This window comes from Phoca vitulina, unplaced genomic scaffold (genome assembly GCF_004348235.1).
Source record: "Phoca vitulina isolate PV1807 unplaced genomic scaffold, GSC_HSeal_1.0 scaffold25, whole genome shotgun sequence".
Taxonomy (NCBI): Eukaryota; Metazoa; Chordata; class Mammalia; order Carnivora; family Phocidae; genus Phoca; species Phoca vitulina.
In genome coordinates this window covers 36,931,559-37,003,647 of record NW_022589728.1, presented here as the reverse complement: position 1 = coordinate 37,003,647, position 72,089 = coordinate 36,931,559, and the positions used below count along the sequence as shown (strand labels likewise).

At 36.5% G+C, this 72,089-nt stretch overlaps 1 protein-coding gene across 3 annotated transcripts; it reads right to left on the bottom strand.

Annotated features, from left to right (window-relative positions):
- Window positions 1-12,196: 12,196 nt before the first annotated feature.
- On the bottom strand, window positions 12,197-55,662 carry RIPK2 (receptor interacting serine/threonine kinase 2). Of its 3 annotated transcripts, XR_004301472.1 has the most exons (14): window positions 55,189-55,662; window positions 50,572-50,725; window positions 48,038-48,193; window positions 41,039-41,196; window positions 40,096-40,145; window positions 39,099-39,260; window positions 34,756-34,841; window positions 30,408-30,497; window positions 29,670-29,763; window positions 27,871-28,026; window positions 26,849-27,311; window positions 17,280-17,786; window positions 15,964-16,089; window positions 12,197-12,236 (listed from the first exon to the last, which is right to left on the bottom strand). XR_004301472.1 is itself a non-coding variant. In XM_032421825.1 (11 exons), the coding sequence occupies exons 1-11, from the start codon at window positions 55,359-55,361 to the stop codon at window positions 26,974-26,976; spliced, it is 1,617 nt and encodes a 538-aa protein (XP_032277716.1). In that variant the 5' UTR covers window positions 55,362-55,662; the 3' UTR covers window positions 25,496-26,973. The 3 variants fall into 3 exon arrangements, 1 of the variants encoding a protein (XP_032277716.1); XR_004301471.1 differs by lacking the exon at window positions 12,197-12,236 and having other exon boundaries at window positions 15,298-16,089; XM_032421825.1 differs by lacking the exons at window positions 12,197-12,236; window positions 15,964-16,089; window positions 17,280-17,786 and having other exon boundaries at window positions 25,496-27,311.
- Between the last annotated feature and the right edge of the window lie 16,427 nt (window positions 55,663-72,089).

Below are 72,089 nucleotides of genomic sequence, written 5' to 3'. Positions count from 1 at the left end.
CTAACCAGAATTAAATACATATAAACTTTTATCTTTAGCCAGGATTAAATACATTAACTACATATGTGCATATGAACATATACACATACATGGTTTAAAATTTTGTTTTAAATATAGTTTTGCTTGGTAACAACTTAATGGTCCTACCAACATGAAAATAATAGATTTTAAATGGAAATTAGAGAAACAGCTGTCCTGAGTTCTTGACCCTCTCACAATGATTTACAAGAAATTATATAATCTTGATTTTAAAAATCACAATTTAAGACTTGTCTAGCACATGCAACCCACAGATAGTAGAATCTGATACTTCTTAAAACTGTAAAGGTACATGTCTGAACAATACAGAAGTTCCCAAATTGAAAGGCCATTGCTATACGCTGTGAAAACAAACATACACTGTGAAAACAAAACACTCTCATCAACATAATGCAACTTCTACTAAACCTAAAATTTGATGGCAATTTTGAATAATCCTATTTTTAAAAGGTATATATTTATGTGTAGATTATACATTAAAAGCCTGGAATGATATGCAGCAAAATGTTAACAAGAACTTATTTTTGTGCTTATTGGTAGTGAGCTTACTTTGTGATCATCTACACCTTTGAACTTTTCCACAATGTGCATGTATTACTTGAATAAAAATATAATTTTTATGTTATCCATGCTTCCATATTTCACCTTCTCTTTTTCTAATGCAATCTCAGATGTAATCCTCACTCCTGAATGTCATCAAAAAGTCTCAGGTAAATGTCTTTCTCCCAGCTTCCTGGTGACACTTTTGAGCAACTGTTCTCCTATCATTTAACAACCTCTCCCCAGACCACATCACTTTCAGTTCTCGGCCAACTGTGACCTTGAGTAAAAAAGGCAAGCAGAAAGACACAGGATAACCCATTCTATTTCTCCTTCCATTGAGACACTCGGCCTCAATCAACTGTATCTGCTCTTTGTTTCTGTGCCTCCCAGTGGAGCTTTCTGTGTCTTCCTGATCCACTAGGACAACCCAAACTGATGTCTTCATATGAGAGCCCAAAGCAGGCCTTTTTTTTCTTTCTAGAGGATAAATTTGGATTTATGAATTCTTGTAAGATGCAATATTTCCTAATCTCTAATGTTAGACATTTTAGGCAACTTTGAAGAGTGAGTAAAGCCTGTGAATTAAAGGAAAGTGCCATAGTCACATCACTGGACAAAGATAGGCCTAGAATTCAGACTCCAATTCTAGTGCTCATTCCTCTAAACCAGAATGCCATGGATGTGAAGCCTAATTGAAGAACAATCTCCATGACGTACTCTTGGTTTACGTAGAGAAGTAAGGAAATGTGACAAAGCATCTGTCATTCATTTCTGTTTAAATGTTCAAGTTCCTCATCTTAAAGAATTTGCTGTGTAACAGCTGGATGATTCATGAAGATTGTTTAGAATGTTTTTTAAAAAATGCACCAGAGATTGTCATAAAAATATCTACTTTTCCTCATAGCCTTTTTATTTTCTCATCTTTCTCTTTCTGCTCATATATACATGCAAGTTTTTCTCTTTCTACTGTCTGCACGGAAGGAGGATATGTTGAGAGCAAGTTCAGAGAGGTACCTAAGTGGAAAGTTCATAACTGGTATAAATCAAGAATAGATCAGTGAAGTGGAAACCAGTGGAACAATGTTATTATTGTTTATCTTCAGGAAGCATTGGCAAAAAATACCTGACTCTGTGAGCCACTAAGTAAGCAATACTTTTGTGGGAGCTGGACTTCCGTTAACTTGTTTGCTTTATGAATGTAAAATAACTTATTAACTTTCTGTTAATGAACTCCTTAAGATCAGTAGTGTGTATCCTTGATATAGGTATGCATCCTTGTTTTAATAAGGACTTGTAAAGCACAGAGCAAGTTGTTACATTTTCACTTTGAATATAAGAAGTAGCCCACACTTCCCTACTGAATCAATATTGACATCTAAAAACAAGACTAATAGTAGGTATCAAAATAATAAATGATTAGCCCTGTGAATAAGCATGTGGCAATTATTTATTGTTTTTCCCCATTCTGGTTGTTAACCAGAGTTTGCTTACCTGTAAAAATGACAACTAAAATGTGTATTCTGTTTCATGGGATAAAAAGAAAGTTTCAGGCGCACAGTATCTTGGGTCAACTCTCACAATGCTTCTGTTAGAAAAGCAAGATCATCCCCATTTTTACTAATGAATAAAGTCATTCCCTGGGAGGATAAGCAAGTAGTGGAAAAAGAATTCAAACTCATCATCCTGACACCACAGTACAGGCTTTTTCTGCAATGCTTTCTTCCTTCCCTCCTTTTCAAAGTGTTGTGTCCTTCCTCACAACACTTCTCATTCCCAATTTTGAGGCAAAGCATTTATACACATACATTGACAGACACTTGCTTACTCATGATGGGTTATTTCCAGTGTCTTCTTTTGAGTATCCCCGAAGTTGAGGGAAAAAGACTGCTTTTGATCAGCCTTTTCTATGTTATATGGCCTTTCCTCTCCCTCTAATCTAAAGGAACTCCACAAACATATTTATAGCACTGAAGGTCATTCTTTCTTTTCTTCACCTGTTTCTCCTTTCTCCTTCCCATTCTCTCTTCCAGTATTGGAGAAGCTCTGGAGAGCACATCCTTACAGACACACTCTTTTTTTAAAATATGAACTATTTTTTTAAATTAATTGTAAAAAGCACATGATGTAAATTTTACCTTCTGAACTATTTTTAGGTGTACAGCACTTTTACAATGTTCACACTGTTGTGTAACAGATCTCTAGAAGCTTTATCTTGCAAAGCTGAAGCCCTATATCCATTGAACAACCTCCCATTTCACCCTTCCACCCCAGTCCCTGGCAACTACCCTTCTACTTTCTGTTTTCATGATTTTGACTACTCTAGACATCTCATATATGTGAGATCATACAATACTAGTTCTTTTGTGACTGGCTTATTTCACTTAACAATATCCTCAAGGTTCATCCGTGTTGCAGCATGTGATAGAATTTCCTTATTTCTAAAGGCCGTATAATAGTCCATTGTATATATTTACTACATTTTCTTTATCTATTCATCTATCAGTGGGCATTTGACTCCTTCCACCTCTTGGCTATTGTGAATAATGCTGCAATGAACATGGGTGTATAAATATCATTTTGGGACCCTGCTTTAAGTTCTTTTAGATATATAGCCAGAAGTAGGATTGCTGGATCATGTGGCAATTCTAATATTTCGTTTTTTGGGGACCCTCCCTACTAGGTCCTACATCTTTGCCAGTACTTGCTATTTTCTATTTTTTTTGATAGTGGCCCTCCTAATGGCTCATTGTGATTTGTTTTCCATTTCTCTAGTGATTAGTAAGTATGCACTATTTTTTTTTAATTTAAAATGTTTTGTTTTTATAATTGAGTACATACTATGTGCTAGGTATGCTGTTAAGTGCTTTGCATGTAGTAGCTCATTACTTTAACAATCATCCTATGGCCTAGTGGTATCCTTACTTTGTGTATGAGGAAACTAAGAATCAGAGTTTGAGTAATTTCCCTAAGGACAGAGAACTGTTAAATGGTGAAGTCAGAATTCAAAACCAGGTCTGATACCAAAGCTCACATTTCTAACGGCTGAGTTATCTCCCTGCTTTTTGCTTTAGCCATTATTCCCTAAGGTGGTGCTTGGTGATGAACACAGTTCTATATAAAGGAAAGAGAAAGCCACATTTGTTAAGTGCCTGATTTGTGCTAGACACTGCTAAACGCTGTCGGATGTGTATGTGTGAGTGTGTTTTAGAGGGAAGTGAAAGAGGGAAGTCCTAGCATTTTACACATACAAGTTTTTATTCCATTTGCATTGGTGCCATTGCAAGTCACAAAATGCAATGGAAAGAACACTGAGTTTGTATTTCTTACCATAGCCTTTGTAAATTTGAAGATCATTTTTTACTGATAAATGTACTCTCAAGAAATATGCAGAAATTCAAGATAAATTCTAATTCCAATTAAGGAGTTGATTTTATCACCTAGAGAGGGAATATCACCAGGAAGAGTGTACACAAGCAATAAACTACAGAAAAGAAGAGTCTTTTTTTTTTTAAATTTTATTTATTTTTAAGAGAGAGAGAGCCCACAAGTGGGGGGAAGGGTAGAGGGAGAAGCAGGCTCCCCACTGAGCAGGGAGCCTGATGTGGGACTCGATCCCAGGACCTTGGGATCATGACCTGAGCTGAAAGCAGATGCTTAACCCACTGAGCCACCCAGGGGCCCAGGGAAGAAGAGTCTTAACTATGGATAAAAGGAAGCAAAAATATGTAAGTTATAAAATATATGAGTATATAATATAAACAAAAATATCCTTTCTAAAACTTGCTCTTTATTTCACCAGCTCTCTTTTCCTGGTGTAAGGTGCCTACAACTGTTGTATTTTCTCCCCTGTTCTACTCCACCTCATGGCTTCCCCTCATGTTAGAAATAAAAACAGTGGGTCAAGAATTATAGAATTAATTTTGTTAACATAGGGACAAAATCAGAGTTGTTTGTGACATTTGAGAGACCCTAAGCCCAAGAAATTTGAGTCACAGGAATACATGACTCTTGACTGCCTATGGTAACCCCCTAGTACTGAAATCTTTAGCCCAACCTTCATTTGGTCATGAAAAGTGTCAAGAGAATGGAAAACTAAAATTATTTTATCTGTGCCTTACATTTAAGAAACATATTAACTCCTAACCCCAATTTTCTGGATTGAAATACTTTGGGATGTATTACTGCAGTATTTCAAGTTGGTAACACCAATTATAAACAAAAACATCTTTAGGTAAAAGGGCACAAATTCTAATAAACTTACAAAAGAGGAGATAAAAATGTCTCTTGGTATTTATAATATTCATCGAGTACTGCCAATGTTACAGGAATCAATAAGCTAGCTAGTTTTTGTAGCCAAATGGGGTATCACCACGGCCTGTATTACTAAAGCGCGGGGGCAGTGCAGTAAGCTCGGTAACGTATTTCGTAATACAACCTTTGGTGTAAATTCATGAGCCAGAAACAGCACACCATATTATCTCTACTTTTCTAAATTTTAGAATTGCTGAATTAAAATGAAACTACTGAGTTAAGATGCTGCTCATAGATATCTTATCCCATCATCTGGAATCACAGCCATCTGTGAAAATAATACCCAGATTTATTGCTCCATTTCTTTTTTTTTTTTAAGATTTATTTATTTGACAGAGAGAGACAACACAGGCAGGGGGAGTGGGAGAGGGAGAAGAAGCAGGCTTCCCGCTGAGCAGGGAGCCCGATGCGGGGCTCGATCCCAGGACCCTGGGATCATGACCTGAGCCGAAGGCAGACGCTTAACTGACTGAGCCACCCAGGTGCCCCTTATTGCTCCATTTCAATAACCCCTTGTGTCTGTTCTCTTTACCAAAGTTCTTTCACTCCTTTTGCTTTCTTTTCCTCTTCTATCTGGTTGATTATTTCCTTCTTTCATCTCTATTAATAGTTCAACATCTCTTTAAAAAGATTTATTTATTTATTTATCTGAAGGAGAGAGAGAGAAAGTGCGAGGGGAGGGGTAGAGGGAGAGAGTCACAAACAGACTCCGTGCTAGGTGCAAAGCCTGACGGGGCTGATCTCACGACCCTGAGATTATAACCTAAGCTAAAACTGAATTGGATGCTTAACCTACAGACCCACCCAGGCACCCCAATAGTTCAACATCTCTTAATTGTCCCTGAATGAAACTTCATTACCTCTCTTCTGAAGAAAAAATGGCTTATGATGGTAAATAAGAATACAATTTAAGAAAACAAATGAAAACCACAACTTTGCTAAGTGATTAGTACTTTATTTCTTATTGTGCTTAGTCTTAGTTCTTAATTTTTATGTACTACTCACCAGCAAGATTGTATAGTTAGCCTTGCAAAGCACTTCGTAACACATAAGCAGGTTCTGTTAATTGTTTCAATGAGGAGATACGAAAGTTAAATCTAAAATATAATGCGTGGGGGCACCTGGGTGGCTCAGTCGTTAAGCATTTGCCTTGGGCTCAGGTCATGATCTCAGGGTCCTGGGATCAGCCCCACATCGGGCTCCCTGCTCAGTGGGAAGCCTGCTTCTCCCTCTCCCACTTCCCCGGCTTGTGTTCCCTCTCTCACTGTGTCTCTCTCTGTCAAATAAATAAATAAAATATCTTTAAAATGTAATGTGTGTTGGAAAGAAGGTAACAATTTTTGAAAGTTAATGACTTTCACATGGATATTTTTAAGGAGGCATTTCAATAAAATTTTTATAAATGAATTTTAGTTAACAAAAAATTGCTCCTATGACATAGAATTGATGCTATTGGTATTTCTAGTTTATAAGTGAGAAAACAGAAGCTTAGTACGGTTAATGGACATACCCAAGGTCATACGGTTCATAAGTAACTAAATGTGATTTGGATATATGAATAAGGATGTCATAATCCAAAGTCCAACATATCATACTACAAATGCTATCTTGTATTATGTTATTTTCATTTAAATACTTTGTCATATAAATATTTCTCGGTTTTATATGGGTATCATTTTTGTTATCCATACAGTTCTCCACCAAGTTGCTGGATATTTTCTCTTGTTTGTTTTTGCTCTTGCAAATAAAGATATAGTTGACATTGTCACACATATATTCTCATTTCTGTTAAATTTTATCCTTAGAATAAATTCCTAGATATATAGGTGTTGAGTAAAGAATGAATTTTTTTTCAAGGGGTGCCTGCATGGCTTAGTTGGTAGAGTCTGTGGCTCTTGATCTCAGGGTCGTGTGTTTGAGTCCCATATTGGGCATGGAATCTACTTAAAATATTAAGAAAAAAAAGAATGATTTTTTTCAAAGATTGTCTCTGCTTTTCATGGGTTTATTTAAAAAAATTTAACAAGAAATCATATAAATAATGCATTAATATATACTAGTTAAAAAATTCTCAAGAAATTTAGTAAGGCATTCCTAGATAGTATATATTTTACTCATTCTGATTGGCCTTGGTCTTTCAGGCTGTGTTTTCCTTACATACATTAATCCTATAATTGAGAGCCTGACATAGAGCCAGTAGCTGAAGGAATGATGATGAGTTGGAAGATGTCTTCCACCAGAAGATACATCATAGCTACCATGCCCTACCAACACAAAGAATGTATAGTGTTATACAGATAAAATTTGAAATCATTGGTATACATTTCCAGGATTTCACAATGAATATATTCACAATGAATATAGTCATACTTTCTATATTAAGATCCTTTCTTAAGAAACTTTTATAAGGTAGTTACTCAGGGTTTATTATTTATGTCTTATCAACTCAGACTTTAAGTTTTTTTTTTGTTTTTTTTTTTTTTAAAGAAGGAAACATGGGGTAGGGGCAGGGGGAGAGGAAGAAACAGAATCTTAAGCAGGCTCCACGCCCAGTGCAGAGCCCCATGCAGGGCTCAATCTCACAACCCTGAGATCATGACCTGAGCCGAAACTGAGTCAGATGCTTCACCGACTGAGCTCCCCAGATGCCTCCAGCCTTTAAGTTTTCTCTCTGGAAAACCCTACCCAGAAAAACCCTTTGAAATAATCTCATTTCTCCTGATCATGAACACTCCTCAGCTTACTCACCCTCATGACAGTGATTCATTCATTTATTCAACAGATGATTGCCAAGTCTTCTAAATGCTGAGGATAGAGTACTGTCTAAGAGACAAGATTCCTGTTTCCACAGAGCTTCTATAAGATTTTTTCTTGTATAACAATTCTATGATTGTTGGAGAAAGCAGATAATACAAAGCAAATGGACATTTTAGGTTTAATCAATACTATGGGATTATATGTAAAACAGGGAGATGGGGCAGAGACAGTCTTGGGTAGTGGGTTGGGGAATGATGGCTTCTATCTCAGGGTGCTAATGAAAGACTTCTCAAAGCGTTTGAGATAAGACCTGAAAGTTGAGGGATAAGCAGGCCAGGAAACAATAAATGCAAATGCCCTGGAGAAGCAAAAAGATTTGCCCTGTAAAGCAGACAGAAAAAAGCCAGAGGGCCTGGAGTATAGTGGATGTGGCAGGAGATGAGCTTGTCGAAATTCTCAGGGCTAATCATATTGGGCACTGTGGGTCATGCTAAGGAATTTGGATTTTACTTTGTTTACAAGGGGAACCTGCTTTTGAAGGTTATTAAATAGGAGAACGAAATAATGTGCTTCATTGTTTTCAAAGACCATCTGGCTGCCGAATGTCTTGCCCCAAGTCAATCTCTACGCCATCTTGTGATGACATCTAGTGTGTAGCACATAGTAAACACTGAACAACTAAGTACAAATTATCCATTTTATGTTCCATATCTTCTCCTATATAATCTCTCTTTTTTGACTATTCCTTTTTTCCTGTTTCCCTGACTACAGGGAAATTTCCAATTCATGACAACACAGCTAAAGCATTACTTACTGTTTCTGGGAGCCTTCCTATCTTCAGACTCTACATCTTGTTTATCTCTGCTCAGTTTCTGGCCCAGGGTCTTAGGTGCCTCATAGAGCAGGAAGCTTTAAGGTGCTGTTCTCCCTTGGGCCTCAGCAAGACATAGGCCCTTAACATTCCTTATCTTAAAGCTGGGTGGAGATCTCAACGTTCTCAAGTAAATGAATATAGAAAACGAGGGGGACAAACAAGGAATTCTTGACAATAACAGTTTCTATAAGATGGACATCAGATTTACTTACCTTGAAGAGAAGAGCAGGGACCAGGATGAATTACTCCTCTTGGATCATCTTAAACTGCAGGGAAGGTGCCCTTCTGTTGGGCCCACATAAAAGAGCCTGAAAAATGGGTGTGAAGAATGAGAAGTGTTACCTGTAATCAGTTAGATGCTCTGCAAACACAGCAATTGATATTTCTAATGTAAATATGCAGGGCAAGAAAAAGAGAAATTCAGATGGCACACAGAATGAGGTACTTTTTTTTTTTTTTCTGAAAAATCAAAGACCACACAGGAACCAGATAGTATAACTGGAAATCCCCTTGTACTTGCTTTTTTTTTTAGTCGCTTATTAAGAGTGAGAAAAAGGATGGAAAAAGAGCAGATAGGACCAAGTGCTGCCCACTAAGATTTAGTGCAACCATTAAATAAGACAACTAAGAGAAAATGAAAAATGGGAACCAAATCCTATCTTGCACTGGACAGAAGCAGACCTCAGTCATTCCTAGCAAGAGGAGGCATGGTGAGGTGGAAAAGCCATTAGGACTGGAGTCAGAAATGTGAGTCCTGAGCTCTATATTACTGATGTGACCTTGGATCTGTTAGGTCACTTTGAATGAGCTGGTTTACTCAACTTGAAGATAAGGATAATGATACCATTGTTAGCAACAATTTCACAGGTTTGTTATAGCAAATGACATAAGATTAGCAAAACTAATTTGTTATTATCATTTCAATAAAAATAGGCGAGACTTGAATGATGGTGGGAACTGCTCCATCCTTCCTACTCACCATCCCAAATTAGAAATGTTTTCCCAAAAATCTTCTTCCAGCACACCTACACCCTAATCTCCTCTTCTCTCTGCAATTTCTTTACTGAGCAGCTGTCTGCTGGCCCATCATTATTCTAGCCAGCGGTAGGGCAGCTAAGGCGGCCAACCAAGGGATCTGATTTTAAGTACACTGGGTAAGCGGGTGTGTATTAGCATTGATTTTTTACCGCTTGTTTTGCTGTGTTCATCATTTGGCTCTTCTCCCAGTGGATTCATTCACTCAGCACTTTTCCACATTTGTACTTTGTTTTGTAATTATCCTGACCGACAACTATTTGCAGTATGTGATGTTACTAAACAGTTTTCATGCAAACCCTGCTTTCCCACATCCTGGAAAAGATTGACTCTTTTTTAGAGTCCATTTAAAATGGGCCGCATTTATGCATTAACTAGTGAAAAACAAACATGACAAAACAGAATCTCTATTTTAACATTTGAAATCCCTGAAATAGGTTTATGGTAAAAACAAGACCAAGAAATAATCAAAAGGCTTGGCTGTTGTTCATTAGTGACACTAAACATAAGAAGTTATTGATTTCCCTTAGCTGAGCTTTGAAAACACAAATAACCCACAGCACAATTTGATTTTCTTACCTGGATGCTCTAATGAGTGATGAGTTCAGTTCACTGACACAAGCCCCAACCCAAGTTCAGAGACACAAGCCCTATAGGAATGAGTCTCTGAACTTGGTGTAGGGCCTTATTACCAAATGTCTGGGGGCAGGGAGGGAATAAGAAAAGAAAGTTATTAGTAAAAAGAAAACTCATTATGGGGGATCTAGTTTATGTTTAGCACTACTCTCAGGATACAGAGATTTGGAATGAAATGGACTCAATACTAACTAAGAAACTGATGATCCCTATGGTTCATGTAGAGAAGTATCAATAACCTGTAAGTTAGCCAATTAAAACCTAAAAGAAAAATAGAATCCACATCATACATGTTTACAAACATTTCTCTAGATTCAGTTCCCCTTAATTATCTAATGCTGAATTTATAAAGGCACACTAGGCCAAACTCTCCTCTCATGTGGGGCCCCATAGTGTTTTTCTTCTTTCTTTTTTTTCTTGATTTTATAGGAAATGAGAATATCCATAAAAATGCACCAGTTTGGGAATCATATCTAGGGGTATCTAATTTAGAGTTTTTCCAAAGGTGGAAATAAAAGTTTAAAAAAGAAAAATAGTGAAACAAGACTGAATGTTAGGTTATAGTAGACACAATCAATTCCTCACACAAGTCTTATCAGCCAACCTCCTCACATGAATTTGTTATAGATGCAGTCTTAGTTCTTTGTGCAGGAAATGGGATAATTTAACTCAGGCCCTTGGAAACCATTCAGGTCACCAATGCAGTGACATAAACATGGCTGGAAAATTCCTGTCTCAACTCTGGTGATTACCTTGGCTGTAAGCAGATTTGGCGGGGAAATCCTATGCCTGTTTTTGTGGGTCTACACTAAGTTGCCATAGAGAAACAGAACCACCCCTCATGGTGCTGCCTGGTATGCATAATGTGGTCTTTAGATGATAACTGTGACCGTAATGAGTGTTTCTTCCTGAAGTTAGTGCAACAAAAAGAACAGTGAAGAGTGAACCTTGATTGCTCTGCCAAGCTTTGTGGTAAGACTTACATGTATTAGCTCATTTAATTCTCACAATATTCCCATGTTATTATTTTCCTCATTTTTTTCCAACAAGGGATCTGGCACAGAGAGGTGTAAATTGCTCATATTTTCCTCTTATGAAAAACTTCTCAATGGAGGCAAAGAGCTGTGGATCCTTTCCAACTTCACTAGTCAAGGGAGAAGGCATAAGTAGGATGACATCATAAGCCACATAGGTCAGCAAATAAAGGACGGTCACAATGGGCACGGATACAGAAACAGCCGCTGGTAGATTCCTCAGAAAAAAAATTAAAGGACATTTTACTGTTTGAACATTTGAAAAAGAAACCAAGAATACAAGCATTTGCATCAAAATGGAAGATTTTCTTATGGGCAAAGGTGATGACTCTCCTCAGAGTTTAGAGCAGTTTCTCCAAGACATCTTTTCTCTCTTTCTCTCTAATCCATTAAGAAACTGTCATCCTGAAGTAAACAAACTGGTATGGTCTTTGTTTTGAAAAAGTCAATTATATTCACTTTCTACAAGCATATAGCTACATAACAGTCATGAAGCTTCCCATCAGAGAAAGTACCTTCCCTTATCCTCGCTAGGTGACAAAGGAAGAAATTCTAAGGCATTAGCAGTGTGGCAGGCAGATTTTGTCCCCCTCAGTCTAAACCCAATGTCATGCCTGTGAATATATTGCATAGATAGCAAAAGGAAATTAAGGTTACAGATGGAATTAAGGGTGCCAACCAGATGACTTGAAGATCAAGAGATTACCTTGTATCATTTGGAGGAGAGGCAGGAGAGACTGAAATTTTCAGATGGCTTCTCTTCATCCTTGCTGGCTTTGAACATGGAAGAAGTGAACCATGAGCCAAGAAGTGTAGGCAGCCCTTAGAAGCTGGGAACAACTCGGGGTGCCTGGGTGACTCAGTTGGTTAAGCATCTGACTCTTGATTTTGGCTCAGGTTATGATCTCAGGGTCCTGGGATCGGGCTTCATGCTGAGCATGGAGTCTGCTTTCCTTCTCCTTCTGTTCCTCCCCCTGCTTGTGCTCTCTTAGATGAATAAATAAAATCTTAAAAAAAAAAAAAAGAAGAAGCTGGGAACAACTTTCAGAGGACAGTAGCATGAAATGGGGACCTCAGACCTACAACTGCAAGGAACAGAATTCTGGCAATAACTTATAAGAGCAAGGAAATGGATTTGCTTCTAGAGTCTCTAAAAAGGAATGCAACCCTGCCTACACCTAGATTTTAGCCCTGTGAGCTCTGTATCAGGTGTCTTACACACAAACATATAATAAAATACATACATACATAAAATAATGAAGTCTACTTTCTGCCATAGTGTACTATGCCAAATGCAGTGCTACATATATCAATGTGGTCATATCTCTTAAAAAGTATGTTAAGAGACAACCAGAAGCTGCAAATAGATATGTATAAGGTAGTGCTATTTATGAAATGACACTACTGTGGATACATTCATATGTTGTAAGATTTTTAAAAAAATGCATGGGGCGATTTGTGTTTACTTTGGGCAGTTATTTATTCCGGGAAGAAAAAGGTGGTGGTGATGAGAGGAAGATAGAGGAATGGAGCTTTGGTTCTATTTATATTGTTTTATTTCTTTAAAAAGAAGTCTGAAACAAATATAGCACTTAGAATGTGTGGGATATGGAATCCTTGTTATATTCTGTACATTTGAGATATTTCATAATTTGAAAAGGAGCAAGTTTTCTGGGAGGAACTAACATATTTAAGGAATGACCAATTGGAAGAGATGGCAGAAGGTCAGAGAAGTGGTCCTTGTCATGTCCACGGAGGCATGTCTTGGGTGAAAAGTACTCAAGTCTAAAGCCTTGATTATGGTATCTCTGTTGGGGAAATAACCAGACACCCCTTATTCTGTCTTCTTTTGTTTATCATTTATGTTTCAGCACAGATCTCACTAGTGGAAGAAAACATATTTTTCACAAAATCATAGAAGCCCAACAACAGTTCTATTTCTCATCCTTAGTGAATAAAATGGCATTGCATTCTGATTTTATTTATCAGTACAACTCTGATGGATGGATCCATTCTCAGCTTAATGCCAAGGCCCCTAATGGCCATTAGGTAACATAGCTTGGTTTTGATGATTTTTATAAAACTGAAGGCAGAACCTGAAGTTTGGTAAGGGAATGTCAGAACACCTGCCAGGTATCTTAGGAAACAGCCAACTGGCCTTCTCTTGGCTATCTTGTCAGTTCAACTTGTGTCTGTTTTTTTCTAATTTTCACATCGTGTTTGGCACAGATTTTCCAGCTCCTAAGGCCTATTTTTAGTAGACATGTACATTTTGGATAGTTGTTTTGGTTTTGGTTTTCTCCTTTTATCCCTGATCTGATCTCCTTAAAGGCAAAAATGCTTTTTTTTTTCCCCTACTTTTTTCCTCTCTGGGAGGAAAATACATGCTTGTTGAAAGATGATTTTGTGAAGGTTTTGACTTAATTTGAGGTATTGCTGGAGCTTCTTTGGATGGCGCTAATTTTCATGGCTTAAAAGTACATTAGTAAAACATAAAACAAATACTATAACCAGAAGGTTTTTAAAAAGTAGATATCTTACAAAAATAGCAAGCTCATAAGAAAAGGTATATTTATCACACAATGGTATTAATGTTGACTTTAGACCTATAAGTACCAATTCTAAATGCTCTATACATCATTAAATTTTTGGTACTGATAGGTCCTTAGGAATTTCACCTGAGAGCCACTCATTTAGTGGTTCAGAAAATTGAAAGTCGGCATATTTCAGTAATTTTCTCAAATGGCTCCACACTGCTAGAGTCGAATTGCAACCTAAGTGTCCTGACTTGATATTTGAGTGCCTTTTCCATGGTCTGTTACTATGGTCGTTTTTTGTTTTTTTTTAATATATATATATATATCTATATATATATCTAAGATTTTGAAGACTTGAATTCAAGATGGGATGTGGTTCCTCAAGGACAGGGGAATGCCCCGTCAGTCTTTGTTTAGCTAATGCTTAGCATTGTGCCAGGGCCAGAGCCAGCATTTGTCAAATGAAAGGTTTCATGAGTGTCTTTCCTGGATAACCTTGGGAAATCACTTTATCTTCCCAAGTCTCACTTCCTGATCTGTAAAGTGGGAATAAAACTCACCTTATTTCTTCCACAGGATGTTTTTTAAATATATATTTGTTTGCTTATTAAGAAAATTTTTATGGTTTTCTGTCAACGTCTAGTGCGTTGGGGTCCCTGGGTAAGGGTCGCGAAATCACCAGGACACAGGGGATGCAGAGCAAAGGCAGCACTTGCAACTGCATACTGCCGTTTATTTCTTGACATCTTATATACTCTTTACAATCAAAATATATTGTTACTGATTGACAATGTAAGCATTAAGATATCCCGATACTTCTTTACGCAAGAAAGGACAAAAACAAATCAACTCCGGTTGCACCGGAATAATTACATATCTTAAGTAAATCTCATTCTCTGATCAGCTTTTGTGCAAAGGTACTTCATGACCCATTCCCCGAAACTACATAGAGATAGAATCAAATCCTATGCAGGAATGCTGGGATCAGACAACACCCCGCATATACATTTGAAGCAGGATGTTATCTGATCATTACACTCCCGCACACGGAGACATTCTCTCTGGTGAGCGTCACAAGGAACAATTTATTAGAAACATCAGGAGCCATTTCTCAGCTGACCGGATGCCTGAGGCATAGGCACACAACAAGGCGAGGGAGACTTTTCCCCCTCTCAGACCTGGGCGTTCCCGACCTTACCCTGCGTGCGCCACAGCACACAAACAATCACGGCCACAGAGGGCTCACATGCCTGTGTTGGCCTCAGTTTTCCAAAGTGATAACTTTACTATGATATACATAATTACCATTTTGAGAAATATATATTTACATACACTGAAAAAATATATATACACTGTTTCATTTGATATATTGATAAGTTAATATTTTAAAGCTTTATATGTATCAATTATTGTGTATTTATATACCTGTATGTAGCTAAATACAAACATATAAAAGTGTATTGTTAAATCTTTTACTGCAAATTGTTACAGGAATGAACAAAAGGATAAAGGATTATAATTAGAGCTTGGGTCTTTTTTTTTCTTCTCTGTAAAATGACTGAGTTATTTTATGCCTGAAATAGTAGAAATTCCTTTTAATCACAAACAACTGTTAGTGCTTTTTGACATTCTCTCAAATCATGTTTTCAAAGAGCCCTTACTTTTAAAAAAATTGTTTCTTAAAAAACAGTTGTTTCTAATAACCATTGTTGTTTATTGCTGTGTATTTTGATAATGTTGCCTGTAAATATTTCTTATCTTTAAATATTTATGACTTATATTTTGTCTTCTTAAAAAATATTCTTGATTTTGCCTATCCCAAATTCAGACCCTACAGTCAAAATTAAAAAAAAACAAAACAAAACAGCTGTTAAGATGTCTTTTATGAATAAACAACATTTGGATTTCCTAAAATGGCCATTAGGTAACATAGGTTGGTTTTGATGATTAAATGAGATATTATGCTGAAAAGCTATTGAAAATGTAAAAGCTAGATAGATTTACTTTTTTATGGTCAGAACATTTAATAGTGGCTACATTTGAAACTCGGTGACACAACTTGGAACCTACTAAACAGTCTAGCTTAGACTCTGAGAAGTATATTGTAGGTTGATATTCATGTAACATAGTAGTTCACATTTGCTTAACTACTTCATGGGTATTTTTATTTGTTTGTTTATTTAGCTTTTGGTCTTACCTTTAAAAACAAAGTAGCCATTCCTAGTTATACCTAAGATGAGTGTCAAGATCTTTACATACATGAAGATATCCTGAACTCTGCTTTCCTAGTTCACACTCCTGCAGTGAATAAATATTATAGTTCCTAAAGAAAGAAGGAACACAGTAAGTGAAACACAGCATTATGCTGCTTACATCACAGGCACAGCCGCTCACAAGAATCAGTGTTCAGGAAGGACTCTCAATAGGATAAAAGTCCATTGTTTAAAAAACAAAAATCATACACTTTCCATTTGATAAACAGTTTTATATAGTAGTTTTAAGAATTTATCTACTTTTGTTTTTCCTACCCTCTACAACCCATGACTAAAGTGACTTGGGGTGCCTGAATGGCTCAGTAGGTTAAAGCATCTGACTCTTGATATCACCCCAGGTCTTGATCTCAGAGTTGTGAGTTCAAGTCCCACGTTGGGCTCCATGCTGGGTGTTGAGTCTACTAAAAAAACATAAATAAATACAAAAAATAAAGTGGCCTGATGAGTTTGGAAAATGATCCTGAAGTAGAATTTGGTCCCAATGCCTCATTGCATCTCACTAGGATCCTCTTCCGCTTATGTGGGGAAAACTGAATGTACCTGTTGCACCATTTCAGGGAGGACATTCACATAGAATACCTCTCTTATTTTCCTGTCCTCATACCTTGGCTTATGCTGTTTTCTACACATGGAATGCTCTACTGTACATGCCCTTATATTTCTGTTTGTCAAAATCCAGTCTTTCAAAGTCTATCTTGATAGTCATCTTCTCTAAGAAACTTCTTCTGATCCCCAATGCAAATGTGAGCTCCCTCACTTTTGAAATATTATAGCACTCGTTTATATTTTTTCTGATGGAATATCATTTTTGCTTAGGCTGTTCTTTATATGTGTCTTATACTCTCAACAGAATATATGCTAATTGTGGAAGACCTTATTTCTATGTCCCCACAGTTTATAACATGTAGAAGATTCATAGAACAGAACTAAACTTAGGACTTAGATTCTTAGTCCAGGTTCATAAATTATTCATGGATAATGAACCTGAAGTTACCAGCTATTTTTCATAAAATTTGTAAGTAAAATCAATATGAAATAAATGAATGTAACTTTCAGGGACACGAAGGCCCTAAGTTTAAACATTTAGTATTATCAGAAATACAAGTGACTACTTTCCACAAATAGACTGGCCCTCAGCTAAATTTGAAATATTAGGTTGACAGGGGTTTAAAAATAGCTATGAGGTCTCCTTGATTAGAATAAGATTCTAAGAGCCTGGAGGGCAAAGTGCTATACTCACATATGCAGGCAATCAGGATCCATTTCCCGGCCTCATATGGGGTATCATAGTTTGTCCAAACAGGTGTGATAACAAATTTCATAAATGTGGGTGACCTGTCCTGTTGGCTCAATGAGTAAAGATGACTAAAATCAGCTGAAGACGATAAATCTATGAAATGCTTCCGAGATGTATGCACAGCTTGTCCTTGACTTCTGGATGTAAGTTCCCAGCTCTGCATAATATAAAGTCCCAAACAGTGAAAAAAGTCCAGTAATATCCCAAACAATCAGGAAAAGCCTAGAGGAGGCACTACTCTAAGAACCTTCTTGGGCGATACAAGTATGCCTGAGCCTCATATGCCCCACCATGAGACAGATGCTATTTAGTACAGTGATGTTCTGCTTCATTGGGACGTTTTCTTCTTGGTCCTTGTCTTGCTTGTCTTCTCTTGGTTCTCCATTACTGAGTGTGACGTGTTTACCACAGCGTAGAGAAAAACGATCATTTTGTGCTAGAATAGCATACCTGTGGGTTGATGAGAAGAAAAAAAGTTGCTCTTCATGAGATGGTACAAGAAAATGGCAGAAACAACTTTTGGCGACTCTCAAACCAACAATAATGTGAAGAATGTTCCTGAAATTCTGTTACTGAGTGAATACACCGTATGACTCAATTTTCAGCATGATCCACCCATTCATTTATTCATTTCCAAAGCAGTTAAAGAACTCAGGAGAGATAGGTTCTAGGAATACAAATAACAAAGCATAGTCCTTGCCCTCAGGGATATCAGTCTGTTAGAACACAATTAAAAAATCACTTGGGCTGCAGTGAGCTCATGGAGAAGCAGCAACTAACTTGTCTCTGGGATTATGAGAGTGTCCTGAGGCTTGGGAATGATGACTCAGAGTTCTTGGGGTACATGAGAGGAGGGTAAGTGGCATTCCAGGTAATGTTCACAGCATGTGCAAGGCAATGACGAAAGAAAAACTGAGTAGTTTGGTGTAGCTGAAGTTCAGGGCATAGAGGGTGATGTTAGGAGCAGAGCCTGCAAAGCTGTGTAGCTGCTAATTTAAAGGGTTTCTTGCTGTAGGGAGATTGTCCTCTATCCTGTGGGTGTTTGGGGACCTTTGAAGATTAAACAGATGTGGTGTGATACATTCTATTTTAGAAAGATGAAAGAAGTCTAGCATTGAACGGGCATTTCTTTACAATAATTTAAAAAATGTATTAAATCCCGGGCACCTGGGTGGCTCAGTTGGTTAAGTGACTGCCTTTGGCTCAGGTCATGGTCCCGGAGTCCTGGGATCGAGTCCCACATCGGGCTCCCTGCTCAGCGGGGAGCCTGCTTCTTCCTCTGACCCTCCCCCCTCTCATGCTGTTTCTCTCTCTCTCTCTCTCTCTCTCAAATAAATAAATAAAACCTTTTAAAAAATGTATTAAATCCCATCAATCAATTTTGAAATCTGGTCATTTCTACCCACTGCAGTCCAGGCATCATCTAGCCCCTCTCTAGTCATCTTTAGTAATCTTCAAATATGTAAACTACAGTACATCATATCATTTCTCTGCTTGAATTTATCCAGTGGCTTCCGTTACACTATCATGACATTCAAACTCTTCCCCAAAGTCCTATGTGATTCCAGCCTCTTCTTACTACTGTGGCTTCGGCTCACAGCTCCCTTGTCCTCAGTCACCACCTCCATTAACATTGGCCTCACTCATCCTCCTAATATTCACCTGTCAGGCACCTCTTCTTCACTGGGGGAAATCTCTCAGACCTTGCTTTTTGAAAAAGTATCCTAATCATTTTTTAATCTAAGGTAGGTCCTTCTCCAATCCCTCTGAAACCCACTATTATTTGTTTTCTTCACAACACTAATTGTTATTTGATGGGATCTTATTCACTTAAATAAATTTGTCCAATTCTTGTTTGTGTATTGTCTTCCTCTCCCACTAGAATATACATCCCTTGAGGACAGGCTTTTTACCTTTTTCATTGCATCTCTACTACCTGACACATGGTCAGTATTCACTAGTGATTTCTAGAATGAATGAATAGTAAATTTCATTGTTACATTCCTTGTCGGGGAGAGGGTACATCGGCAAGAAGTCAAGAAATCTAACACTGTGGATGCTGCTGTCTGAGGCAATTGTGGCTTTTTTTTTTCCTTACCAGAATGTGCCCAGGGTGTCAGCTTAGCTACTACTTTTAAATCCTTTCTCCCTCTGCTAGCCCACTGGGAATTTCTGCAGTGTTTTCCAGTGAAAAACTTTTATCATCTCAAAAGTAGGTTGGGGCTTTTGGTAGAGATTGCAGGGCTTTTTATGCCTACTGAGAGGAAATTTTCCCTTAAGAAATACTTTGTTCGCTACAATTTATCCATCAGTATTGCATTTCTTCCATTCTAACACCCTAAATATTTAATTATTTCTGAGGTTCAAAGAATATTTAAGGAAACAATTTTGAATACATGTCACCGAACTGAAGAACAATTATGCCAAAATCTGAGTTTGCCTAGAAGGAAACATACAAAAGTTTTTCTCTGAGTCTCTGAAAACAGTCTGTATTTATTAGCCTCTAAAATGCTTTTGTCCAGACCAGACATGCCATATGAATCACTGAAAACTCACCAAGTTCAGGTTAATGGGAAGCAGATCACAGCAGTAAAAAGGTATCAAAACAGTAAAGAAATAGTACAGAAAAACGGCTTTTTATTCTTTTCTTTTAAAAGAAAAATTTTATTTACAATAGCCAAGATATAGAAAAAACTTAAATGTACCTCAATGGATGAATGGATGAAAAAGATATAACACACACACACACACACACACACACACACACACACACACTGGAATACACTCAGCCATGAGAAAGAAGGAAATCTTGCCATTTGCAACAATATGGATGGAATTTGAGGGCGTTATGCTAAATGAAATAAGCCAGATAGAGAGAGATAAATGCTGCATGATATTACTTATGTGTGGAAACTAAAAAGAAAAAAAAAGTTATACTCACTAACAGAAACAGAGTAGAAAAGTTGTTGCCAGGAGCTGGGGAGTAGGAGAAATAGGAAGAAAAGGTTTGTAAGAGGGTACAAACTTTCAGCTATAAGATGGATAAGGCCTGAGGATCTAATGTTAAACATGGTGATTATAACTGACATGACTATATTGTTTAATTGAAATATACTAAGAGACTAGAACTTAAAATTTCTCACCAAGAAAAGTGAAAAAAATAAAGAGAAAAATTAAGGTTTGACAGCCTATGGAAAGTAGTTTCTCCCTGTGGAATAACGGAAAAATCCAGAGCATGATTTTATCTTAATAAATCATATAAGGTCCACAGGTTGAAACTTAATTTCTGATTGGTAAAATGCCAGAAAGTAAATCATATTCCATCCAGTCTCTTTATGTCCTTTCTTTTTTTTTTTTTAAGATTATTTATTTATTTGACAGAGAGACACAGTGAGAGAGGGAACACAAGCAGGGGGAGTGGGAGAGGGAGAAGAGGGCTTCCTGCGGAGCAGGGAGCCCGATGCGGGGCTGGATCCCAGGACCCTGGGATCATGACCTGAGCCGAAGGCGGACTCTTTTTTTTTTTTTTTTTTTAAAGATTTTATTTATTTATTTGACAGAGAGAGACATAGCGAGAGAGGGAACACAAGCAGGGGGAGTAGGAGAGGGAGAAGCAGGCTTCCCCGCGGAGCAGGGAGCCCGATGTGGGGCTCGATCCCAGGGTCCTGGGATCACGACCTGAGCCGAAGGCAGACGCTTAACGACTGAGCCACCCAGGCGCCCCCGAAGGCGGACTCTTAACCTGGGACCATGATGTGAGCCAAAGGCAGAGGCTTAACCAACTGAGCCACAAAGGCGCCCCTCTTTACGTCCTTTCTGAACAAGCAGAGTATCTGGTGATTTCAGCCATACTCTCACTTAACTACATAAATCAATAAAGAACTGATTAATTTTTTCTTTTTGGTATTCTTAACGAGGGGAAGAGACTTCAAACTGGAAATAACACTTTTAGCTATTTTATTGGTACTTCCCCATTTGCTCAGGGTCTCGAAATATCCTCATAAAGGAATCAACCACAGATTATGGATGTTGCAGACTAATTATCTACCATAACAAACTCCCTAGGTCAGTAATGGAATGAGAAGTGGGATGGGTTTTAAGAATAAACAGTTTATGGGGGCCCCTGGGTGGCTCCGTCAGTTAAGCGTCTGCCTTCAGCTCAGGTCATGATCTCAGGGTCCTGGAATGGAGCCCTGTGTCCAGCTCCCTGCTCAGTGGGGAGTCTGCTTCTCCCTCTCCTTCCCCCCCCACCCCCCCACCTCCCACCCCACTCATGCATGCATGCTCTCTTTCTCTCAAATAAATAAAAATCTTTAAAAAAATGAATGAACAACTTCTGGGTTATTATTTTGAGGAACATAGTTTGAACTTTTCCTAGATGTTTGTTTCTATTTCATAGCAACTTGTAATTTTAAAGATATATCCACTCAAATCTAAGTATTATTTATACTTATTTTAAAGTTGTTTTCAGTGTAATCTTTAATTTTCTTATTTTTTTTTCTTCAGATGTTTAATTTGGGGATTCTTTATACAGTTGGTATCCTTAAATCATGAGATTTCGGTGGACACAGTGCCTTGCATCTAGACTTCATAAGCAGAGCATGAGCAATACCATATTTTTTCTATGTAAGGACAGGAGACATGTTCCTTTTTAATATTTTAATGTACTCAGCTCCCAAACCCCTAAGAAAAGTGTGCTTACATTGAAACACACATTTTGGATGAAAAAATAAGCCAATGCTTTAAAAACTGACCTGGATAGAGATTATTTGGTTAAACTTGTAGATTACATAGTCTTTTATGATATTGTGTAACACTTTAAAAATATTTCAGTTATAGTCATTAGTGAATAGGTACATGGTTGTACCTTAATAGTGATGATTAGTTGAGATTTGTCATGTTGAAGGGAGCAAGCCTGTGTGGCATTTTGCAGACTTTTCCTTAGCCCAGTACCATTCAAAATTTTAATTAGTAACTTGGATGAAATTACAAAAGGAAACTTTGTTAAGTTTGTGGATGACAAGCTGGGAGATTCCAGATTTAGGAATCAAAACCATACTGAGTGCACTGCTGGAACTAGAATGAATTTAGAAAAATTAAGAGGGATAAAGGCATAGTGTTATATATGGACTAAAAACCCAACCCAACTTTGAGTATAAAAAAGGAGAGATAAGGCAAAACAGCATAGTTACAAAAGACAGAGGATTTTTAGCTCATTTTAGTTAAGTATCAACTAAGCAATGTCATGTCATTGTTAAAAAATAGGCTTTTAATATATTACTTTCAAGAGAAGAGATATTCCAACTGTGCTGACAAGACCTAAATGGATTAAAAGTTATCACATGCAGTTATGGGTACCATACTTTCAAAGAAATACAGAACATACCTCTTAAATAGCAACTGAAGGAAGAAGGGATTATTTCAAAGTAAAAAAAAAAAGTCCTCAGGAATAGAAGAGTTATCTGGAAATATTATAAAGGGTTGTCATGTGGGGGAGGGAATAGATGTACTCTATATAGACTATCCCAATGTTTGGAACCAGGACCGATAGATACATACACTAGGGAAATAGATTTTTAAATCAATGTAGGAAAGAACTGACAGAACTGTCTAGACATGAAGAACATGACCTGAAGAGGTAATAGGCTCCTCCAACATCAATAGAAGTTTTTGATCATGAGATATTTGTCTATCTAATGTCTTTATTTGAGGAATTTGAGGCATAACCATGTGTAATTATTCCTTTCAACCTAGAGATTCATTAATTCTATGACATCAAATTTTAAAAGTGGGGCGCCTGGGTGGCTCAGTCTGTTGAGTGTCTGCCTTTGGCTCAGGTTATGATTCCAGGGTTCTGGGATCGAGTCCCACATCAGGCTCCCTGCTCAGTGGGGAGTCTGCTTCTCCCTCTGCCCCTCTCCCCTGCTCATGCATGCACATTCTCTCTCTCTCTCACAAAAATAAAAATAAAATCTTAAAAAAAAAAAACTTAAAAGATTAGGGACACCTGGGTGGCTCAGTCAGTTAAGCATTCAGCTCTTGATTTTGGATCGGTTATGATCTCAGAGTCCTGGAATCGAGCCCTGCATCAGGCTCTGAGCTGGTCAGGGAGTCTGCTTGAGGAATTTTTTCCTCTGCTCCTCCCCCTGCTTGTGCTTTCTCTCTCTAAATATTTACTAATTTATCTTAGAGAGAGAGAGAGCAGGGGGGTGGCAGAGGGAGAGAGAAAGAGAGAATCCTCAAGCAGACTCCTTGCCAGGCTAGGAGCCTGATGCAGGGCTTGATTCCAGGACTCTCAGATCATGACCTGAGCTGAAATCGAGTTGGATGCTTAACTGACTGAGCCACCTGAGTGTCCTTTTAAAAATTTTAAAAGATTAAGAATGAAATTGGCAACAAGAGTAAAGGCAGCATAATTTTCCAGGAAAAGGATGAGAAGGTACAGACAAGTCAAGCAAAGGAATTTTGTTTTTAAAAGAAATCTGGGTGTTTGACATTGCAAAAAAAAAAGAAAGGGTCCAGGGGAGAAGGGGTGGAAAAGCAGGAGATTGGGAACTGGGCTCTGAGAGATGGGAGTTGAGATTGTAGAGAAGAAACACATTTCTGAAGCCAATGACATGTTTGTGAGGATGGCTTAACATGAAAGATTACTGATTCTTCTGTTCTCCCAATTGATAATTTTTCTTCGTAAATTAGGAAATTGAGTATTTGACTGGGGTGGGGGAGGGTGAGCAGAGAATTAATGACAGAGGGAGAAGATAAGAACCAGCCCCCACTGCTGGATACCGCCACTGCCACACCCTAGTCTTTCATAGTGATGCCAATTTCTTTAGTATAACTTTCAGCAAATTTATTCTTGCTTCTTGTCTTGTCCCACATCAGCTCTGCTCTTCTGCTGTCATAATTTGAGTGTTTGTCCCGTTCTTAAGTACTTCTTTAAAAAGCTGAGTGGTAGATTCAATCTACTGATCAGATTATCATGTTTAAATGATCTTTCCAAAATGTAAAACATGTCTATACTTGTTTTGGGAATTCAAGTGGATGCAAAAAAAAAAAAAAAAAGTTAAATTTACTAATCAAACCTCAGTTCTGAGACTATATATCCTGAAGACAAACGTGGCAAATGGACATAAGGAAAACAGATTTGTGAAACTAAAGGGAAATTATTTTATGCATAATTCTATTGCATTTCTTAAAGAATCTCATTGTTTGCGTGTAACACCCCGTGCTCCATGCAGTACGTGCCCTCCTTAATACCCATCACTGGTCAACCCATCCCCCCAACCCCCTCCCCTCCAAAACCCTCAGTTTGTTTCCCCAGAGTCCATAGTCTCTCACGGTTCATCTTCCCCTCTAATTTCCCCCCCTTCATCATGGAACACTACATCAAAAACTAATGAAGTACTGTATGGTGACTAACATAACATTAAAAAAAAAAAAAGGCCAAGGTGACAACTACAAAAAAAAAAAAAAATTCACAGTAAAAAAAGCAAACAAAAAAACCCAGAGTCTCAAACTTTAGCACACATAATGGCCTGGATGGTTTGTTAAAACAGATTTCTAAACCTTCCTACCTGGGTTTGATTCAGGTTTGAGATAGGGGCCATGAGGCTGTATTTCTCACAAGCTCCAGGTGATGTTAATGCAGCTGGCTCTGTGGACTACACTTATGGGTAAAACTCTTTTAAAATACACTGCAAAGAATGACATTTTCAGATTATCTAGTACTATCTAGTTAAAAAAAAAATGGATAATTATAGATTATTAGGTCCCTTCCTTGAGTGACAACCTTAATGTCATCCTTCCACTACTTCTATGTTTGCTGTCACACTCATGTACTACCTATATCACAATTTAGTATTTCTGCTTTTTATTTGAATATTATAAAATGAAACATTATAAATACAAAATCAGTACCACTTGTCATATGTAGGTCATTTTCAAATAAAGTACAATTTAAAAAACTATAAAATTCTTGCTAAATATTTTTTTTTTTTTAAAGAATTTTATTTATTTGAGAGAGAGAAAGAGAACGAGCAGGGGGGAAGGGGAGTGGGAGAGGGAGAAGCAGGCTTCCCACTGAGCAAGGAGCCTGATGTGGGACTTGATCCCAGGACCCTGGGATCGTGACCTGAGCCAAAGGCAGATGCTTAACCGACTGAGCCACACAGGCGCCCGCTAAATATTGTTTCTGAAGTTCTGAAGCCTATTCTTTTTCTTAACAAGGGGGATTAAAAGATGACAGCACGATTGTGACATTCTCCTTTACTTAATTAGAAGGCTCAAGGAAGAACTGAAAAGAACTTCCTTACTATTTGACTTAAATGTTATTTAGTGCTGTGTCTATGTACAACCTAAAACAATCCCATCTTCTCAACTTATTTCTCAAGTTAAATCTTTATCCTAACACCTTAAAAATAAGAGATATAATAGATCACTCATATACTTAATTGGTTTCTATTTTTCCCTACTAATTTCCGTATTTCTCAGAGACATAGTAATAAGGTGCCACAGGTTAATGTCAAGCTCCAAATGGAGATTAAAATACTTATTTTACAATTTTAATAAAATATTTAATTGCCCCAATCTCCTTCTCCTTCTTTTTTCATACTGTGCGTCTGGTGCTTCTTGAAAGTTTGTTTAGAATTTATCCTGCGTCATACTTTTTGCTGACATTATTAATAAACATTTTTGGAAGGGGGATTATGCCTTGTAAATTTTCACTTAGTGACATAGGCTATTAAAAAAATTACTCACACTATATTGTTTTGGCTAAACTTGGTGAACAAGTTAAAAAAATAAAAAAGCAGCCTTGACATTATGCAGCAATTAAAAAGAATGAGTTAGATTTATTCATGATCTGGAAGGCTGTACATGATGTACTACTGAGTGCAAAAATTAGGTTGTAATATGATGTATTATAATAATATTAATGAAAGACCCTTTCCCACATGAATGTATACATACGAGTAGGAAGAAGGGTATAGAAGGATAAACAGTGTATTGTTAATTTTTGGTTACCTTGGTTGCTAGTTGAGGTTAGAAATGAGGGTAGAAACATTGAAAGATTAATTTTTTCTTCATAGACTTTGTGTCATTTTACCTTTGAAACATTTTTTTTAAAGAAGAATTCAATGAATAGGATTTAAAAATGTAATCTGGATAACAAAGTTTAATGAACAACCTTTTGGTGAGGATCTGAACCTGGCACTGCAGGTTAGAAATGCTGTACTAGCTCTAATTTAAGTATAAAGCCTACATTTTCAAAAGCCAAACTGCATCTTAGACAAGTAATAAATAACCCACAAAGAAAGTGAATATGAAAATGGCTTCCATGAGAAATGCATCACACCTTAAGACATTGTTATATACAAGAATATAATTATTACATTTAAAAAATAATTTCAATTAACCAAAGAGACAAACAATTGAACTCTGTAGCAAAATGCAGACTTTCTAATATATTAATTTTAAAAAATACTATAATGTCATGGAAGAAGACTAATATTTACCTGAAGAAGAAACTTCATTAACGCTTCTAATGCTCATGTGGATTTTATAAAGCCAATAAGATAAAGGCAACAGAAATATAAAATACCCTTTTATAGAATGACTTTTCTTCTTGAAAAAGAGTCCCTTATAAGCTTTTATTTTGAAATAAATTTAAAGATTGTGATTGAGAAACCACAAGTATTTCCGGGTAAGGCTGAAGACCCATTTGCTTGTTATCTTTCAACTTTTGTACTATAACTCTGGCAAATTCTTCTCCTTGGATGTCAGTGGTGTCCAGTAACTGTCTGACTTTTGAGGTCCTTGTAGGTTTGGTACTAATGAGTTCATAGTCCTCCTTCATGATCAAGTCCCTGGACAGAAGAGCATCTAGTGACTGGTTAAGGCAGGCTTCTGTCATCTGGCTCACAATGTCTTCCCTTTTACTCTGGATCCACTGTTGGGCTATGCCAGGCTGTGATCGCGCTGCAGAAGAGCAAGGCATGACAAATGAGTGAGGACAGGTAAACAGCTATGAGTAACGTTGGATGAACAAAGAAGTAATAAGGAATAAAACCCCTAATTTTCTATGATTATGCTAATATGGAATACAAGTATTTTGGAGGATGCTGCTAATTTTCAGGAAACACTCCAGTTCCCTTCCCAGAAAAAGCCTTTTTATATACTATAAATCCACGGGGGCAAAACCCAATCTATCTTATAGATATATATTTTTTAATATAAAGGATATCTGCATATTTTTTAAATAAACAAAAATAACTTTACCTTTAGTAACACATTAAGTCACACCTCCTTTTAGCACTCCCTCCCTACATAGATGTTAGATGTTCATGGAATACCATGTGGGCCTATTATTACATGTTAGCACTCTTATCTCCTAGGATTGGAAGTACTTTCCTACTTAAGAAGGTATATATTTATCATGTTGAAGAAATAAAGACAAATAAAACTTATTGCACGGCAAATATACTGAACATATAGTTGCGAGGTAAACAGCATCATTTACAAAGTGCTAAATATTTACCTGAGTTTCCCTCAGCTGGGAGTGGATTTATTACTGCTAAAGAGCATAGCGTGGTCTTGTAATCACAAAATGTCCCCTTTTGAGCTGCAGAAATGTTACTATTGCAACTGTGATTTACTGGATAGTGACACAGCGTAGAAAAATCTTGAGTTTTCCCTACAAAACACAGTATCTTCATTAGGGGTAGGACAGTCCTTAGCTATTCCTATTAGCTAAAATATCAACATTTGGGTCACACAGAGGATAGTATTCAATGTGTTTAAATTTTCACTGTTATTAAAGCTGGTTCATAAACCTAATTCCACAAGTAAATATATTTTAGAACAAAAATGCGTTTATAATGAATGTTTTTACCACACTTCTGTCTGTGCTTGTCTGTTTTATATAAACTATAAATCATGAAATTTTACTTCTTCACATAATCCCATATTTCTTCTGTGTCTTCTTCTTCCTTCTGTACTTTAAATGTGTCTTCTAAATCTATTTATGATATGTGTCTTTCTACACTCTTCCTCGGTAATCCTATTCAACCTCAGGGTCTCAACTGTCACCTCTCTTCCAAAATCTATATAATTAAATTTTCTGTCTTCACTGAGCCTTAGTCTTACATTTTCAACAGTCCACTAGACATCAACCTCATATGCACTGCTAAGCACCTCAAATTTGAAAAAAAAATTAAAAACTTAATTATTCATCTAACTCTAAAACCTATTTCAACTATTTCTGTTAATAGCATCAATGTTCTCCCAGTCACCAGGCTTGACAACTTGTTCGCTCTTTTTTTCTCTCTTCCTTCCTACAAGTAGGATTCTATAAACTCCTTCAGTGTGTCCTCCATAACATTTCTCTCATCATTTCTCCCTTCTTGTATTCTGGATCAGGTCTCATAACCTCTCATGTATATTACAGTAACAGACTAACAGTCTACTAATTGGTTTCCCCACCTGCATTCTCCTTTTCCTTCCAATACATATTCCAGCCAGGACGAATCTTCCTAAAGCAAAAAATTTTTATCATGTCACACCCTTGCTCAAATATCTGCAATAGTTGCTCCCTACCCAAGTGAAAAAGCCCAAATAGCTCCGCCAAGTGTTAGAATTTGTGATGATATGACTCCACCCTATTGATCTTTTATCTCCTTTCATTCATCCTCTTTACCAGCTAAAACCAACTACTCACTGTTCTCTGTGTTTTCTTGCTTCTGTGCCTCTATGTTGTTCCTTTTGCCTGGAATGCCCATCTTTATAACTATAGGTCCAACCTTCAGTCAGAAACAATTTCTTCATGATGACAACATGGTGTGGTGGAGTGACATGAAAATATTTACCAAAAGACCTGGCTTCAAGTCTTGGATCTGCCAGCTACTAACTATGTGATCCAGGAAGTCTTGATTTTAAAAATCTGTAAAATGAGGAATATCTCCCTCACAAGGTTGTTGTGAAATGCTTTATAAAAAATGTTACTTTTCCAGTGTATTACCATAGCTCTACATCGTATCTCCTTTACAATACATCACTTTCTATCTCATACTGTGGTTACTTAGAAACATTTCTCTTCTCTTAGGAAGTATTTTTTTTAGTATCTTTTCACAAAGTTGAACACAATGCATTCAATATTTTAATGTATTTGTGGAACATCCCACTACTATTTTCACAACTTAAGATTCTAACACTTTTAAAAAATGAGTTATGGCTGCAGATGAAAGCTGTGTTCCATACAAACCATGACTGCTTACCAATAATATGATCTTAAAAAAAATGGAAAACATGCAAGTAATACTGACTGAAAAATTTACATACTAGATAAAAAATCATTGTCTGGAGATGCTGACAGGGACTTTGAGGCTCTACTAGAATCACTACTTTCATGGGGTTGAGGGGATCCACACGATTCCTAAAGTAAATAGAAGATAAATGATTTAGGTTAATAGAAAATCATTTTAAAGTTAAATAGCTTTAATTTCTGAATAGTTCTTGATTTTAGTTTACTATAAAAAAGAATAAAAGCTATTACAATTTATACCTTATAAAATTAAAGAAACACATATATAAAACAAGTCTTATATATTCTTAGGAGAAATTATTAATTTGAAATATGAATGAATGCTACTAAAGAAATCTTTCCTTTTAGATAGCCACGGAAATGGCATTTTGCCTTTCATTAATCATTGTAAGAGGTAAGGACAAAGCAGTATTATAGCTAGTTTACATTTGGATAAGAAGGCATAAATATAATGGTAAAAATGTAATCAATGATTTGCCTATGGACACATTGGAACACCATTCATTATATGAAACAATGACAGGGACTAAAGTTAATGGCAAACAAAGAAGCAAGGACTATGTATGATTCAATGAAATGAACAGTGGTGTGAAAATTAGGAGTGTTGGAGTCCGAAATGGAGATTGCCATCGGCTACCTAATAAATCTTAAAATCTCCTGGGGCTTTAGCTTCCCACATACAAAGGAAGGAATTAAGACTAAATGATTTTTCATTTTCTTCTCTTATTTTGAGTTTATCAACATAATTTTTTTACCTCCTGTGGTCCATGAGTTACAGGTATGTTCAGAGATGACTCCATTTTCTTCTTGTCACATAAGTGAATAGTGCTCGAAGCACTCTTTAACTGGAATGAATGCATATATGTCCTTTAGTTGAAGGTGATTAGGAAATTATGTGAGTAAAATACAATCTGCTTAACATACTTTATATGTTTATACAAAATCACTGGAAAGTAAAGTTAAATCATTTGAGGATATAAATATATAACCTAAAGGTAATAACTAGAGAAACACACTTTGAATCCTGCCTCATATCATTTGGTTACCTTGAGCAAATTTATCTTTAAAGATGTACTAATACTGGGGATGCCTGGGTAGCTCAGTTGGTTAAGCATCTGCCTTCAGTTCAGGTCCTGATTCCAGGGTCTTGGGATGGAGCCCCGTGTTGAGCTCCCTGCCCAGCTGGGAGTCTATTCTTCCCTCTCCCTCTGCCCCCCCACCCAACTCGTGCTCTCTCTCTCTTGCTTGCTTTCTCTCTAATAAATAAATAAAATCAAAAAAAAAAAAAAAAGATGGACTAATACCTACATGCAGGATTGTTTAAGAGATTAAGTGAGATAATGAACAGAAGGTATAAACTAGGTACTTAATAAATTTCAATTTGTGTAAGTATATGTATCTATCATAATTTTTAAGTATTTACTGTATTTTAGGCACTGTGCTGGTAAGTACAAGTATTATTTTCATTTTACAGATAAGAAACTGAGGGCTAAAGCAAAGGATACAGAGTGTCCTAATGGAATGATGGGGATCATGTAGCCAGTCAGGTCTGGTTTAGAATTCCAGGATACTTAACTATTGGATTTTAGGCATGAGACTTACTCTCAGTTTACCGTTCTGTAAACTGGAGATAAGAATACCTATTTTGCAGGATTATTGTAAGGAGGATTATAAACAAAAAAAGTCCTAAGATTACGTAGTAAGCATTCAATACATGTTAGCTATTAAGCAGATGATTTATTTATATGCTAAACCTCTGTATTAAAATCATTTAGTGATTTACTCCCATCTCTATAAACCAGTTGGATTAGCTGCCATCACTAGTGAGTGATTTAAAAAACAAACCTGTAGTTTGTTTTTTCTCCAAACCAACATAATGTCAACTACTCTACAGAACTTTAGAAATTGGTGGGTACTACACCAGCCCTCCATATTCATACTTATATGCCTGCCTGCTCCATTACACGGGTAAGGAATTTTAGAAGAAAAAACCACTATTCATCTGTATATATAATCCACCTAGCATAGTACTTTGCACAAAGCAGTCCAATGAGCATTTGTTAAATACCTTTTTATGTGAACCTTTAGAATTATTCTTTGGATCTGTCTCTGTTATATAAGTTTTTCTGTGTTTTTAAATTTATTGAAACATTTCTGATAATGCAATATCCTTGAATTAATAACATCATTTCTCATAACTGATGTTATGATAATTCATATTATTTATGAACTAGTAAATCAACCCTTAGAAAGAAATGAAATGGAATATTAAGGAAAAACTTCTTTTGGTTCAGTTTTTACTTTTTAAGATATAGGAAAGGCTATCTGTGAAAACATGATTTATGGGACCTGGTTCAAAGAACTGAAAAAAATGTAGGAACATCAAACAAAACAAGTCACCCTAACTGTGGTCTTTGTTTTCAGAAATCCCTCCCTCCCTCTCTCTCCCTCCCTCCCTCTTTTCCTTTCTTTTTTTAAAAGATTTTATCTATTTATTTGAAAGAGAGCATGAGCAGGGGTGGGGGGCAGTAAGAGCAGAGGGAGAGGGAGAAGCAGGCTCCCCGCTGAGCAGGGAGCCTGATGCCAGCTTGATCTCAGGACTCTGGGATCATGACCTGAGCCGAAGGCGGATGCTTAACTGACTGAGCCACCCAGGAGCCCCGGGTTTTCAGAAATTTCTTTCCTTTTTTTTTTTTTTAAAGATTTTATTTATTTATTTATTTGAGAGAGAGCGAGCATGCGTGCATGCTTAAGTAGGAGGGGCAGAGGGAGAGGGAGACAACCTGGAGCAGACTGCATTGAGTGCGAAGCCTGATGTGGGGCTTGATCTCATGACCCTGGGATCACAACCTGAACCAAAATCAAGAGTCAGGAGCTTAACTGACTGAGCCACCCAGGTGCCCCCAGAAGTTTCCTGATGAAAAGTCTTATTAAATTTGTATTCTACTCTTGGCCCTGCCATTAGCTAGCTGTGTAGAGTGTTGTGTAACTTCCCTATACCTCAGTGTCTTATCCATAAATAGAGACAATATTCTTCCCCTACCAGTTTCACAGAATTGATAAAGAGTATTTTTAAATAGAAAAAAATACTAAAATTCTGAGTAAAAACAATAGAGCTACTTAAGAACAACAAAGAAAGTAATGCTTTTTTAGTAATTTAGCAATGCTATTATTAAATGGTATTCAGGTATTTGAAAATATGTACTTTATTTTATATAAAAAGCCTAAATTTCTCCTAAAAAATTAACAGTTTTAAATATAGATCATAGTGGTTTGCAATGATGTAGATGGAGCTAGAAGGTATTATGCTAAGCAAAATAAGTCAATCAGAGAAAGACAATTATCATATGATCTCACTGATATGTAGAATTTGAGAAACAAGGCAGAGGACCATAGGGAAGAGAGGAAAAAATAAAACAAGAAGAAACCAGAAAGGGAGACAAACCATAAGAGACTCTTAATCATAGGAAACACACTGAGGGTTGCTGCAGGGGAGAGGGGTGAGGCAATGGGGTAACTGGATGATGGACATCAAGGAAGGCATGTGATGTAATGAGTACTGGGTATTATATAAGACTGATGAATCACAGACCTGCACCTCTGAAACCAATAATACATTATGTTAATTAATTGAATTAAAATTTAAAAAAGTGAAAAAAATATAGATCCTAGTGTTTAAGTTGTTTGGGGACAAAAAAAAAAGAAAAGAACTGGAATGGTTCTCTTCCACTTTATAACCAAGAGAACAAATTCTTCTATTCACCTTTGCTTGGCAGAAGAAGAGAAAGTTGTAAGGAGAGAAAAGAGAACTGAAAAGATAAAGCAAAAAAAAAAAAAAAAATATTACATAAGTTTGTAGCTACTAAGAAGTGGAGAGATTGGAATGTTCTAGAAAAGACTGTACCTACTCAGAAGCAGGGAGGTCAGTGAAAAGTTATCAAAAGAATGAAAACACAGTTCTCTAGTTCCTTAAAACACAGGCACTAATACTGCCACCATCAATTTTTAGTTTGGCTAAAGGTGGCTGTTTCTTCATGCATTTCCCTTTTAAACTAAAGGTTATGTCAAAAGATACAGCAAACTGCAAGAGGCAATCAATGTCATTTAATGATACATAAACTGTAGACTATGCTTGTTTACAACTCAAGACTTTGGTTAATAACTGATTATTTTTATTATTATATCTCAGATGCAATTTAATGAAACTCAGCAAGTATTCAACTATGCTTACTTTGTCCCTAAAGGACTGTAGTTGCTTTTTATATTTATTTATTTATTTTTATTTTTTTAAAAGATATTATGTATTTATTTGACAGAGAGAGAGCACAAGCAGGGGGAGCTGCAGGCAGAGGGAAAAGGAGAAGCGATGCAGGACTCGATCCCAGGACGCTGGGATCATGACCTGAGCCGAAGGCAGACGCTTAACCGACTGAGCCACCCAGGCACCCCTGTAGTTGCTTTTTAAACAAATTTTGATAATATTAAGAAAACCTTGCAGTAATAGGTCCCTTCAATTGTTCTAATCTACAAATGCCAGAATGAGTAAATAAGACAATTGTTCTAAGTAATTCATATCAACTGTTACTTTGATTTATATAATAGAGTTTTTGAGTGGGAAAACAAAACAAAATAAAATAAAGCATTAAAACTATACATTTTGGCTTCAATTATTAATACAATTCTATAGCTTAACTTGGCAATAAATCTCAAAAAAAGCCCAAGAACATTGAATAAAAAGAAGTGTAAGAACCCAGACTTCTATTACTCTGTATATACTAAAACTTTAGGTTAAGAAATACAGGGTAAAAAACCCTAGTGATTTAGGGCATTCATTGTACGTAACAGGCAGTCATTACACGTTTTAAGCTTACATTTGATATATGGGAGTTCTGGAAATGCCTCTGAAATCTAGAAGTGGCATCTGAATGAAATGGAAAAGCTCTTTGGTGACAGAGAAAACAGTATTCATAGTCTCTGTTAAACTGCAGCCTATATGTGTGAAAAATATATAGATAATAACTAAATTAAACTAAGCTGAAAATCTCCATGAATAATATATGATTGTTTTAAATTTAATTTCTACTATTTCATTTAGCAATTTACCTTTGTTTTCTTTAGCTGAATAACAGCTTCAAGAAAAGTTATCTCTTCAAATGTCCTCAGAACTGGTTCAAGTTCTATTAAACATTCTAAATAAGAAAAAAAAATTGAGTTCAGATTGCTCTAATCATTAAACTGCAAAATATAAATGCTAATATTTCACTGAGAAGGCCCTAAGTCAATTTTTCCCCAAACTGATGACATTTAACCCTCTTAAAAGTCTTTATTATATGCATAAAGATAAAAATATACATCATGGAATACACTTGAGAGTCTAAAAATAAACCCTTATAGTTATGGTCAGTTGCTTTTTGACAAAGTTGCTGAGGCAATTCAACAGGAAAAGGATCATCTTTTCAACAAATGGTGCTAGGACAGCTGGATAGCCACATAAAAAAAGACAAATTTATACTCTTCCTAAAATCATACATAGAATTAACCTGAAATGGATCATGCACTTAAATGTAAATATAAGAGAAAATCTTCATGACCTTGGGTTAGGCAAAGAATTTTTAGATATGACATTAAAAACAGGATCCATAAAGAATTTTGATAAATGCACTTCAAAAAAATTGAAAGCTTTTGCACTTCAAAAAGCTGCTATTAAGAAAAATGAAAAGACAAGCCCCAGACTGGGAGGACATTTTTTCATATCATGTATCTGCTAAAGGACTTATATCTAGAATATATAAAGAACTCTGACAATAATAAGACAAATAACCACATTTAAGAATGGAAATGTAACATGATGCAGCCATTTTGGAAAACATTTAGGAGTTTCTTAAAAATGAAAGATAAATTTACCATACAACCCAGCAATTCAACTCACTGATAGCAATCTAAGAGAAATGAAAACATGTTCACACAAAGACTTGCATATGAACAGCCATAGCAGCATTATTCATAATAGCCAACAAATGGAAATAATCATAATTACTACTACAACTACTACAATAATATATGAACTTATTGCTGAAAGGAGAGGCCAGGGCTCCAGATATAAAACTGAGCATCACTAACATATGGATGGTATATAAAGCCACGGTCTGGACTGGATTATCTGGGGGGTGAATATACATAGGATACAGATAGTAAAGGGCCCATGTTAGAGCTCTGAGGCATTCCAACAGTTCGAAATTGAGTAGAGGAAGAGAAAGAGATTGAGGAAGAGAGGACACTAAATTGTGTAGCCTCTTGTGTCTTGAAGCCACCAGAAAGAAAGTTCCAAGGAAGGAATAGCTAGTTAGTCATGTCTAATCTGCCAAGAAGCCAAATAAGGAAAGCAGGACTTTCTAACATTGCCATCCTTGGTAACCCCAACAATGTAGCTTTAGTGGAGATATGAAAACAGAAGACTGATATAAGTTTGTTAAAAACTGAATTAGAGGGAAAGAAGCAGAGACGACAAGTATGGACAATTCCTACAAGGTGTTTAGATTTGAATGGGAGCCAAAAAATGAGGTGGTACCTGAAGTCAACACATGAAGTCGAGTTTTTTTTCCTATATAAAAATAGGGAATAATAATGGAATATATCTGTGTGATAGCTGAATGATCCAGTAGACAGACTGAAATTGGCACTGCAAGAGTAGAGCAAGAATATAAAGGAACAGAAACTGGAGAGGGCTTGGGAATGGTATCCAGAGCACGAGTGATACGTTTACATTTGTCTAAGTATATGGATACTTTTTTCCCCTGTAAAAGAGATAAGGCAGGAAAAATGGATACAAGTACAACTAAGACTGTAGATCTGGTAGTGGATCTATGAGGTAGTAGTGCTCTCTCATGATTTCTCTTTTCTTAATGTAGTGTGAGAACAGATGATCAGCTCAAAGGAAAGATGGAGCATGAAGTGCCGGAGGTTTAAGAAGGGAGGCTAAGGTATTAACCACTGTCTTCTTTTCCTAAGCTCAGAATCTATCAACAAAAGCCACAGAATAATAATAAATGATGATCAAAGTATCAACCTTTATTACTGATAAAGATAATTGGAGAATTTACCTTTAGATCTGTAGCCAATGGGCTTGGAAAGAGTTCACAGCTTTACTCAGCCACAGGCCTCATCTACTTCCACATGGGGGAGCAGAAAATGTATGCATCCTTTAGACAGGCTGACTTCTAAAAGAAGGAAAAAAACTGAGAAGGAACCAGATAAGCATGCTCAGTTTTTCTCCAAAATTAACAAATGAGGTAAGTCTGAGGAAGAGTGCTGAGGGGCACATAGAAGCTGGAAATGTTCTTTCTATACTTTCCTTCTTAGGGACTGAAATGAATTTCATCTTCACTTTGGGAACATAAAGAATGGATGGGCCTTAGGTATCTCCTACAATAGTACAAGATGATCACTGATACAAGGAAGCAATTCTCAAACTTTTAGGTCTCGGGATTCTTCAAAATTATTGACTATCCAAAATAGCTTTTGTACGTTCGTGTCATACCTATTGATATTTACTATATGACAAATTAAAACAGGAAAATTTAAGACATCAGAATATATATGTGAGAACACATTCCATTATTTGTTGGAGCAATGAAACCATCATACCTCATTTAGCCTTTGGAAAAATCCACTATATACTCATGAGAGAATGAGAACTAAAAAAAAAAAAATCTTAGTATTTATTATTTTGGTGAAAAGAGTTTTGATTTTGTGAATTCTTCTGAAAGTCTCAGGGACCAACCACCCCCGGGGTCCTTGTACCACACCTTTAGAACAGCTGATCTATGAAAATGGAATAGTACATGTATTTGAGAAGCATAACAGAATTGCTAAGTAGTGTTTAGTGTCCAATTTTGGCCATTAGTTAATTAATTTTAAAGATTTTATTTATTTATTTGAGAGAAGGAGAGAGAGAACATGCATGAGCAGGGGGAGGGGCAGAGGAAGAAGCAGACTCCCCACTGATCAGGGAGCCCCAAGCACCAATCCTAGGACCCAGGGATCATGACCTGAGCTGAAGGCAGATACTTAATGCTTAACCAACTGAGCCACCTAGGTGCCCTGGCCATTAATTTAAAGAGAAACCAATAAATAAGTCCCACTTCTGGCCAAGATGGAGCAACAGGGTTTGATTTGCCACTCTGCCTAAAACAACCAAAAAAGCCAGACAAAATACATGAAACAGTGGTTTTCAAGATACTAGATACCAGGCAACAAAGGACAGTGATCACTGAGATGGGAAACAAATCAGGTGAGCCTTATGATTGCCCACGCTTACTGTGTTGAGAGTTTCTAGCTGCAGCTTAAGAGGGAAGTGAGGTGAAGCCTCACTTCTCAATTGAGTGGAAACTTAATTGAAGAGATGGGGCTGAAAGTCTGGGTAGACCAAGGCAGAGAGAGTTCACAGGGCAGTACCAGAGAGGGGAGACATACAGAGAGAGAGCTCTGTGATCTGCAGATGGCTCCTTTAAGTATTCAGCAAAAGTCTTTAAAGAACAATAGGGAAAAAACACGAAGTCTGTAGAGAAGTAAGTATGCCTAATGGTATGATCTGCAGAGAAGTTGGAATTTTTAGAGAATGGAAAAGAAATGAATATTTGGAAATGGCACTGGGGACAAAGGAGATATATATCCTCCCACATAGCTCTGGGAAATAAGAAATAAAATGTGAATCCATTACAAGCAACTTTTGATTTTTTTAAATATAGTACTAATGAGCATTGGACACAAATTTTGAATAAAAAATATATTTCATTGCTTTTTTAGTTAGAAAGATGATTCCCCAGTCTGTGGCTTATCTTTTCACTTTTTCTTAACAGCATCTTTTGAAGTGCAAAAATTTTCAGTTTTTTCAAAGCTCAATTATCATTTTTTTCATGGATCTTGTTTTTGATGTCATATATAAGAGCTCTTTGATTAAGACAAGATCATAAAAACTTTCTCCTGTGTTTACATTTAGATGATGATCCGTTCTACCTTTGAAATAAATCTTAATTCTATCTAATTTGTCTATCATGGATTAGCACCTTAATAAACTCTTGCTAGAGTCTCCTAGGTGGTCTCTTTGCTTCCATGCCTACCCTTCTCCAGTCAATTTTTCACACAGCAACAAGAGTGATCTCTCCAAAACTTAAATTAGATGTCATTTCCATACAAAACACACTTTAATGGTGTTCCATTGTACTTGGAATAAATTTCTAGCCTTTTAATGATAGCCAAAGCCCCTCCTTATCTCTCCAATCTCATCTCAAAAATAAAAACAGCAACTGAATTAAAAACAAAAAACAAAACAAAAAACAACTTTAAGCTTGCCATCTAACTTGTGTAATTTTTCAAGGAATATTTTATTCACAGTATATTCACTATTTTTGTAATTCAAAAGGTCCAGACTCAAACTGTACACTCACTTAAGAAAGATGGTCTTTCATCTGGATTTTGCGCCCACCCACTTTCTATTAGAGAGATCATAAGTGCTCGATGAGGTATATCAAGTGGCAAACTTTCTTCGTTAGTGTTAGGTCGATGTCCTTGTGATACACTATACATGATCTGCAAAGGATTGGTGACTTCTGTCAAAACAAATATATTTCATTCATTAGAAATATATTATGATTTAATACATTAATTAAATACATTCTAAAGTCAACCAAATGAAAATGAGGGAAACTTAAAATCATAGGAATAATGCATTACCCCCCTTTCTGTTAAAAACATATATATACACATATATATCCCAGCCAGTGACAGACTCGTCTGCCTCCTGTCGTATTTACAGCCTCACCTCACCACGTTAATTTTAAGCTTGGTCATCTGATTTGGCCAATGGAACATGAATAGAGCAGAGCTCGGAAGAACTGAGTGGAACCTAGCACAGCCAAAAATGGCCACTCACACCTAATGTGAATGAGAAACATATACTTATTTTGTAAGCTACTGAGATTCTGAGGTTGTTACACAGACAGCTGACCCATACAATCCTCAAAATAAAGAAATGGACAATGTTATCAGAAAACTTAAAAATTATTTTTCAAAGTTATAGAAGGAGCACTAATTAAATTTTCAAATAAAGAGTTTTAGAGCTGGAATGAATCTTAGAAATAAAAATTCAAAATTTTCATTTTGCAAATTAAAAAGAAATGAAGACTCAAGAGATTTAGTGGCTTGATTACAGAGCTAATTACTGTCAGAACAAGAATCAGAATCTACATTTTTCTGACCCTTAATCCAGTACAGTTTTCAATATACAGTGGATTCAGAATTGATAAATTGTTATGTTTTTATAGTGTGTTTTCCAAAAAATGAATGGTAGGCAGATTTAAAATAAGATGGGCTTTATTTAGATAGTTCTGAATATGGCCTACCAACATGCTGTCGTCTAGAATAAGGAAGTGAAAGTACACTTACCTTCAAAAGGCTGTTTTCTGGATAAGACTTCCCATGTGATCACTGCATAGCTTTTTAAGATAAAAATATACATACAGGACATTATAAACTAACTATGCACAATAAACTAAAATAGTACTGATTTTAAAAGCTGACTGTGGAGATATCATTTTTGCAAGTAATAAGGTAGTGAAATGCTATATAAAGAATCACCATATATAATCAAAATGATGAATGTTTATATACAGTTTTGTTCTGAAAGGGAATTAATCTAATTTGAAAAATTAACAAATTACTGTAATAAAAATTTGGAGTTAAAGGCAAAGATAACTTGTTGTGGATGACTCTTAATGACCTCTAATTACATGATTCTATTATTCACACAAAATAAAGAGCAATAAAAAAGATGATCTCATGTAGCCCTATTCTATTGACTTTTTTTCTGGTCTAAGTACTGTCTCCTTTGGTAGTGTTAAGTGTTAACCACACTGTTTCCCTCCCTCCTCCATCAATGTCACATAAGATAATAACCTTTTACTACTATATTATAAATTGACAAAACAATAATATATACTTTAAATTCTTTTCAAGGATGTAAAAGTGGCTTAAAGCAAGGCATCTTTAATTTTAAAAATATTAGCCACTGTGGTCTCTACTTTATTTTCACCAGACTTATGACAGAAGACTAAAAATCACACTTTAAAATGTAGCTTCGGGGCACCTGGGTCGCTCAGTCAGTTAAGCGTCTGCCTTCAGCTCAGGTCATGATCCCAGGGTCCTGGGATGGAGCCCCACATCCAGCTCCCTGCTCACTGGGGAGTCTGCTTATCCCTCTCCCCCCTGCCTCTCCTCCCGTTCAAATAAATAAAATCTTAAAAAAATTTAAATTAAAATGTAGCTTCAAAATTCTCATTAATCTTGTTTTTGGACAAGGTTAACTCTGAGCAAAAATAACATATTATACCTATATATATCATGCTTGACACTGGCCCTTGATTTTTGTCCAGGTTCGTAGTTCTCAGGTGGCATATAGATAATTGTCCCTCCTTCTGGTGAAGATTTACTAGTTCGTGATTGTGAGAGGGACATCATACGCCATTTTGATAAACCAAAATCTGCAATCTGTAAGGGAAAAGAGTAAATAATTGAATTAAAATTTTTTTTAAAAAAAACAACAAACAAGAACTGTCTTTGTTTATATTCATTGTATTTAGGTATGAGACCAGAGGAAGTGTTCTATATCAATATTTTATTTCTACATATACTATCAGTTTCTTAATACATTAACTTCTAGAGTGTTGAATCCAGTAACTCTAGAAACAATACATACTGACTTGAAGTTCATAATGTCACAAATTTTAAAATGGAAACTGAGTTTTGAAAAATTAAACAGAGTATTTTTTGTCTTAAATTCTGAATGAGCATATATGCCAAACACTACTTTTTAAGACAAGTAGTTTTACAGCATGTGCTTTCAAAATTCTCCTACACCTCACAGAACTGCTAAACTACTGGTATCTAATATGACTGCCACTGGGCATTGTTTGTAACTCAGGTTTATATGTTCTTATTTACAATGCCCTAAAAATAGTAACCTTAAATTCTGAAGCAAGTAAAATTCCAATATAGTATAGGTCATTATTATATGATTTATGTGTACCACTAAAAGAATCATATCTGTTGGCAACAGTCTATTTAGCATATAAAACATATTTATGTCCACAACAAGTACTGCCTAAAGAATTATTGGTGCCATTCTATACTTTTGATATATCCTTTACAGTTTTGCTTCACTTGTAAATTTTGTATAGATGTTATACAACATCTTGTAACTCTCTATTTAAAGGTTTCCTTATTTTTTAAAAAATGGAAGACAAAATATAAGAACAGAAAGAGTATTTAATGGACAAAAGGGTGTAGTGAATCTTTAAAAACATTTAAATTACTTAGATCTTCACACTGCATAAGTTAGAGCCAACAGAGGGAAATGAATTCTATCTAGCACACCATTTGTGTTTCAATTATTTAACTCATATACTTTTACTAATTTTAATAGAAGAAAATTTGTTTAGTGTTTAGATGAATTTGATATTAAAAAATATTACTTTAAGAAGGGAGGGGGCAGACTATATGATTTTTTTCATACATTATTAAAATAAAAGGGTAAGTCTAAGAAAAAAAATAGAAAAGACCAAGAGAAAACATGGTGCCAATACATGAAGAGCTAAGCTGGATCGATTCTGAAAGGCAATATACCACGTGGCTGAGAACATGGGTTCTAGAGCCTAAGGTTATATTACATTTATATTCCAATTCTACCACTTAATTGTGTGTGAACTTGAGGAAGTTTTTAAATTTTTCTGTGCCTCTGTATGATTACCCACCTGCAAACTGGGGATAATAACACTATATCACAGGGTTGTAATGAGAAAATTAAATAACTTATTCTAAGCAAAGCATTCAGAACATTATCACATAATAAGTGATCCGTATGTGTTAATATTATTGTTTTGTATACAGGTTGCTCTTATTCAATACAATCTGTTCTTCCCACCTACCCTCTAAAACCAAAAAAAACAGCACTCCAGTTGCACATTTGCTAGAATGATAAGCATTACTATGATAAGTAGAGTTTATTTTTATGCCACAAGTGAAAAATGTTATTTATTTATTTATTTATCTATTTGAGAGAAAGAAAGAAAGAGAGAGCACAAGAGTGAGAGCACAAGTGGGGAGGAGGGAAAGGCAGAGGGAGAGGGAGAAGCAGGCTCCCCGCTGAGCAAGGAGCCCGATGTGAGGCTCCATCCCAGGACTCCGGGATCATGTTCTGAGCCGAAGGCAGACACTCAACTGACTGAGCCACCCAGGTGCCCCCACAAGTGAAAAATGTTAAAAAAAAAAAAATCTGAGATGTGGTCTCACCTTATACCTGAACCATAATTTGCAAATTCCTGGGCTAAATGTTGGTTTGAATACAGTGTTGTAGAAAATGTATTCCTGAGCTTGCTTCCTTATGTGCTCCTTCACCTAAGATCTTCATCTTTATTTTCAAACCTGACCTAAAAACCTTAATCAGAATTCTACGAGCTGATTTAGTCTGGTTTTCACATGGAACTATACTTCTCCCCTTTCTCTGTTACAAATAATACCATTATGAAAGGCATGACTCATTAAATCTGGATCTTCAACAGAAGGATAAAAGTGAATAATGTGAGGGAAGGAATAAGAATGCCATGATTTCTTGAAGGTCTTGATAAATTTATCATTCAGCCATGAAGACAGAGAATAAGAACTTTCCCATTCTACACAAGATCTTAATATGCATTTTGAAGCTAAGGGCTTTCTTTTTAACTAAAAAGATGATTTTAAAAATTAGAGGAAATTAAAACACACTACTCATAAAAATCCACAACCCTCTCACCCTAGTAGAATAGCTATTTTCATTTACATATACTATCCGTATCTATAATACTATAAAGTTATCATCAGTAAGAAGTTACGAAGAATAACCCTAAAGTATTCTGGTTTCCACACCGGACTGAGAGAATAGCAGAGAAAGCAAATATGGCACATATAAATATTTTCATTTCAAAGAAGCCTATCACTAGTTCATTTGTATCTAAGGTGCACTAATGGACACGTGGCAGATAACCAAACTAATGTATCCTTTTTAAAGTAGAAAAGTCTCAGTTGACCTTAATCAGTAGTAAACATTTTTCTTTCAGATACTATGTTTCTGGTCAGCATTCCAGTGAGAAAACTTACTTCAGAAAACGGTAGCAAGGTGTAAATTTCCATTTAATTTCATTAAGTATTTTTAAAGGTATTTTGCACTTCATTTAAGGCCTTTCCAAGAAGATAGGTAGATTAAATAACTGTTACTTTTTCATGAGTCAGTGATGAACTTTGACTTTTAACGGACATTTATAAAGTACAAAGTAGAGACACATAAGATGCATGTAAAAGAATGTCACTAATTTATAATAGTATTAGAAAGGTCACAGCTCTGTATGTACTAAATTAATAAAAATTATAAAAACTAAACCTAGCCAAACTATTCTAAATTCTATTCATATCAAAGAAAGACCAAGGATACCCTGTTGATCAGTGAAAACAAGAAAGTAAGAATCATTACCTATTACTTTGCTTCTGTTTACTCTGCTAAGTATAGTTTCCAGACTGAGATGAGGAAAGTATAGTCCAAGGACATTGAAAAGTTTAAAAAATGCAAATCTCAGGTTATTTTATATATATTTCAGGTTATTGAGAATACTTGCAAATATCTCCATGGTGCTATCAGCATTCTTTGTGGGACAGAATGGAGAGGTACTACAGGATATGAGAAAAGTAAATGACATTCTGACTTTCAAAAAGGAAAGAAAATGTTGATTTTGCAAATCTACTTATTGGCAGACACTATCCTTAATCCCTGCTTAAAAAATTTATAAAATTTAATAAAAGGGATACCAGCAAGAATTCATGAAAAACAAATCATATCAGACCAGTGGTCAATTTCAGGTCTCACATGCTATATCCCAAGTCCGTGGCACAATGTCACTGCTGCTCCATAAATATTTACTGACTAAAATTATGACCAATTTCATTTCCTTTTTTGACAGTAGTAGTACTGTCAAAGAGTAAATGTTAAAACAGTTTGCATATTATAAAACACTTTATTTTATAATAACATGCTTGACTATTAAGTTATCAGGCCTATCTGGTATATATAGAAGATCTGGAATTCATTCATTTGTTTATTCAACAAATACTTAGTTAATGCTTCAATATGGCACCTGCTGAGCAGGTGGCAGTTAATAAAATAGACTAAATTTCAGTCTTCGTGGAGTTTATTTTCTAATTGGGGGAGATAGTCAATAAACATATTAATAAAAATACGACAGATGGTGAAAAATAATATGCAGAAGCATAAATCAAGGTACAAAGACACAGAGGAACTGGGTGGGTCATCAGGGAAAGCCATTCTGAAGAAGGTGAGGGAAAAAGCCAGGAGGACACCTGGGAAAGTAGTCAAGCAAGGACTCCTGATGATATTCTCAAGGAAAAAATGGAGAAATATGGACTGTAAAACAGTTCTGCACAAAGTAGTCCACACAAAATTAATGATTATTCTCCAAAAGTGCTAATTAAGGATTGATACTGACCTGGAAGGAGGTTCTAAGCACCATGTTGTGAGGCTCTGATCTGAGCTCTGTACTGGTTAATATTTAATCATGACTTAAAGATACAAAAACTAGCTAATTAAATCTGAGGATGACACAAAGCTGGGAGACAAAGTTAAAACCCTTGGGCTACAGAAATGATACTGAAAAAGATCTTAAGAGGCTGAAGTGATCACTCAAATCTAACAAAATAAACTTTGATGATGTCCAGAAAGTATTCTGCAAAGTACACGATAAGGAGACGTGACTTAAGCAATAATACCTGAACAAAAGAACCTCTCAGGGCTTGTTGATGTTAAGCCCAATTTAAATGTTGTGATATGATCACCCCCCAAAAGCCAATGACTCATTAAGTATTAAACAAAGTGCTTAGGGACCAGGGAAATGACACTTCCATTCAAGTCTATATTCATAAGGTCACAAGGAGTATTTTGTTTCATTGTGAGGATAAAAATTTAACAGAGATTTAAACACAGAAGCATCTGGATAGCACCTGCGATTAAAAGCAATGTAGTAAGGAAGTTGGCTGAAAGAACTAAGGATGTTCAGAAGACAGAAGAACAAAACACGAGTGTATGTGAGAGGCAGGGGGATTATAGCCATCTGTAAACATTGAGAGGGCTGTCATATGGGAAGTAGAATTGGACTTATTTAGTTTATCACAAAGAATAGAACTAGGACCCATGGATGAAAACAAATGGAAGGCGTTTGATTAATCACATAAGGAAATCTCAATTTAAGGATGGATATTAAGACTCCCCTGTCATAGACTAACTGCCTTGGGAGATAAGGGACTATCATAGTGAGGATTCAGACTTGAATGGACTTGCTGACCATTAAGGCACTTCTACCTGTGTGGTTTTATAGCTGATGTAATAGATTAGTTTCTTTTTTTAGTAGTACTGAGATGGCAGCTTGCTTCTTTTCCTTTCCCCTCCCATTTTATTCTAGGGAGAGGAAGTGCCTTTAACAGAGGTTTTGTTTTTTATTCAACTTTTCTCACATTTTTTGTATTAATTTTTCTATTGTTCCAACCTCCCTGTTATTTTTTCTTTGAACATTTTTTGATATTTAATCTCTAATTACATATATTATTATAAGAAGTATAGTAAAATAACATAAAAATAAAGTGAGTTACATTTAGCGTTAGTTACTTAGCAACTCCTTTTTATTTGCTGTCATCAGTTAGATACAGGGTAAACTATGAAATCACTACTACACCTGGGGCCTTTGGGCACCTAAATCTTATGACCTTTACAAAAGTTAATTCAAAGTAGGTCCTAGATTTAAATGTAAAACATAAAACTCTAAAACTTTTAGAAGGTAACTAGAGGAAATCTTTAATACCTATGGCTTGATGAAGGCTACTTAGATATGACAGCAAAGAATTATCATAAAGGAAAAAAAAACCCTGATAAATTGGACTTCATCAAAATTAAAACTTTTGTGAAAGATCCGTTAAAAGGATGAAAAGAACAAACCACCAAGTGGGAGAAAATATTTGCAAACTACATATCTGATGAAGGACTCATATTTAAAAATCTAAAGAACTCTCAAAACCCAGTAATAAAAATCCAAAGGATCCAATTAGAAAATGGGCTTAAGACATGAAGAGACATTTCACTGAAAAGGATATAGATAGCAAATGAGAAAGTGTTCAACATCATTAGCCATTAGGAAAATGGAATTAAGACTATGATGAGCTATCACTATATACCTATTATAATGCTAAAATAAAAAACTGTGACAGTACCAAATGCTGGTCAGGATATGGAAAAGCTAGGTCAATCATACATTGCTGGTAGGATGTACAAAGGTACAGCCCCTCAAAAATAGTTTGGTAGTTTCCTAAAAAACTAAACAAACCCTTACCCAGCAACTGCACTCCTGGACATTAGCTCTTGGTTATCTAGAGGAATAAAAACTTACGTTCATTCAAAAAGTTGCACAGGATTGTTCACAGGAGTTTTATTGTAACTGCCAAAGACTGGAAACAATATAAATACCTTTCAGTAGGTGAATGGTTAAACAACTTTGGTATACACATACCATGAAATACCATTTACCAATAAAAAAGAACCACTATTGATATAAGCAACAACTTGGATGGATCTCAAAGGTATTATGCTAAGTAAACAATGCTAATCTCAAAATACCACATACTGTATGATTCCATTTATACAACATTTCCAAAATGACAAAATCATAGAGATAGAGAACAGATTAGTGGTTGTCAGTGGTTAGGGATAGTGGAAGGGAGGAGACGAGTGTGAATACAAAGAGGTAGCATGAGTGACGTATTTGTGATGATAGAATAGTGCTATACCTTGATTGCTGTGATGGTCACACATGTGATAAAGTAACACATAAACTATATACATGCATTGTACCAATGTCAAATTCCTGGACTTGAAATTGTACTATAATTACATGTAATGTAATCACTGCAGAAACTGAGTGAAGGGTTCATGGACTCTCTTTGTATTATCTTTGCAACTTCCTGTGAATCTATAACTGCAAAATCAAAAGAAAAAAAAAGGGCTTACTTGATCATTTCAATTAAGGACATAATGACTTTGTATTTTGTACCATAATTCTATCTATCTTTCAAGTCTAGGAATAACTAAGCCACTGAAGCTGGAAGAAGGGACACTGAAGAAAAGAATTATAGGCTATGGAAAACAGAGAGATATTAAATTGGTTAAGTAGAGAAAAAAACACTAAAAAGTTCTTAAAACTATTAATCTCAAGGATGCAGATAAACTTTTTTTTTAAGTAATTACCTTAACATGAAATTCATTATCCAATAAGATATTTTGAGTCTTCAAGTCATGATGAAGTAGAGGAGGATTCATATTGTGCAGGTAGTTTACACCCAGTGCAATTTCATGCAGGATGCGAAATCTCAGTGGCCAAGCAACATCAGGATATTCTGTTTTCTTCATATATATGAAAATAAACAAAACTAAAATAAGTGACCATATTCATTACATTTCCACTTAGAAAATTAAATATTCTATGTGGAAATACAGTATAAACAAAGGTCAAGACATATATTCATTTTTATTACATAGTATCCTGGTATCAATTTGATATTATTTAACATCCATGTATATCTTATTTTCCTCAATTTTTAGAAAAAATAATGATGACTTTATAGTACTGTTATTTCCTTTTAGTTTATGTTGGTAATACAACTACATGATATTGGCTCTTCTTTCTTCATTTAAACAGTTTTCAATTTTTTTTTTTTCCTGTGTAATACCCAAACACATTATCTATACTCATACCTATCTCTCATTCTATGGTTTGTATCAAATAACTACATGCACACACACAAACACACACGCACAAAAAATTTCTTTTTAGTACATACCATTAACTCAAAATTTATATTTTAATTTTCCTATTGATATAAAATCATACCTTATTATAATAATCATTACATCAATTAAAATTATGACCATATTATGTTTATTTACTAAGCATGAATTTCTCATACTTCTTATCATACAATTTTTGTATTCTAGCTTGAAAATTTAGTCTTTGGAAGTTTTGCTTTTGTGAAAGAGACAAAGATCATTTTCATTTTTAAGTGTATGCAATACAGACATATTTAAAATATAATGTTTTATATATCTTGGTACTTAAAGTGATATTCATCTGAACTTTTTGAACATAAAAGTTAGTGTAGCTTCCTAGGAGAATGAACATACTCAGAAAAATTAGATAATTTGGGAAGATCTGGCAATGAATCACCAGGCACCAAGCTACTGGATACATTCTAAATGACATGAAAAAGTATGCTTTTACTGAAAGCTCAAATCTGTTCTTGACAATTTTTTCTGCAAATGGGTAAGCATATAGCTCTCCGATTAACGTGCTGTTTACATTCTATTTTGATTTTTTTCAACAATCTTCTTTGAGGTTGAGGGAGAGTACTTCAAGATAAATCCTGCTCTAATAATACAACAAAGGAAACCAAAAGAAACATAAAACATTACTTCCTCTGGTATACACAGACCTCCATCTCAGTGAGTAACTGAATCTTTTAGTCTGTGAAAAGGTAATTTTCTTCTAAAAATTGTGTAGTTCAAAGGAGTCATAAGGCCTCTGTGCAGTATAGTATCACATGGAGGCTTTTGATCATGGAGACAGAGCTAGAACACTCACTCTATATGTTATGATTCCTTCTAGGGGTTGGCAGTCCCCGGAAGGAGGCTCTATAATTTCTAATGGGTTCCAATTTTGGGTATCAGAGTATCTAATGGGTACTGGGGTGTGGGAAGAAAATATTAGAATTTATACTTATATTCATTTTTTTAAAAAGGAAATTGTGCTTAAGTAATATTTGTATCTTGATTGCTGTGTTAGTTATACAAATATTATACACAGACACCAGTTATTGTACTCTGTCCTTGTCTCAGATGGTCCTGTCATAAATAGAAAGTGATATACGCTGCAATAAAGAGGAAGTCACTCCATGAGTGGCATCCATTCTCTCGTTTGCTTACAGAACGTTGTAATGTATCAGAATTTAGGAGCATCCACTAATTGGAATTTACAGATCATGTTACCAGATTTTAACTAAACTAACACTCACAAAACAGATCGAGTGATTTAAAAAAGATTTCTCAAGAGAAACTGTAGGTTGCAGATAGTATTAATAATATAAGATCAAGCAAACAACAATAGATGAATACATACAGTTTGAGACTAAGAATCCACAAATTTGCTTACTGATAAGAATGAGGACCCACCCCTCCAGTTTGCTTACTGATGGGATTCACAATCAAAGCCAGAGTAACTAGTACATTGATAAAAAGATAAATGGCTCATGCCTTTGTCTATTATTGGAAAAACCAATGTATTTGGTACTCAGAGACAGACTTATTTGGCCTATTTAGAACTTTATGGACTGGCATTATTAACATTTAATTTGAATCCTAAATTGTTTTTAAGATAAAATAAAATTTGGCTTAACTAACAGGAGGTTATATAGTGTACAGAGTTTATCTGTTCTCTTTCCCTCTCCTACTTCTTTATATATACATGTGGTTACTGGAATTCAGTTTACACCTCAGGAACAGTAACCTAAGCAAAATAACCTCAGTCCTGCAGAATGCAGGGCCTGACTCTCTGATATTTTTAACAACACAAAAGAAGTCATAAATTGTCTAACTTTACCACTGTAATTGTTTTCCATTCTTATTTTGACTCATCTATAGCTCTCCAAATAATCTGATCATACGTAAAACCAAAACACTAGATAGCTTGAATAACAGAATGATAGCTACTAAAAATGCATGATACTTACCCTATGTAGGAGTTCATTTAATGATCCATTTGGCATGTATTCCGTAACTATTCCCAAAAATTCAGGCTCATTGCAAATTCCCAAAATTGGAAGAATGTAACTAAATCTAGCTTTGTGTAAAATTTCAGCTTCTCTTAAAACATCATTTCTTTCACTAAAGAAAGAAAATGCATAATTATTTCAAAGTAATGAAAAATACACAATAATCATGCCTATAACATTAAGACTAGATTTTTCCCCCCATTATTGACCTCATGTAAATTATGCACTTCTCTGTCCCTTAGTTTCTTCATATTTAAAGTAGGGATAATACCTGCCCTATACATTCCACAGGTCTGTTTAGAGTCCACAATAACTTCTCTGAGCCACTGACAGAAAAAAGTGCGATATACACAGGTTATTATTATTGTACTTTCCTAGGAAAGGAAAAGGACACAATATTTGAGAAAGTTTATAAAGTCTATTGATATTAGAATTATTGCTGTTTGAATTAATTAAAGTTTATGTTGTATTAGATTATATTTGATTAGAATATTATATTAAATTTCATGGTTGCATACCATGAGCATTTTTTCCAAATACTTACATAATACATCTAAATGCTGTAGATTTAAATGACTAGATGATAATAGTTGCATAAGGGTCAAAAATGCTTAGAAATTATACAATGGAACTCAGGAAAAGAACACATAGAAGAGGTAAATGCTTATAACAGATCCCTGGGGCAACTCTGGATCCCAGGTTCATTTGCTTATTCATTCACAAAACAAATAAATACTGAACATTCATTATGAATAAAAACTATGCTCAACATTATGGAGAATATAAAGATAAACACAGTCTGTGTCCTCAAGCTGCCAAGAAATTTTTTAAGAAAAATAAATACTCATTGTGATTTTGATTTGCATTTCCCTAATGATTAGTGATGTTGAAGACCTTTTCATATATACCTATTGGTCATTTGTAGGTCTTCTTTGGATGTGTTAATTATCTTGATCTTGGTAATCACTCCACAATGCATATGTCTATCAAATCATCACGTTGTGCACTTTAAATATATATTACATGTGTCAATTATTCCTCAATAAAGTTAAAAAAAGGAAAGCAAGTAAAAAAAAGAAAGAAAATACATACTTAAAACATAAGGCAGAATGTGATAAGTGCCATCATAAACAAATAAATAAATAATCAAGCAAGCAAGTTAAGTAAGTAAGCAAATGAATAAATAGAGAACTATGGGGAACTCAGAAAAAAGAGTAAACTTTGGGCTAGGGGAGTTGAACGGTCTTTAAAGAGGAATTTCAACTGTACTTTAAGGGCAGATAGAATATCAACCATTGGTAAAAGGGCCAAGATGGATATGGCCTCCAAGATGGGAGGACTTTTGCTTTTCTTTCTCATCTGTGTGTCCCTCAGACCTGAAACAGGACCTGGCACCTGGTAGATATCTAATAGATATGTATCAAATGTATTCAAGGAAGTTACAGTGAAGGTTGTGTTTGGAAAATGGCAGATTGTTTAATATGAATCAGGATACCTAAAAGAGCATGTGAAAGGAATGAAGGTGAAAAGGGTAGGCTAGAGCCTCATCTGAGAGCCCTAAAGCCAGGTGAGGGTATTTACACTCTATTTGGTAGTTAGCAAATTGTGATTGTAGGTTTTTGAGCAGGGTAATGACATGAGCAGAGCAAACTTTTAGGACGACTATCTTGGCAGAAGGATGTACGATCAGCAGAAACGGGCAGAGTTTGAAAGTCAGGTGTTAGAATATTACAATACTAATTAAAGATATGAAGCAATGAGAGTCTGAAACTATAAAGGTCACAGTGAAAATGGAAAGAAAAACACTAGCTGAATAGAATGCCCAGGCGGTGGTGACTACGGTAGACATAAAAAAAAATAAAAAAAAAAGGCAAGGGAATTGGAGATGTCACTGGTTTTTACCATAGACAGATGTGTTGGTAGCAGCAATAACAAAACAGAAACATCTCCAGAAGTTTATTGGGTAAGCAATGATGGTTAGTTGGTGCTTAAACCACTCAAGCCCTGGATGAATGGCTGTTCAAGTAAGAAAACAGACATTCCACATCAGACTATGAGGCTTGCTCTAAAAGCAAACAAAAGCCAAAATAAAGCAAAAAATCTTAGTTATTTATGTTCTGAATAGGTAATATATTTATATGTTTTAAAATTCAAGAGTTACAAGAGGACATAAAGTAAAAAGCTTTTTTCCTTCTCCCTGTTATCAGCCACTTAATACTCTGTGAGGCAACCTATTATTCAGTTTATGAGACCTGTTTTAATTAAACTTATCCTCCCTAAATTGAAAAGGTAAGAGATGGAGGTCAACAAGAACTACATCTTATTGTTTAGCACTCTTGCAGGGAGACAGGGGATGGACTTGAAGATTTCTGGATACACTGAAAAAAAAAACTAGAGAGAGAGCATGCTGGTGAAGTCTCAGTGATACTTAATACACTTGTTCTTTCATTAAGAGTATCAGGCATTCTTCCTTCCACTGTGATCCTATTATGTGTCATACATTTTATATGTACTATCATCCGAAGACCAACCCTCTAAAGTTGGTTACCTTAACACCACTTTATATGAGGGCACTGAGGCTCAGATAAATAATTTTCTAATAGTCAGGCCAACATTAAGTGGCAGGGTTGGAGTCAGATTTGAATTGCAGTTGTGGGACTCCAAAGCCTGTGTTCTTTCCATTCCACTGCTTGATCAGAGAAAGGAAAGGATCAAGGAAAGTTCCTGAAGTCAGATTTCAGGAAAATTGAGTAAGTGGCAAAACAGAAAAAGCCAAAAATAAATAGGTCTAAAATAGGTTTTATATTTTTAAAAATAAAAAGTTATTACAGTTTTCATAGGCATATCACCAAAATTACCCAACTCAAAATTTCAGTCACAAAACAGTTAATGTCATCCACACGGCGTTTGAAGAACCAATCAGACTCATCCACACATAAAGAGTCGGGAGATTGTTGGGGAAGGCCCACTCATTGGGGAGAAGTCAGGTTACGGAGAATGACTCACCAATCACTAAAATAAGAACACGTAACTGAACATAAACTTATTTTTCTTCCAGATGGTCTCAAAGAACAATGCAAACCTTTTCCACACCAGAGCCCAAGTACATGATTTATTATTCCCACTTTATAAGTGAGGAAATGGACACCCTGTGAGTCAACTGCATAGCCCTGTCCTATGCTCAGATTACAAGAATACTGCTAAAGTTAACATCTTAGGTAACAAGTGGGAAAAAGAACCTAATGCAGTAATGCCAGAGGGTTTAACTGGTCCTTATGACTTCTTTGACAACAGAATTTCCTACCAATTTACTGAAGAGTTTTAGGTTATGAAAATTGTTAATAAGAATAGAAAGGGAACCCCCTCTTCATTCCTTTGCTCTCAAATAGCACAAAACTTGGAAAAATTAAAATCTTGAGAAGCAGCATCCAAAACAGGAAGATCAACTTGCTTTAGAATACCTAAAGGGTCCATTAGGGTTAGATATCCAGAAATTTACATAGCTGATTCTAAAATATTTTCAGTCTTTCTAACCAACCACCACCCTTCAAACTTGACTACATACACATACACACATTTGCCCAGCACTTGCTCCACAGAACTCAAGGCCCGGTGAAACAGACACCACATCTTATCCATATCACTAGATCTGGATTATGATATACAAAAAGTGGGAACAGTCTCCACAAGTGTCTCAAATTTACCGTGAGATCTGGCCCATCCAAGCCTGACAGCAAGACAGCAAAGTAAAGCTACAGGCAGATGAAAGTCCAGTTAACATTGGTAGGGCTGAAGCTGAGGGATTTATCTGACATTGGATACTAACAGCCTCTGACCAATCAGGCACCCAGCATGATGAATTCTGACATTAGATAGAGGGGGAGGAGAGGGGAGTGTTGCAATCACGGATGTTAACTCACTAAGGACTGAATGCAGGGCCTAGTTAAATCTCTGCTGGAAGGCAAATACACAAGACTAAATGACTAGACCTACTGACTAATACATTCGATCACAGGTCAATGGTATAGGAATGGAATGTTTTTCTGGAAACAGAAACTAATACTAACTTTCCCTTAAAACCTAGACAGTGCACGGAAATTGTTCAGGATGTGAAAGACATTCAAAATTTCTGGTCGTTTAATTGTTTTCTGATTCAGTGTATTGTTAGCAAAATAATACACATCCTCTGGGGACAGGCTTCCCTGCGAGAGTGAGAAGAGAAACTAAAGCAAGTACAGTTTGGTATCTAAACTTTCATGACCATACGTAATAAACCACAAACAAAACAAAAACAACCGCAGGCCTACACCGAAACGCCCTGCTTTTGGTGTCTGGAGAGAGGAGGCCCAGGAGTAAGAGGGACAGAGCAGGAGAGGGCGGTGGAGAGAAGAGGTGAGCAGAGGAATGCGAGGGCTGCATCTCCAGAGAAGCCAGTTCTCCCCACCACGCAAGCCCCGAGCCTTGAACGGCTGCCCAGAGGTGACGAGGGGTGGGGCCGACCGCAAGTGCCGCCGTTTGGGCTCTAGAGCCCGCTTGCTCGGGGCTGGTGTTCGGGGCTCCGCGGGGGTGCCCTACCTGTCGAGCATAGGGGTGTGGATGTGCAGCTGCTTCACGGCCACCTGAACGCGCCAGTCTGCGTGGCGGGCGGACGACACGGTGCCCGACGCGCCGCGGCTCATGTAGCGCAGGTCGGCGAGCTTGTGGCAGGGAATGGTGGGCAGGGCGCTGCAGATAGCCTCCCGGCTCATGGTCGCGGGCGGCGCGGGCTCTGAGGCCGCGGGCCGGCTCTGGGTGTGCCCGCCGCTTCGGCGGCTTCCGGGGCTCCTCGGCTGCGCTCGGAGCCCGCACCCGCCCCCCGACGCCTGTGCCGGAGCCGGAGCGCCCGGGCACTTCCCGCGGCGGGACACTAGGTCACGAGGCAGCCCATGCCCGCCGCGGGTCACGCCAGTCGTTGCTTTTCTGGAGTCAGAGGGGACTTTTCTGGGTATCGGAGTCAACTCTGCCGGGGCTACGCATCGAGGAGGAGCTTCCTCCCCCGACCTGGCTTTCCCAGGCGCACCAGCCACCCGAGCCGGGCAGTTCAAGCTCCTCCCTCCCCAAACTTCTTAGGTGACGTCACGGCAGACCCTGAGGCGGGGAGAGGGGCCCCGGCCCGCGGCCCCCGGATCTCCGCCACGTGGTGCGGCCCCCACGCTCTGGGCGACACCCGCGGGGCTGGGGCGGGGGTTAGGGGTGGGGAAGGGAGCCAGGGACGCTCGTTTTGTCTTCTTTCCCCCCAACTTTCCAGGTTTGGGGAAAAGTTTTCTCTGAGGGAAAAAAAAAAAGTTCCTTTCAGCAGCCTGCTGTCCGATTTTGGTCGACGTGCTCTCACACCAGGGAGGAATCTTCTCTGAGCCTCATAGTCGTGGGGGAGTCTCCAGACCCCAGAGGTGGCGGGGTGCGGGCGGGGGCGCCGGATTACCGACTCCGCGCCTGCGCGAGACGCGCGGGTGAGGGGTGGGCGTGGTGGTGACTTCGAGAGTTTGGCACTGATGAGCCCAGCGGGTCAGGTAGGGTGTAAATTCACCTGCCTACCTGGACTCCAATCATCCCTCACTTCCAGGTCAGGAGTGAGAGGTGGGTGATAAATCCTGTCAGAGTCTGACTCTGTTAACAAGTTCTGGTGTTTTGCTCCTGTTCCGTGCTCCTCTACTAGGGAGCTACTTTTCTCTCTCTTCTCTCTGGCGTCCATAACTATATGGAGATTGAAAAATAACTTTGAGAAGAGTCAGTCCCTCTGATTCCAGCTAAGACTGCAAAAATTTCTTTTTCATAGATCTGGGAGGAATGCATTTCATTTTTAACCAAAAACAACCAAACATCTTTCCGTTTTTTACCTTAGAACAAACACCTTTCTACTTGATTATTTTGTAGAGTGTGAGTGCAAATATCGTATACAATACTAAGTACATACTAGGCATTTTAATGAATTCTAAGGCCACAGTAATAAGGAATGCCTGACTTGAATGGGGTATTTTTGTCAGCAGAGAACAAATGTTTCCTGTATTTTTGTGTTGCCTCAAATGAGAGTAGCAATGTTATATTTTACAATACTGGGAAGTTGTGATGAAACATTGTATTTTAAAATTTTGATGATTTAAAATAAAATATTTAGTTTTAAAGATATGGTCTGATACTCTGTGCTTTATTGCTTAATACACTTTTTGCTACAAAAAGTGCTCAGAACTTTCCCCATTCATTCATTCATCATTCATTCATTCATTCATTTAATTTTCCAGTCATTTAATAAACTAAGAGTTCCAGAAAAAGAACAAAAAATAGGAAGGGAGGAAATGATCAAAACAATAATTCAAGAAATTTTGGCAGGTTTGAAGGACAGGGGTCTCCATATTGAAAGGGCCACCAAGTACTGTCAGTGAATTAAAAAAGACCTATATGTAAGCACATCCTTAAAAAGGTCAGAACTATAAGAACAAATAGAAGATTCTACAGGTTTTCAGAAGGAAGAAACAAAAATAAAGGGATGGGGATTAGAATGGCATTAGATTTCTCAACAATAACACTTTTATGCTAAAACACAGTGAAATGAAATTTCTTCAAATTCTAAAAGACAGTAGCTTCCAACCTACAATTCTATAGTCAGCCAAACTATCAAGTATAAGGGCAGAATAAAAATGTTTTCACATATACAAGGATGCAAATGTTTCCTTTCTTTCCATCCACCTTTTCTTTTTCTTTTCTTTCTTTTTCTTTTTTTTTTTTGAAAGAAAGTGACAGGAACATGTGCTCCAACAAAACATGGGAATAAATCAAGAAAGAGAAAGACATGGGGTCCAGAAAACAGAACCAGGAGGATGTGAAGGTAAACCCCAGGAAGTGGCAGAATTAGAGAGCAACCTTTTTTCACTGGAGCAGGGAGATGGCAGATTCCAAGGGAAAGACTCTAGTTAAAGTAATTGATTTTATAGATTATCTAATTTTGAGTTTTGGGGAAATTATATTGATAGATGTTTGATAGATCTAATGAAATATGTGATAAAATTGGAGAGAAAACTTAAAAAATCTAAGTGAAAAGCAATTAAGTCTATGAGAAATAAAAATCATACAAAAACAGAAACAACATTTCTACAAACTGTTTGGTGATGGTGAAAAGGGTAAGACTTTTTAGAGCTTTTGTAATATTAGTATATTGTAAATCTCCAAGAAGGAGAGAGTGTGAAGCATAGAACTCTATAAAATTTATATTTCAATTACAATACTTAAAAAATAAGTAATATATGCACATTGTTCAACATTTAAAAGTATAAAATAGATAATCCCATGGGAAACTAGGCAGAAGACCTAGACACCTCACAAAAGGGGCTATCTAAATAGCAAATAGCAAATGAAGGACTTAAGGTGCTCAACACTGTTAGTTATCAGGGAACTACAAGTTAAAACCACAGTGTGATACCACTACACAAATACTAACTAAAAATTAAAAAGACAGAATATACCAAGTGTGGGTGAGGATTTGTAGCAATTGGAACTCTCATACCCACTGCTGGTGGGAGTATCAGTTGGTACAACCAATTTTGCAAACAGTAAAGCAGTTTCTATTAAAATTGTGGCTATGCAGATTCTATGACATCAATTCCTCTTTTAGGTATGTGAACATGTATATGCAGATGCTAGAGTATTCATAGCAGTGCTATCTATAATAGCTTCAAACTGGAAATTATCCAAATACCCATAAACTGTAGAATTGGGTAAATAAATTGTGGCACATTTACACAATGGGACACTAAACAGCAATGAGACTGGACAATGTAAAACAATATTGATGAATCACAGAAATATAATGTTGGATGAAAAAAAATCAGACACAAAGAGTATATATTTGTATGAGTCCATTTCTGTCAAGTGCAAAAAAAACCACTAAGCTATGCTTTTAGAAATCAGGATACTGACTTCTCTTGTAGAGAGAAGGGTAGTGACTAGAAGGGGCATGATGAGACTTCTGGGGTGATAGTAATGTTCTGTTTCTTGATCTAGGACCTAGACTCTGGGTGCCAGTTACATGGGTGTATTCACTTTATGAACATCTTTGAGGTTACACTTAACATGTACTTTTCTGTATATTGTTATACTTCAATAAAAAGCTAATAGGTTTAAATATAAAATATATATGTGGATGTATATTATGTCTCTCACTTTATATAATTAGTTTTACACTATACCCTGTTCACCTTGCTTGTTTTTCACTTACGGTCTATCTTGGATATCTTTCCACGCGAATGCATAAGTTTTCTTATCCTTTCTTTATACCATAATTTGTCCTCCATTGGACATAATTTGTCTCCATGTGGACACTTAGATTGTTTCCACATATTTGATATTACAAATAATGCTGCAATAAATAATCTTTACATATGTCATTTGTACTTGTGCAAATATATCTACATATGTAATTCCTAGAAGTGAATTGTTGAACCAAAGAGTTATGCCCATTTGTAATTTTGGTTTATATTGTCGAATTATATTGTCAAATTGCTCTTCATTGAGGTTGTACCAAATTTTTTCCTGCAGACAGTAAGAGTACTGTTCCTCCACACAGTTGCTTTCATTTTCTTTTGAGATAGATGGTACAATGTTGGCCTGATGATTGCTGGAGTTCAATGCTTCTAAACTCATTTAAATGCTAAGATTCTTTTTATTGCAAGACTTCTAAATGGTTGATTCAGTTTATTTATCACAACCTCAAACCTTTAGTTTTCATGAATGTGTTCACCATGACAGAGTTTAAAAATGTATTCCTAGTCATATATGTATTGTTTAGTTCCCATAATTAATTGGCTAAAGACAGAAAACTTAAAGAATACTGATGCTGAATTACATCAACTAAATGAGAAAAAAATGAGAGTAGTATTACAAATTAGGTGAAAAAACAATTATCACATTTGTATGTTGAATTCATCTGTTCAAAATTCGGTAAAATCACTCTCTCTCTCTGACAAATAAATAAATAAAATCTTAAAAAAAAAAAAAAGGGATGCCTGGGTGGCTTAGTCTGTTGAGTGTCTGCCTTCAGCTCAGGTCATGATCCCAGGGTCCTGGGATAGAGCCCCACATCGGGCTCCCTGCTCAGCGGGGAGCCTGCTTCTCCCTCTGCCTGCTGCTCTCCCTGCTTGTTCTGTCTCTCTCTGACAAATAAATAAATAAAATCTTTAAAAAAATTCTGTAAAGTCACATTAAGATTTGTTTTTCCATTTACTGAGAATTAGGGTTATTTATACTGCAGGTGCTCTTTTATGAAATAGTAGCTTGAAATCTCTAATATTTCTTCAATTAGAAAAAAGATGGAAAAATTAAAAAATAAACCACTTAAAGTACAAATCCAAGAATTTCAAACATCTCATTCTAATTTTTTCTCGTTTTCAGTCTGAAAGCACGTAGTGAGTTTTAATAATACAAATGCTGGGGAAGTCTCTGTAATTACGTAACAGTGAACAGTTTTCATGGGAAAACTAACATTTGGGATACATTTGGTACATTTTCTTCCCCAAAAATCTCAAAAAATACCTGATAAACTCTGTGATGATGTGGAGTCTATTGTTATGGAGAGTCAGAGAAGTACACAATTTTGCAGTTAATGAGCACCATAATGTTTCTCATTTAGCATTCTAATTGTTCTCACTCCTAAAATTGAACATGTTATTTTAAAATTGTTGATAAATGATGCTTTTTCTGATAAGCTAAATTAAACGAAATTCTTCATCTCAATTGGAAAAAAGTAAACAGTTCTCATGCTAGAATTATTAATAAAGAACTTTAACATCAACCTATTAATATAGTATTGATAATAACAGTTTTCTCAAACATTTTTCAATCTAGAGTTGCACTTTTATCATTTAGCATTCAGAAAAAGGTGAAATTATTTTTAAAAATTCCTAAGAAGTTAAATTAATATACCTTTCTGTGAAAGTGCTGAAAAGTAAAAAAGAAAAAGAAAAAAAAGAAAAAGTTTGAAGATGCTAGTACAATCTCCCATTGAATGAATACCTAGCAAAGGGTTGCTCAGCTTCCTTTGAACATTTCCTGACAATAGGGAATAAACTACATTTTGAACAAGATGTTTCCATTGATTGATTAGAAGTTTCTAATATTAAAATTCTCTAACATTCCGAGTTTTACAAAGTTCTTCTGGTCTTCATATTAGCTGCTTATGCTATATTAAATTGACCTAATTCTTCTACCTAGACAATTTGAGCCTTGTCATTCATTCAGCAAACACAAAGGGGATACCACTTTTTTTTTTAAAGATTTATTTATATATTTGAGAGAGAGAGAGAACGCGAGTGCTCGGTGGGGAGGGGCAGAGGGAGAGGGAGAGAGAGTCTTAAGCAAACTTTGCCCTGAGTGTGGAGCCAAACGCGGGGCTCAATCTCATGACCCTGAGATCACACAACTCTGAGATCATAGGACCTGAGCTGAAACCAAGAGTCTGATGCCTAACTGACTGCGCCACGAGGTGCCCCTAAAGGGTATACCACTTTTTAAGGTGATATGAGGGATTTAAAAACTGAATACTTTGAAAGCGGTTATGTCATCTTTAGTTTTTGGCATCTTAATGTATCTCGTTTATTTCAACTTGGTTTTCAGACTCAGTGGTTTTCCTATGAATCTACTCAACTTCACCAGTATTCCCCTAAATCCAAATAGATTAGAAAATTCCATATGAAGTTTGATAGGCGAGAGGGACATGTGGCTATGCCTGTCTCTGATCTGAATCTATTAGTACAATGGAAGACAATATTCATTTTTTTAAGCGGTCTTGTTAAACTATTAATTTAAGGTTGAACCTGTGGTCAACTAAAACTGGAGCTTTTGTTTGTTGTTTCTTTCTTTGTTTGTTTTTCATATAAACTGCCTTGAGATCCGGTTTTCTCTCCTGCATTCGTGCAATTGATGCTTTTAGATGCAGTGTTATGGGTTGAATTGTGTACCCTAAAAAGATGTTGAAGTCTTAACCCCCAGTACCTGTGAATTTAACCATATTTGGAAACAGGTCTCTACCTCAAGTTAAGATGAGGTCATTAGGATGGGGCCTAATCCAATATGACTAGTATCCTTATAAGAAGGAGAAATTTTGACGCTGATAAGCATATAAAGTGAAGATACTGTGAAGACACAGGAAGAAAACTATCTACAAGCTAAGGAATGCCTAAGGCTACCAGAGGCTAGGAGATAGTAATGGAACAAATTCTCTCTCATAGCCCTCAGAAGGAACCAACTCTGTTAACATCTTGATTTTGGACTTCTAGCCTCCAGAAATATGAGAGAATACATTTCTGTGGTTTGAGCCACCAAGTTTGTGGTTCTTCCTTATGGCAGCCCCAGAAAACTAAGATCCCCAAGTGCAAGTTTTACAAACTTTTTTATTTGGGATTAAAAATAGAGCCACAGGGAGTTGCAAAGATAATATAAAGAGGTCCCAGTATCCTTCACCCCACCCAGTATTCACACCCCACCCAATGGTTACATCTTCCATAATTAAAATATAATATCAAAACTAGCAATTTAACATTCATCCAATGTGCATGGTTGCACCGAATCATTTTATCACATGCATAGATTCCTGTACCACCATCTCTCTCTGTCAAAATACAGAACTATTACATGACCACAAAGATCTCCCTCCCCCCATACTCCACCCACTTCCATCCTGAAAGCCTGGTAACCAAAAATCTGCTTTCCATATCTATAATTTTATCATTTCACAAATGTTATGTTAATGATAGGTATGTGATATTTTGAGATTGGATTTGCGACTCAGCATAATGCCCTTGAGATCCATCAAGTTGTTTCTTGTATCAGTAGTTGATTCTTTTTTATTCCTGAACAGTATTCCATGGTATTGGTATACCAAAGTTGTTTAACTATTCACCTATTGAAGGACATTTTAGTTGTTTCCAGGTTTTAATTATTACAAATGAAGCTGCTATGAATAATTATGTATAGGTCTTTGTGTGGACATACATTTTTATTTCTGAGTGTTCTTTGTTTTTATTTATTTTAGAGAGAGAGAGAGAGAGGGCACGCAGTGGGGAGGGGCAGAAGGACAGGGAGAGAGAGAATCCCAAGCAGACTCCCTGCTGAGCACAGAGCCAATGTGGGGCTCCATCCCACAACCCTGAGATCATGACCTGACCTGAAACCAAGAGTCGGACGCTTAACCGACTGAGCCACCCAGGTGCCCCAATTTCTGAGTTTTTCTTAAAAAAGACTGCCACACTATTTTCCAAGCAACTGTGCCATTTTAAATTCACACCAGCAATAGGTATGGGATTCCAGTTTCCTACATCCTTGCCAGCATTTGGCATTTTCACTATTTTTAATTTTAGTTGTCTAATAAGTATATCATAATGTCTCATTTATAGACCCATATTCAATTTTTGAGTTTATTCATGATAAGTTTTGCTATATCTTTGTAGGTCCATTCTTCCAGCCTTCCATGATTCTCTTAAATATGTACTTTGCTGTATTGACTATTCCAGGAAATGTGATGTTTGGGATTATACATATCTGACTTCAGTTCTCTCCTTCTTTATGAACTGTGTAATTCTGGGCAGCCTGTTTAAATTCTTTAAGGCCTATTCTTGCCTTTTGTGAAATTATTCCTCTAACAAATTTTATAAATATGAAGTAAGATAATGCTTATAAAATGGCTAGGAGGTCGCATACCCTCAAGAGATGCTGTGTTCATTCCCTTCTGTGCTTTCAATTCAACAGAAATGTAGACCAGAACAAATCAAGTTCAGAATCTAGAGGTCACTACTACAGACCCCTCTTCATTAATTAACCAAATAAACCACTATGGAGGAAATATTTTTCACTTAGGTTGTAAAGCTTTAGGATTTTTTTTTTTTTTTTTTTTTTTTTACATTTTAGATTATAGCCTGGGAAAAGTATTTGTTTTATTTGCTCATTGAAACAAATCATATTGGTAAGATTTATTTTATTTTATTTTTTGTTATTTATTTATTAATTTATTTTTTAAAGATTTTATTTATTTATTTGAGAGAGAGAGCATGAGGTGGGGGGCGGTGGGGAGGAACAGAGAGAGAAGCAGACTCCTCACTGAACAGGGAGCCCAGGACCCTGGGATCATGACCTGAGCCCAAGGCAGATGCTTAACTGACTGAGCCACTCAGGTGCCCATTTTTGTTAAGTTTTTAAAAGTGCAAATATAAGGCATAATTTGGCAGAAAACATTCAATTAGTATGTAAAATCTGACTCAAATCTTTCCGTATCAGCATGATCTGAGTTATGTGGCTAAAGAAACAGAAGTCCTTTAGAAAGACTAAAGGATTTATTGTGATCATTCAGATCAATCAAAATCTTTGGAAGTATTCCATGCAGGGAAACTTGTTTGCTAAAACGTGCAAATTGCTAGTGGGTGGAGTTAGGGATTTTGGTGCTATTTCATAGCATTTGGACAAGGAACTGAGGAGTAAATATATCATGCCTCAGTTGCCTGCTATCTTGTTCCATGAGGTGCCCTGATAGAGCTATTCATACAAAGAGTAGTGGCAAAAGAAGGAAAAGTGGTACTATATTGTTAAAACTCTGATTGGCTGACTGGAGCGCTAGGCAAAAGGTCCAAGGAATCTTCCCCCTCACTGTCCTCTTCCATCGAGCTTCAAGCTGGAATATTCTGGATTTAAGATAGAACTGGCTGTCTATCACTTTTTCATAATAAAAGAAAAATTACAGCCAAATAAATTTATACCTTAGTCCTCAAATTATACATATGGTTATTATATAGAATAGAGAAAATAATTTGCCATAAAATCACCTACTTTGATCCCATGCTTAAATAAGAAAGGCAGCTGAAAAGTACTGAGTGACTACTATCCCTTTACCAAGTATTTATTGGCAAGAAACATTTTCTCCCTTATCTTCTTTTCATGTAAATGTTATTTTTAATTAAAAAGAAATATATGTACCAAATTGGCATGGTAAAATATTCAAAGTTATAAAAAGGTATATAAAAGAAAATTAAACCTTCCTGATGCTCTAGATCTCCAGTCCGTTTCCCCTAAGGCAACAAATAAATTTAACAAATATTTTATGTGCCATAACTTTAGGGCCTGGAAGTATAAGGACAACAAAATACACATGGTCTCTGTCCTCTAAATGCATTTTTTGTTCCAAGTGGGATAGAAATCTGAACATAGAGTGTGATAAATGTTCTGATAGGGAAGTCCAGGGTACTCTCAGGTAACAGAGGAGAGAAGCATGCATGGTAACCTAATGAAAGAGAGGGTAGATGAATTGCCCAGGGTCACAGAGTTTGTGAATTACTGTGACAGGATTTCCTGAGCAAATCTGAATCAGAGCCCATAGTCTTTCCGGGAACTGTCTATTCTATCACTATCACATTTTCAGTTTCAGTTTATATAATGTTTCAGGAGAGAAATTTAGTAGCAAGAGGGAATTTCCCAGTTTCAAAAAGATGGTGCTAGACAAAAAAATTCACTATTAAGGGACATTTCATGGGGAATTCCATTTTCCTTTGACATTTTACTTGGTAGGTTTCCAAGACTATGGAAAGATATGTTACTAGCAGCTCAGTTTGCATTTAAAAATTTCAGCCCCTAAAATTAGTAGGATATTCTACTTTTTAAAATTTTTTCAGAACTCAAAGTCATTCTTTCCATCTGCCATTCTGACATTGCAAGCAACATATACTACGGTATATTAACTTTTTAGGCAACACACACACACTTTTTTTTTCTCTCTCTCTAGGAAGTGACTGCGTGAAAGAGGTTTGTTGTAAGTTCAGTAACCTTTTCAGCATCCTGTTTAGGGAAGGCACAAAGTTGTAGACGAAGGCGGAGCTTTCTTTATTTGGTAGCCAGTGTAGTCTAGGTTATAACAGAACAGGCTGAAGAAATTGTCTGGAACTAGAAACTATGACTGAATCAAGGATCAAAACGTCAGCGGCTGAGCAGGTTGCCAGAGAGAACTCTAGGGTTTATTGGGAAATAAAGAATACTCAAGAAGCTTCTCTGACTCAATTTTCATAAATTGTAAAGAAGAATGGGGCAGCCTTATTGCACAACTCCAAAAGCCACTCTTCACATGGGGGCGGTGCCAGTCACATGGAATACATTATGAATTGGGCCCCTACAGTTGTGCAATCTCCCAGGATTGTTCTGAGAGTCTCAAGTTATACAATGACTCTAAAGGGACTTTATAAACTAGAAACCTGTCAATATGTGTAAATAATAATAGTTGTTTTTTTCCTGGCCAGCCCTGTCCTTCAAGCAAAACGTTCTCATCTAGTTAGAGAAAGAGAAAGGCAGCCCCCTATTAGCTGGGAGCTGGCCAGACACTAACAGTGAATCTACAAAGTTCTCATGTTGAGTATAAACACTTTCTTTTAAGACCAACCTCAGACAAGACCGCTTTGTGACTGTAATGGAGCCAGACGAATAATTAGACCATTTCATGATCACGTCTGAACAGACAGAAGTAAGAACATGGTCCAAACCAGAAAAGAGAGTAAATATCCCCCTTTCCTGGCTAATAATGAGTGACGGCCAATTTATTTACTGATTACTTTAGCTCAACTTCATTCCTCTCACATAAGAATTATTAAGATACTTAGAGAATTACTCCTGCTTCCAGACAGCATCCAATGTGGGAAAGATGTCTGTTTTCTTGAATGCTCCCCCAAATAATCTAACACAAGGCCAAGTCCTGCAATAAGTTTTTTCTAACATTACTGAGATACCCCATAGTTCCCCATGGTATACATTTCTTCTTGCAATGAGTCAATACACTCAGCTTTATAGAACTATAGATGTGCTCTGGTGGTTTTTGACTAGAGGACCTTGACAGGTTCATAGAGCAGTTAATACCCAGCCAGGAGTCCTACTATCTGCATCTCAGTCAGTGAGCTAGCTCCTCTGACTTCCTTAGTGACTTGTCTATGGTGTTGGTGCTGTTTCGGAGCCCAGAACTCCAGAGGAAGAGACTCCAGCTGGTCATAATCTCCATAATCTCATCTTTCAAGTTCTTTGTGGATTATGAGGATATGGACATCAGGTACTGAATTTCTAAAACAACAACAATGGCTTTAACAGAACATTTATTTAATGTTTGCTATGTGTCGGACCCTCTTCTAAACAATTTACATATAATAATTCATTTAATACAACAGTATTATGCGTTAGATGCTGTTGTCATTCCCATTTTGCAGATGTAGAAACTGAGGTACAGGATGTTAATTACTTGTGTAAGATCCCACAGCTATTAAGTGGCAGAGCCAGGATCTGAACCAGGAAAATCCTATGGCTGCATCCTGAATCTGTTCAACTGCTCTAACGAAGTGGTATTAGACTGCTGAGAGATGGAGTGTGAATGATATGGTAAAGCTCAACATACTATAATATGAAGAGTTATTTTATATGTGAAGAATATCTTTTATTCTTGATATGAATAAATGCAATTTTATTCTTGATATGAATAAATGCAACCCATATGCAAGAATATCTTTTAAAGCAGTTCAGTGTAGTAACTGTAAAGTGTCAATATGTCTCTTTAATAATAGCTTACTGTTAGGAATAACTTAAAATTTGTGAACTAATTCCATTGAGTATAATTTGCTTTTTCTTTTACATATTAACAATTTAATCCAACATTTATTGAATGTCTATGATGTGAATGGGTCTTTGATATATGATATGGGACACCAAAGATAAATAAACTCTCTACATTGCTACCTACAAAGGTGATGACTAAAGTCTTTATATTCACCATTTTTATCCTTTAAAAATCTTTCTCATTATAGGGGCGTCTGGGTGGCTCAGTCGTTAAGCGTCTGCCTTCGGCTCAGGTCATGATCCCAGGGTCCTGGGATCGAGCCCCGGGTCGGGCTCCCTCCTTGGCGGGAGGCCTGCTTCTCCCTCTCCCACTCCCCCTGCTTGTGTTCCCTCTCTCACTGTGTCTCTCTCTGTCAAATAAATAAATAAAATCTTTAAAAAAAAATCTTTCTCATTATAATAACTTTGTCTTGGAATATAATTGACATTAACTGATCCATTTTAGCAGAAAAATATATGGGTGTTTGGAATCTGATGGCTGTGAGTTAAAAGTCTCCTTCCTCCTTAACCAATGTGCGTGACCTCTTTGGTAACATGTAATTTCAGTGAGCCTTCTTTCCTTCATCTATTAAATGGTGATAATAATACCTTTCTTAAAGGTGTTATGAGAATCAAACAGGATTATGTGTATAAGGTTATATCCAACAAATACTTGTTTCCTTTTTCAAAATGAAGCATTTAGGGCCTTGCCAGGTTTAGTTTAAGTGAGTTTAGTCATTGGAAAATGACCGTTAAGGTTAGCTTGTGAAATATTGAAAAGTGATTTGAAAACTATGTAGCCATGCTCTTTCTTAAAACCTTTTTTTTTAATTTGAGTATAGTTGACACACAATGTTACCTTAGTTTTAGATGTACAACACAGTGATTCCACTTCTTCATACTTTATGCTACGCTTACCACACGCATAGTAGGCAGCCATGTTCTTGTTTCAAATGTGAGCTCTGTGAAGACAAGGGCCATGTCTGTTTTGCTCACCAGTGCCTAAGACAATGAGTGAGAGTGACAATAACGATCACTTTAAGCTGTGGAAGGGTGTTGTTATAGCTTAGTCAAAGGCTGCAGTTCTTTGGTTAAGAGCATGCAAGATTATCTGGTGTGCTCATTTCAGGATTTTGTTTATTCAAAGCTATAAGTTCACATTTAAAAATCCTTATAGTTCCCAGAGGTAAAGCTATGAAAAAAGTACCAGATTTTAAAAAACCTTTGCAACCAGTGTTCCAATGATTATCTAAACTGTAGATTCTATCCGGTGCAGTAGTATTTTCTATCACCTATTTAGAAAATGAAAATTTTATTAAATATTAAAAAAATAAACCATATATAACTGAAAACACTGGAGGGAAGATATTTTATTTCAAACATAATTAGATATTAATTTAAGTTTATTCCTGTAGCAGATTTAGTCAAAACTCTGTCCTCTCATTGAGTGAATAAATGAATCTCCTTAAAAATTTGCTATGAAATAAATAGATAAAAGAAGTGTTAAAATTGCGGGGTGCCTGGGTGGCTCAGTTGTTAAGCGTCTGCCTTCAGCTCAGGTCATGATCCCAGGGTCCTGGGATCGAGTCCCGCATCGGGCTCCCTGCTCAGCGGGAAGCCTGCTTCTCCCTCTCCCACTCCCTCTTATTGTGTTCCCTCTCTTGCTGTGTCTCTCTCTGTCAAATAAATAAATAAAATCTTAAAAAAAAAGAAGTGTTAAAATTGCAATAGTACTTCCTTACACATAAAAATGTTTTACATTCTACAAAATACAATATCATAAGACAATCTTATGTTGTAACTATTATCCCTATATTGAGATATGATGGGGCTAATAAATGATATTCTTTACTCAAAGATCAGGGCCAACTGAGAAGCAAGCAAAAGAGCAGTGGGGATGGAGACCAAAATACCTGTTTTATACTAAATTTGGAGAACATGATTGGGCAGGTGGGCTTGCTAATCTTGTACCCACTTAATCATAGAAAGAACAAATGAGGCCTGCTCCCATCTAGGCAGTATTACAATAGGAGTTAGGCAGAATGTATTCTCTCTGAAGGCAGGAAGATTCCAAAGAGAAGAGGAAAAGAAAGGGGATGAGCTACTATGCTCCTAAACTCACCAGTCAGGCAAGATACTCTTATTCCTCTAGGAAGCAGTACTGGGGCTAGATGGTGCAGCAAGAGGTCAGATATGTTATTCCAATAAAAAAACTCTTCTCCTGGAAGGAAATACTAGAATGGAGGAGTGGTGGTAAGTGTTTTGCTCAACAATTCCCAGTTTAAAAAATGGAAAAACTGAGCCTAAAAGTAGAGTTCCTGCCTCAAGTATTACAAGTGGAAGGTGATAGAACTGGGTTAACCAGATAGTCTAACTCAAGTTCATTGCATCAGAGAGCTCTTGTAATTAAGTCTGTGATGTATATCCTAGAGTTATAGTAAAGCTAGGACCTACAAATATAAAAGAGCCAAATATCATAAATTTGCATCTTTTTTCATATTTTCTTTGTTATTAGTTGATGAACTCTGTAGAAAAAAACGTATTGTGTATATTTTTACTTAGTGAGTATCAAATGGCACATCTGAACTAAATGCCTGAGATACCTCAGTTATTAAAGGTTACATTGGAGACATAGCAGAGTGTACATATGTATAAACATATAAATATTTAACAGAAATACTTAAGGAGATTCAGTAATATTCATTCTAAAACGTGGCATTTGCTAGACAAGTAATGAATGATGAATTGAATCACTATTATTTTGTAGAGTTTAAATGATTGGGAAAACATGGAAAGAAGTGATCTGAAGATGCAGTTCAAAAGAAGGGACCATTTTTGGTATTACAGATAGGAGAAAAGTTGTTCCCAGAAACTTTTTGGTATATTTGGAGAGGACTACAAGGTCCAAGAATGAAAACCATGTCTTTCAGGACCACTCATGGGCCTGAATGATGTAATGGAGCAAAAGCCATAGTGAGTCAAGTCTGTATTCTACTACACTCTGGGGCAATAAAATGTTTTAAGAGTTGAGTTCCATAATATGAGTTTGTAATATCTTATCTATAATTTGTGGGTAAATGGCCAAGGGCTCTAATTCTGCATAATGTGTGCCTGGCCTTAACCACATATAAAGACATGTCAATAATATTGTGCTTGGTTGCAAGCTCAGTCTCTATTTTGGTACCCACATTGTTTATCTTTACTGAAACTTGCTGCTGTCCTTCATAGGGGTTATGAGAGGAATGAATGAGATAACAGATATGGAAGTGCTTCATGAATTGGGACACATTAATTAATTTCAGTTTTGAATCAAGGCTCTGCTTTAAGATTTTCTTTACTCTAGTTTAGTGTCATTTGAGGGCAAGCACTGTGCTAGGCACATATAGAAAAACACGGGGCATTTTCTGTCTTCCAGGAGTTCCAAGAGAAGAGACAGCAGTTTTTAGAGGCTTAGCAATTACTCACCTTTGGATGTTTGTCTGCTAACACAGTTTCTAAAATTACTCATCTGTGGGGAGCTCAATGAAGATTTCTCCACTGACTAACATAAGGCAGAGGGATCAGGTAATTGATGTAACACTTTCATTCATATAATAAAGCATTTAATCTTACACATGGAATTTGGCAAAATGTGCAAAGAGTAACCGAACTGGCTTTGGGGTTCTAGCTGTGCCAGTCAGTTTTGGTTTATTATATCTCCTATGCTTGCTGTAACTTGTTTGTTTATATAATCTCATGTGTAATCTCTAAACTCTTAGCAAGAGCTTAATACTATGTTTTTGAATATAGGTAAGTCACAACCTGATTAAGGAATAGTTTTTTTTTTATTAGAAAGAGAGAGAGAGAGAGGGAGGGGGAGAGGCAGAGGGAGAGAGAGGCTCCATGCTCAACATGGAGCCCGATACGGGACTCGATCCCACAACCATGAGATTGTGACCTGAGCTGAAATCAAGAGTCAAACACGCAACCAACTGAGCCACCCAGGTGCCCCCAAGGAATCTTTTCTAATGCAACTCTTTCCCTAAATGTCAAAACATTTAAAGAATTCCAAAGCCCTCATATGTCTCAGTTACTGCACGTAACATTAGTGAATGCAGCAGGTTGGCTGCCTCGGCATTATAGGGTGCTTGCTTTGACTGTTCAGCTTCCAGTACTACAAATAAAGCATGGATTAAGAAAGTGCAAAGGTTCAACGTCTTACCACAAAAATAGTGATGGAGTTGTTCTTTCTTTCTTTCTTTCTTTCTTTCTTTCTTTCTTTCTTTCTTTCTTTCTTTCTTTCTTTCTTTCAAGATTTTATTTATTTGAGGGAGAGAGCAAGCGAGCACAAGCCAGCAGAGGGGCAGAGGGGGAGGGAGAAGCAGGCTCCCCACTGAGCAGGGAGCCGATGCAGGCGGATCCCAGGACCCTGGTATCATGACCTGAGCCAAAGGCAGAGCTTAACCGACTGAGCCACCCAGGTGTCCCAGTGATGGAGTTATTTCATTCTTAAAAACAAGATAACTGTAGGATACCTGTTGATCTGTGAGATAAAAAAAACCCTTTAAATTGCATACTAATTTAAAATATAAATACTGATGCCAATCCACTGGTGATGAGGTGGAGCCTAGGGTGTGAGGACTCTGGGCAGGTTGGAATGTGTAGGCCTTGTTATTCTATTACTGATCATGGATCCTGGGGGTAAATGACATGAGCCTGTGAGCTTTCTGAGTCATTTCTGAAGTAGGTTTTCATTCAAGTTGGGCAACCATATAAAAGTAATGCAAAATACCTGGGCACTAGCCCAACCTTGAGTTGATGCTTAGCATGAGGTTGGTAAACAAGAGACCCAATTTTTTAAGCCA

What these genes read in the sequence shown, in the direction of transcription:
- RIPK2 (XM_032421825.1), bottom strand. Translation starts at nt 55,361, where the DNA reads ATGAGCCGGGAGGCTATCTGCAGCGCCCTGCCCACCATTCCCTGCCAC. An exon ending in TAAATGAACTCCTACATAGG is followed by an intron (nt 48,194 to 50,571) that starts GTAAGTATCATG and finishes ATATATATGAAG; the next exon opens with AAAACAGAATATCCTGATGT. An exon ending in TAACTCATGGACCACAGGAG is followed by an intron (nt 29,764 to 30,407) that starts GTAAAAAAATTA and finishes TATTTACTTTAG; the next exon opens with GAATCGTGTGGATCCCCTCA.